The 72,089-nt window shown below is 38.4% G+C and overlaps 1 protein-coding gene across 4 annotated transcripts; it reads right to left on the bottom strand.

The window, feature by feature from the left end:
• Positions 1-25,620: 25,620 nt before the first annotated feature.
• LOC107797895 (uncharacterized) lies at positions 25,621-33,895 on the bottom strand. 4 transcript variants are annotated; one of them, XM_016620813.2, is made up of 9 exons: positions 33,704-33,895; positions 33,495-33,551; positions 33,246-33,343; positions 27,748-27,865; positions 27,532-27,580; positions 27,350-27,438; positions 27,174-27,221; positions 26,179-26,238; positions 25,621-26,025 (listed from the first exon to the last, which is right to left on the bottom strand). In XM_016620813.2, the coding sequence occupies exons 1-9, from the start codon at positions 33,761-33,763 to the stop codon at positions 25,915-25,917; spliced, it is 690 nt and encodes a 229-aa protein (XP_016476299.1). In that variant the 5' UTR covers positions 33,764-33,895; the 3' UTR covers positions 25,621-25,914. The 4 variants fall into 4 exon arrangements, with proteins under 4 accessions (XP_016476299.1, XP_016476300.1, XP_016476301.1 ...); XM_016620814.2 differs by having other exon boundaries at positions 27,748-27,817; XM_016620815.2 differs by lacking the exon at positions 27,532-27,580 and having other exon boundaries at positions 25,700-26,025; positions 27,350-27,433.
• Between the last annotated feature and the right edge of the window lie 38,194 nt (positions 33,896-72,089).

The following is a 72,089-nucleotide window of genomic DNA, read 5'->3' as shown; positions in this document are numbered from 1 at the left end:
GGGCCTCCCAAATCTGCATACCAAAAGCTCGCTTCTGCGTCACAAAGTTTGCATATGTAAACACTTCCAAGCTGACCATCGCACCTGAAACAAAAAACTCTACAGATGCGGCTCTGCAGGCACACACAAAATCCCGCAGGAGCGACACAGCCTGGCCTGAAAACTCTCGTAGATGTGCATCTTCTTCTCAAAAGCAAACCTTGCATATGCGTTACCACATCACTGTCACGCCCCGACCTCGAGGAGCACAACCGATGCTAAACCAAGATACCCCAGTTAAGTAAGCCTACTTGATGCCTTCTACCAAACCTTACCCATGAAAATTGATACCACAATATAAGAATCACTAACAAGAGATGGACATGAGAAGAGTAAAGTGTTCCATATTCCTTTTTCGTTACTCAAAGGTATTCATTTTACAATTTCCAAAATATTACAAGTTCATAATTACGAGGAAAAACATGTTTGACAAATACCAATATTTCTAATTCATTACCCAACATCGAGTAGTATGGAAGTGTCGGCGACAAGGCCCCGACTATAACTCAAAGCATAAAGTACAATGTTGACATAAGGCCTGGAACAGAGTAGGGCTCACCAAAACCTGCTTAATAGAGAGTAACTACTAATGAGGATCAAAGTTGCTCGCTGATGAACCACCTGCATCCATTGAAGATGCAGCACCCTCGGCAAAAGGGATTTCAGTACATGTAGAATAGTACTAGTATGTGAAGCTAAATGCCCTCTTTCGAAATAGAATGCCAATATAAGAAGAGAAAACCCATGGAAGCAGCATGTAACAATCAATGATATCAAAATGCCAAGTTAAAATATAATAATTTTCAAAGTACGAAAATAATATTATTTTTGTGTAGGAGATCATTAGCACCGATATACCACCGTGTTTTTAGCACGAAGTCCGATCACGCCCGATCCGCTAGGCCATCTCTCCACGAACAATGTGGATTGACATGAGATGTGAAAAAAAGGTGTTACCAAGAGTAAGAACCACCATGCGTGCGACAAGGTGTCCGATCTTCACCCAATCGGCTAGGCCGCCTTCCCACATATGCCGTGTGGGTCGACTTCCAATCCAAGGCTATCCACAATCTCTTCCCAATCAAGGGGAATAATATCAACACATCAATCTTATCCCAATTAAGTGGAATAATCACAATCCACTCCTACACCAGCACGTGTAGTTTCGGGTGTGGGCCTTACGACCCACCCGTCCTCAGCTCGCTAATGATACTCCCAAAAATATTTTTGTTTTGCAAACAAAGGAAATAGAAATACAAATACATTCACCTCATAAAGTTTCACACAATATATTGCTTCATTAGTACTTTCAACCACTCACAACAATATTTTCTCATTAGCTCTCTTGACCATATATATGATTCTTCATTTATGGCACGATGGTCGTATCTCATATTCCACACTTTCATTTCTTTAGTTCCAATGACCATGATCGTAAACATCAATATATAGAATATTCTGAAAATCATAGCTTAAAATTCCTTAGTAATGACAGCTTTAAACACAATGGATTTCTTTCAAAAGAAATGGAGCAAAAGATTGGCAATCGAAGCACAAGTTAAAATCATACACGAGTGACACACCATTTATTCTTGAAATACTTTTTTCCAAAACGGCAATACATAATTTCAACTCATGCATATGTAATAACTCGAAACACATTGGAAATACTTAGAAAGAATAGCATTGTGATTTTCGACTGATACATGGGTTCAAATCATATACATTAGTCAACCATATATGAGTATTTTCCCACTAAGGGGAGCATAATATGATAAGGGAAGTTTGAACATGATTTGAGTACATAAGCTTTTAGGCAAATCTATTTTCGGAGTCAATTTGAAATAGTTGAATCAAGGCTCATTTCATAATCTTTCACATATCATCTCGTTTCATTGTCACTATTGGCCACAAGTACGATTTCCATTCCTTGCACGGTGGCCATGCTTAATATCTCATACTCACTTCTTTCACTTTCAAGCATCTTTATAGCTTATCAACAATAAGAGCATTTGAAATTAAGACCTTAAGTATGTATATGAGAAATAGAAATCTTAGGCGCATTGAGTTTTCTTTCCATGTTAAGCATAATAGAGTTTCATTTGAAACACATAAACCATACTTGAACACATTCACGAAAGAGATCATGATAAGATAGGAGCAATTGGAACACGTTTTGATTATATACATATTTTAACACAATGCTTACTTGGGATAATCAAATTCATTTGGAACAACTCGGAACATGGGAATTAGGAACATTGGCCAAACATACTTGAAACTTACGGGAATATAATGGAATTCGATTCTAAGAGAGAAGTTTAGCCAACATACCTGAAATTCACCCCTTAATAATACTATGATGGTCCATCACACTAAACAACTTCAATCTACAACAATGCAACACAAATGCACAAATATTAGCAAGATTTCTATACTTCATTTAGACTTCTTATCAAACATCAAATGTGCATATTTTTATACAACCCCCTTCAATGGAATTTCTTCACCTAAAAACCACCTTACACATTGATGATTCACCTTACAATCATCTCAAGGCCATCCACAACTTCCATTCGCAAATGCATGCCCAACAATTCACTCCCAAACCATCAATCTCATCAATTAAACCATTTTACAATCTCTACAACGCCAACACAACCTTAGTTAGGCACTTATGGCTTCCAATCACCATCCCATTATCCATAACAAATATTTCATACATAAATAATCACCATAGATTAGTTAGAGATGGTAGACATACCTCTTATAGTGGAACTATTGAGAATCTCAACTTGTAGTGTTCTTGACAAATATGGGGATTTGACTGGAAATATATGGATCTTCAAGATTAATCCTTGTTAATATAAGTGTTTAGGAGTAGCAATCAACTCAAAATACTCCAAAAATGTTATCTTGGTTCATGGGAGGGAAGTATAGGATGGATTCCCCTTGATAGAGCAAGCCCTAGCTCAAAGAAATGACTTGGCCACTCTCTCTCCCTGGCCTTAGGGGTATTTATAGGGCTTCTACATGTGCTTCTGCGCACCTGGGCAAGTGACCGTGCAGCTGGGCGCGCATACAAGGAAGAAACCCCTCTACTGTGCGCTTCCGTGCATCTTGGCGCGCAGATGCGATAGGTTCGGTAAAATGGCCATAACTTTCTGTAGGAATATCCAAATGACAAACGGTTTGATGCATTAGAAACTAGAATCAAAGGGATCTAATTCTTTAGGTATATCACCACCTACATCTTTATATTTTGGGAGTTGCATACGTTTGAAGTCGGGTCTTGTGCGAATATATTTGAAACTTTAGCCCATTCCATAGCTCCCAACTTGGCTTAGTTCTAGGGATACCCTTAGACCCTAAACAACATCCAATACAACTACTACACTTAATATCATGGTCATATAAGTTGTTCCAGCCTTTAACCTCTTATGGAAGGCAAAAAGACACTTAAGCGACTTGTGAGCATGCTTTGTGGCCTCGAACTCATCAGAAATTTGAGGGACCTCACATCCTCCCCCGCTTAAGATCGTTTGAACTCGAATGAGGTTCAAAGTCTGCCATCGACATCCAATGTGACTCCAATCTTGATTCACACTCACAAGCCTCATACTTGACTAACTCCCTGTGTTTCCAGGAACTTCGACAGAGTTTCCCTTGTATTTGGGCTTATCCACCTGTCAGAGAGCCCTAGAAACCACTCTTAACAATACATCCACAACCCAACAAAACAACACAACATATAAATAATACTATCTCAACATCACAAGAATTACGCTTACCAAAAGGGTATCTGGACATGATTTGTACATATTTAAATCATAACACAAAGAAAGTACCTTTTGAATCACAACCATTTGGCTATACAAATAAGTGAGAATATTTTCTTTCCACTACAGCCTCGATTTTTGACCTCCTCGAGTCACAAACTTCTCCATATAACTTTAATGAAGGCAATCTCAAATTTCGGGCTTGTCTGACAAGGTTCACAATTAGGTACCTCTCATAAAACAATCATCCATTAACTTTACCTTCAATAGCCTCCACAGGAATGATAGACGAAGGATCTCCAACTACCTTCTTTGACATAGACACATGAAGCACCGGGTGTGTGGAGGACAATGACGGGGGCCATCATACTCATAGTTCGGTCTATTTCCCTCAAGATTCCATAAGGGCCAATGTGCACTTGCACCTACTTTACCTTTATCAACAATTCACATAATATCTTCATGGAGGAAATCTTGAGAAGACTCATTCACTTTCTTCAAACTCCAAATCACTACGTCGAACCGCCGAATTAAACTTTTGCCGACTATCAACTTCCTTCTCCCCTTATTCTACGATGTATTTGAATGAATATGAACATAGAGGTTCATGCCAGTACGTTTGATCATGGAGTGATACTTCTTACATATTTGAACTTGAGACCCCCGATAGATTAATACAAATTGGAACATCGAGGTTGGAGATTGTGCTGCAATTTTTCATGAATCCGTCAATGTGTTAGGTAGCGGCATTTTTAGGAGTTATATCCTAGTAAGTAACAAGGTAGAGCTAGCATAGTTAGCCAAGGCGATAAAGTTATTGATTCAATCGAAAGAGAGCTAGAGTCAACTAGTAAATAAGGACAATGTGAGAAACATGTATATGATCCCAAGATGTAAAAGTAGTGAGTCGTCTTAGACATGTGATATATCGGAGGCATGACCGAGAGGATAAAGACAATGACATAGGTTACTTTTCAGGTACGGAGAGTCATGAAAGAAATAGTGATTTATTCTTTATGCCATATGCGCCCAATTTGGCAATAATAAATCTATGGAGATGTAGCCAAGAACGTGAAATAAGATGTCTCCTTGAGTGTAGGGAAAATCAATTGAACTCGAAAAAGATTCTTGCACCATGAATGTGATAGAGATTTCAAAAATACATGAAGTTGCGTTACGCTCTTGTGCATCTCATCAATGAAGTCCTGGGGGTTCTCCTCGGGATTAGTACGGGTAAACTCTGGAGGATCTAACTGATGAAACTTGTTTACCCTGGAATTCGCCTGGCTGACTGGTAAAAAGTAGGCGCAACATTCGATCTCTGGGCCTGAGAAGACACTATCTGAGCCAACATCTGTATAGCTCGCCTAAGGTCACCATTAGAAACACTGGGACCAGAAGTTGGGGCTGAAGGTGGATTTGGAATATTAGTTGGACCCTCGGTAGGTGTAGGATTTGGTGCAGTCTGAGCAGGAATAGTAGATTCGGGTGGTGTAGTAATTGGGGGAATATCCTCACCCCTCGGGTTCTCACCCTCATTGGCCAATTCTTGCCTTCTTCCTACATGCAATGTACTGAAAGTTAGAGCAATGCACAAGTTAAAGGATGAACAATCTTACAATCGGCTCTATCGCACGATCGAGAACATCAAAGAAGGGTATTATTCCTAAATGTCCAAGTAGACTCCTAATTATAGATGTGGTCAACAACACACCAATAAGAAGGACTCTACTAGACGTGGCTTCGAGACATCCTAAGCCACTTTAAAACCTTAGGATCTGATAACAAGTTTGTCATGCCCCGACCCCGGGGAGCGCGACCGGCACTCAACCGAGAAAACTCGGCCGAGCAAGCCTGTTAGATTTACTTCTACCAAAACTCACCTGTGAATAAAGAGGAGATATATTCTATTAATCCAACTCCATTACCATAGTTACTCTATTTTTAAGTCTCAAAATACACACACTTTCATAGTTTGAAGTGTAACATGTAATACACATACGACATTACTAGCTTGACTTTCCCAATACCAATACACAACCCACACTATGTATACAGAGCCTCTAATAGATAAAAAAGTGTTCAATGATAGGGCCGACAACAAGGATCTAGCTATACCTAAAAATATAATACACACAGAACAAAAGATGCACGACCCCAAAATGAAGTGGGGCTCACCAAGGTAGATGGGAAAAGAGGGCACCGCTATTACTAGTCAATGCCTCCCACTGTGGAACCACCTGCATCCATTAAAGATGCAGTGCCCCCAGAAAAAAGGGACATTAGTACATGTCGAATAGTACAAGTATGAAAAGCAAAACACCTATTCAAGGACTTGGAAATACAACATGAATATGATGAGTCATAGTAACAATAAAAGGGCTTAGATAGCCGTTAAAGTGAAAGCAAATTTATTAAGAGTTTCCAATAACATTTATAAACTTTAAGTCAGGGATCCTCTGTAACAACCTTTACACAAAGCGGCCCTGCCGCCTCACCCCAATGTATGCGAGTGAAGGTGCAATCACGATACCATAAACTCTACACAAAGCGGCCCTGCCGCCTTACCCCAATGTATGCTAGTGGAGGTGTAATCAGGATTACAATACCACAACTCTACACAAAGAGGCCATGCTGCCTCACCCCAATGTCTGTGAGTGGAGGTGCAATCACGATACCATAAACTCTACACAAAATGGCCATGCCGCCTCACCCCAATGTATGTGGGTGGAGGTGTAATCACAATACCACAACTCTAGATAAAGAGGCTTTGCCGCCTCACCCGAATGTATGCGAGCGGAGGTGTAATCGCAATACCACAATTTAGATTCCCTAAACAATAATAGTTTGTACAAATAAGTTTTCTTCCAATCAACCATTTGGCACCTTTGGCCTTAGCAAGTGTAAGTTCATAAGATCTCATCATATGAGAAATAAGAGTTTGATCACATTAATTTCATACAAGGTTTTCTTCCCAAAAGAGGCTTAACATAATTAAGTCATTAGAAAATCTTTAACACATGAGGGTTCAGACACGTTATGAAATTTGAGAATCGATTTACTAGCTTGAACATCCCACCTCAACAGTGTTTCAAGTTTTACTACACATGATGGAGTTTTGCAAGGATTCGGGAATTTCGATACTAGAAGAAGAGTTTAGCCTTCATACCTCGAAAGATCTTTCCTTGGTGTAACAATAACATCCCGACACTTCTAACGATGTTAATCTATAAAAGAGGGGAGAAATACAAGCATGATTAGAGGAATTCGTATGGCAAGAGCTGCTACACTGATGACCCAACCTTCCCTCAACTAACTCAAGAACAAAACCACCCAAGATGGTTCAACAACTTCCCCACAGTCTTTATTAGCTCATGCATGTGATAAATCTTCCCTCACCACCCATAGTCAAACCAAACCCAAAATTAAAGAATTGGGGGAAGAAATTCTTACCTTTTTAAAGCCCTAGCAAGTTCTTTTGATGGAATTCCAAGGTTTGAACAAAGTAGAGTAGTGAAATCCTTAGTCCTCTCTTTCCTCTCTCTAGAATAGCTCTCTCATCTCTCTAAAATGGCAGGTAATCCCCCAAAAATGAAACCTCAGGCTAGATAAACAAAATCGGGGTCGGGTTATAAAATTGGAAAAATGAAGCCACGATGCAGATCTGTGGTCTACAAAATGGATCATATAATGGCCCTCCGCAGACTAATAATGCGGTCGCATAATAGACCACAGAACCTCCTTATGAAATTTCTCATGTTTGATTTACGATGGGATCTGTGGCCCGCATAATGGTTCTGCGGCCACATAATGGTCCTCAAAATTGGCAAATATTTTTGCTTCATTCTGCGGCCGATCTGCGGCCCACAAACTGGTTTTTTTCTGCAAACATTTTCCTACAACTCTTCGACGCACTGAGCAACCCCAAAAGTCTGTACCGTGGGGAGCATGCTCACCGTAGCACCACAAAACCTTGGGTTCTAGGTGAAATTTTATGGGGCCTTACATCCTCCCCCGCTTTAGATCATTCGTCCTCAAATGAGGGTCTAAATCTGCCATTAGCATTGAATATGACCTGACTGTTACTTCATACACTAGTAATTCTAAATTTTGTCTACCTCCCCCAAATTCCCAAATATTTCGGTAGAGTTTCCCTTGTAACTGGGCCTATCCACCTGGCAAAGAATCCCAGAAATAGATCCTAACAACATATTCATAATCTAATGACGCAACATAACACAAAAATAACACCAACCGTGGCCTCATAAGCAATATATCATCAAAAAGGAACAACCTTAACATCAACTATACAAGTGGTACATAATTCATAGGCAACAATTTCGTTGATACAATTACATAGCTATTCAAACAAATAAGGTACTTCTTCTTCATTTCCTCCTCAGCCTCCCAAGTGGCCTCTTCAACCTATTGGTTTCTCCATAGTACATTCACGGAGGCAATTTCTTTATTTCTTAGCTTTTGGACTTGCCTATAAAGAATGGCAACTTGAATTTCTTCATAGGTCAGTCTTCATTAACCTCAATAGTCTAAAATGGCACAATAAGCAATGGATCTCCAACCACCTTCTTTAACATGGATATGTGAAACGCCGGTTGCACTAAAGGCATCTCTGGAGGTAGTTCAAGCCTATAAGGCACCCGACCAATCATCTGGATGATTCTGTATGGTCCAACGTACCTCGGACTCAACTTCCCTTTCTTACCAAACCGCATTATGCCCTTCATGGGGTAAACCTTCAAGAATACCCAATAATCCTCTTTGAACTCCAAATCCCTACGACGCACATCTGAATAGGAATTTTGATGACTTTTATCAGTTTCCAAAAGATCCTTAATGATCTTAACCTTCTCCATAGCTTGATGTATGAGGTCTGGTTCTATCAATTTCGCTTCCCCAATCTCGAACCACCCAATGGGAGATCTACATCTCCTACCATATAAAGCCTTGAACGGTGCCATCTGAATACTAGCATGATAAATGTTGTTGTAGGCAAATTCTACGAGTGGAAAATAATCATCCCAGCTACCCTTGAAGTCAAGAACACAAGTGCGTAACATATCCTCAAGCGTCTGAATAGTCTGCTTTGCCTGCCCGTCAGTCTGTGAGTAAAAGGTTGTACTAAGATTCACCTGAATACCCAAACCATGTTGAAATTTCTTCCAAAAGTTATCTGTGAACCGTACCCCTCGATATGAGATAATAGAAACTGGAGTGCCATGCAACCTGACTATTTCCTTGATATAAACTGAGCATACTTCCCTGCGGTGTCGGTAGCCTTAACAGGTAAGAAGTGTGCTCATTTCTTGAGTCGATCCAAAATCACCCAAATCAAGTCATACTTACAAGGCGTGCGAGGTAGTCCCACCACAAAGTCCATATTGATCATTTCCCCCTTCCACATTGGAATTTCTATGTTTTGTGCCAACCCACTGGGCCGTTGGTGTTCGACCTTTACTTGTTGACAATTTGGACATCTCGCCACAAAGTCCCCTACATTCCTCTTCATATCATTCCACCAGTATATTTCCTTAAGATCATGTTACATCTTTGGAGAGCCCGGGTGCACGAAATACCTAGAAGTGTGAGCCTCAGTCATGAGTCTTTCCCGGAGACCATCTACATTTGGAACACATAGTCGCCCTTGGTACCTTAGGGTACCATCATCCATGCCAAGAGAAAAAACTATGGTCTTATGTTTATGAATCCCATCACTTGTCAACACCTCCCGTTGTGGAACCACCCGCATCCATTAAAGATGCAGCGCCCCCAGAAACAAAGGGACATTAGTACACGTTGAATAGTACTAGTACGAAAACCAAAACACCAATTCAAGGACATGTAAATACACATGAATATGATGAATCATGGTAACAATAAAATGGCCTAGATAGCCATTAAAGTGAAACCAAATTTATTAAGAGCTTCCAATAACACTTATAAATTTTAAGTCGGGGATCCTCTGTACACAAAGCGGCCCTGCCGCCTCACCCCAATGTATATGGGTGGAGGTGCAATCAAGATACCATAAACTCTAGACAAAGAGGCCTTGCCGCCTTACCCCAATGTATGCGGGAGAGGTGTAATCATAATACCACAACTTTACAAAAAGAGGCCATGCCGCCTCACCCCAATGTATGTGGGTGGAGGTGCAATCACGATACCATAAACTTTACACAAAGCGGCCCTACCGCCTTACCCCAATGTATGCGGGTGGAGGTGTAATCACAATACCACAACTCTACACAAAGCGGCCCTGCCGTCTCACCCTAATATATATGGGTGGAGGTGTAATCGCAATACCATAATTTAGATTCCCAAAATGATAATAGTTTGTACAAAAGAGTTTTCTTCCAATCAACTGTTTGGCACATTTGGCCTTAGCAAGTATAAGTTCATAAGGTCTCATCATATGAGAAATAAGTGTTTGATCACATTGATTTTATACAAGGTTTTCTTCCCAGAAGGGGCATAACATAATTAAGTCATAATAGAAAATCTATAACACATGAGGGTTCGGACACGCTATCCAATTTGAGAATCGATTTGCTAGCTTGAACATCCCACCTCAACAGTGTTTCAAGATCGACTACACATGATGGAGTTTTGCAAGGATTCAGGAATTTTGATAATAGAAGAAGAGTTTAGCCTTCATACCTCAAAAGAGATTTCCTTTGTGTAACAAAAACGTCCTGGCACTTCTAACGATGTTAATCTATAAAAGAGGGGAGAATTACAAGCATGATTAGAGAAATTCGTATGGCAAGAGTTGCTACACTAATGACCCAACCTTCCCTAAACTAACTCAAGAACAAAACCACCCAAGATGGTTCAACAACTTCCCCATAGTCGTTATTAGCTCAAGCATGTGATAAATCTACCTTCACCAACCATAGTCAACCCAAACTCGAAATTGAAGAATTGGGGGAAGGAATTCTTACCTTTTTGAAGCCCTAGCAAGTTCCTTTTGATGGAATTACAAGGTTTGATCAAAGTAGAGTAGTGAAATCCTTAGTCCTACCTTTCCTCTCTCTTGAATATCTCTCTCCTCTCTCTAAAATGACAGGTAATCCCCCAAACATTTACCCTTCACGTGAGCCAAGCTGCCCATAGATTTTCGGCAAAGAGCGTCTGCCATAACGTTAGCCTTCCCCGGATGATATAGGGTATCGATGTCATAATCCTTAAGTTACTCAAGACATCTTCTCTGCATCAAATTCAATTCCTTCTGCTTGAAAATATATTGAAGGCTCTTATGGTCCGTGAATATATACACATGGACCCCATACAAATAATGACGCCAAATCTTCAATGCAAAAACCATTGCCGCGAGCTCTAAGTCATGTGTTGGATAGTTCTTGTCATTATTCTTGAGTAGCCTAGAAGCACAAGTGTTTACCTTGCCATGTTGCATTAATACACACCCAAGTCCGATCCTTTCAGCATCATAATATACCACAAACCCATATGTACCCTTTGGTAGAGTCAACATTGGCGCCGTAGTCAATCTTGATTTCAACTCTTGGAAGCTCCTTTCATAAGCATCTGACCATTGGAACTTAACCGCCTTCTGCATCAATTTAGTCAATGAAGAGGCAAGACTAGAGAATCGCCTTCTGTATCTGACCATTGTAGGTCTAGGCCAATTCTTTATCGCTACAATCTTCTGAGGGTCAACCTTAATCCCTTTTCTAGAGACAACATGACCCAAGAATGTGACAGACTCAAGCCAAAATTCACCCTTTGAAAACTTCGCATACAACTTGTGCTGATATAGAGTGTGCAGAACTACCCTGAGATGATTGGCATGGTCCTCTCGGCTTTGTGAATATACAAGAATATTGTAAATGAAAACTATCGCAAAGGAGTCAAGAAAAGTCTTGAAGACTCGATTCATAAGATCCATGAAAGTTGCCGGGGCATTTTTTAGCCCAAAAGACGTTACCAGAAATTCAAAGTGCCCATACCGGGTCCTGATAGATGTTTTCAGAATATCCTGCTCCCTGGTCTTCAATTGGTGATATCCGTATCTTAAATCAATCTTGGAGAAATACTTAGCACCTTACAATTGATCAAACAAGTCATTTATCTTTGGCAGTGGGTACTTATTCTTGATTTTGACCTTGTTGAGCTGCCGATACTCAATACACATCCTCAGTGACCCATCTTTCTTACTTCCAAAGAGGACCGGTGTGCCCCAAGGTGACACACTCGATCGGATGAAACCGTTCTCTAACAAATCCTTCAATTGTTCCTTTAGCACCTTCAAACTTCTGGTGCCATTCTGTAGGGTGGAATAGATATAGGTTGCGTGCCTGACATCACATCAATCTCAAAATCAATCTCCTTGTCTGGTGGGATCCCAGGGAGCTCATCCGGAAATACCCCAAAAGTCCGTACCACAAAACCTCGGGTTCTCGGTGAAATTTCATGGGGCCTTACAATTATTTAAAACAACCATATATGAGTATTTTCCCTCTAAGGGGATCATAATATGATAAGGAAATTTTGAACATGACTTGAGTACATAAGCTTTTACGCAAATCTATTTTCGGAGTCAATTTGGAACAGTTAAATCAAGGCTCATTTCATAATCTTTCATACATCATCTCGTTTCATTGGCACTATTTGCCACAAGTACTATTTCCATTCCTGGCAAGGTGGCCACACTTTATATCTCATACTCACATCTTTATCCAGGAACAACTCAGAATGTGGGAATTGGGAACCTTGGCCAAACATACTTGAAACTTACGGGAACATCATGGAATTCGATTCTAAAAGAGAAGTTTACCCAACATACCTAAAATTCACCCCTTAATAATACTATGATGGTCCACCACACTAAACAACTTCAATCTACAACAATGCAACCCAATTGCACTAATATTAGCAAGATTTCTACACTTCATTTATACTTCTTATCAAACATCAAATGTGCATATTTTTCTACAACCCCCTTCAATGGAATTTCTTCACCTAAAACCCACCTTACACACCAATGATTCTCCTTACAATCATCTCAAGGCCATCCACAACTTCCATTAGCACATGCATGCCCGATAATTCAGTCCCAAACCATCAATCTCATCAATTAAACCATTTTACAATCTCTACAACAGCAACACAACCTAGGTTAGGCACTTATGGCTTCCAATCACCATCCCAGTATACATAAGAAATATTTCATACATAAATAATCACCATAGATTAGTTAGAGATGGTAGACATACCTCTTATAGTGAAACTCTTGAGAATCCCAACTTGTAGTGTTCTTGACCAGTTTGGGGATTTGAATGGAAATATATGGATCTTCAAGATTAATTGTAAGGCCCCATAAAAGTTTTTTCCTAAAAACCCGAATTTTGTGATGCCGGGGCAGGCGTAGACGTTAATAGTAGTAGAAATTATTCACCAAGTGAAGGCCGAACATCAACGGCCTGGTGGGTTGGCATAGAACATTGAAATTCTAATGTGGAAGTGGGAAATGATTAATATGGAATTTGTGGTACGGTTACCGTGCACCCCGCGCAAGTATGACTCAATTTGGGTAATTGTGGATCGACTCACGAAATCAGCACATTTCTTGCCAATTAAACCTACCAACACATTAGAACAGTATGCTCAGTTGTATATCAAGGAAATAGTCAGGCTGCATGGCTCTCCAGTTTCTATCATCTCTGATCGAGGGGATCAGTTCACAGCCAATGTTTGGAAGAAATTTCAGCAAGGTTTGGGTACTCAGGTAAATCTTAGTACAGCCTTCTATCCACAGACCGACAAGCAAGCAGAGCAGACTATTCAGACGCTTGAGGACATGTTGCGTGCTTGAGTACTTGATTTCAAAGGTAGTTGGGATGATCATTTGCCACTCATAGAGTTTGCTTATAACAACTTCTTTTATGCGAGTATTCAGATGGCACTATTTGAGGCATTGTATGGTAGGAGATGTATATCTCCCATTGGGTGGTTCAAGATTGGGGAAGCTGAGTTGATAGGACCAGACCTCGTGCATCTGGCGATGGAGAAGTTTAAGATCATAAAGGAGCGGTTGAAAACTTCTAGAGTCATCAAAAATCCTATTCGGATGTCCGTCGCAAAGACTTATAGTTCAAAGAAGATGATTGGGTATTCTTGAAGGTTTTCCCCATGAAGGGTATTATGCGGTTTGGGAAAAAGGGGAAATTGAGTCTGAGGTATGTCGGGCCGTACAAAATCATTCACTGAATCGGTCAGGTAGCGTACAAGCTTGAGCTCCCACCCGAGATGTCATTAGTCCACCCGGTATTCCATGTGTCTATGTTGAAGAAGGTAGTTGGAGATCCATGAGCTATTATGCCGGTTGAGACCGTTGAAGTTAATGAAGAACTGTCATATGAAGAAATTCCAGTTGTCATTCTTAATAGATAAGTCTAAAAGCTGAGAAATAAAGAAATTTCCTCAGTGAAAGTGTTAGGGCAAAACCAGCAGGTTGAAGAGGCCACTTGGGAGGCCGAGGAGGAGATGAAGAAGAAGTATCCTTTCTTGTTTGAATAGATGTGTAATTCTTTTTATGAACTTGTCGCCTATGAATTTTGTATCACTTGTTCAGTTAATGTAAAGTTGTTCCTTTTGATTATATGTTGTTTACATGACTCCACGGTTGGTACTGTTATGAGTTATGTTACGTCATTGGATTGTGTATATGTTTGTAGGATGTGTTTCTGGGGCTCTCTAACAGGTGGATAGGCCTAGTTTCAAAGGAAACTCTGGCAAAATTTTTGGAAATTTATGGAGCTAGTTAAATTTGGGGCTGCTTGTGTGGGGTATGAAAAAGAAAAAAAAAAGAATGAGTTGCATAAGGTGCTAATAGTGAACCTTGACCCTCATTCGAGGATGAATGATCTTAAGTGGGGAAGGATGTAAGGCCCCGTTAAATTTTTCCTAAAAACCCGGATTCCGTGATACTGGGGCAGGCGTAGAGGTTAATAGTAGTAGAAATTCTTCGTTGGCATTTTGGATTGAACAGTGCCTGGGGAGTTGAAGGAAAATGTTGGGCAGAAGTAGGCATTTCCGCGGCCCGTTCTGCGGCTGCAGAACCACTCTGTGGACAGCAGAATAGTCGCAGAGTAAGGCAGTTTTTTGGGGCATTTTTTATGTCAATTTCACGGCCAATTATGCGACCGCATAACCGTTTCGTGGGCCGCACTTTGGTCGCATAGTCATCCTTAGAATTTTGCGGAGGGAGGTTGTGCGGCACATTATGCGACAGCAGAACAGGTCTGCGGACTGCATAACGGCCGCAAAGTGAAGCAGGCCAGCCTAGTTCCCAGGGCCACCTTTTGCGGACATTTCGTGAACCGCATAATCATTATGTGGTCGCTTATGCGACCGCATAACCTATTTCGGAGCTTCATTTTTGGCATTTTTAAACCCGACCCTATTCCGCTAAAACACCTACCTTGGACAATTTTGAACTTATTTTTTGATATTTTTAGAGTGAGAGAGAGGGTCTTAGAGGGAGAAAGTGATCTTCATCAAATTGGTCTTCAATTATCACTTAAAAACCTTGAAGATTATTAAGAGAGGCACCTAGGTCTTCTTCCTAAGAGGTAAGATTCTATCACCCAAACTCTTAATTTCAAAATGTAACTAGAATGGGCCATTAGTAAGGTAATTCATGGGGATAGGAGTGCTTACCTTGCATGCATGTGTTCCTAAGGTACGTGGGGAGGTTGTGGGGTGGTGAAGTCTTTCATGAAAGGGCCATGGAACCTTAATACACACATAGTGTTTGATAAAATGCTTAAGTGAGCTAGAATCATGATCGTTTTCCTAATTATTTGTTCAGTTTTGCTAAATTGCTAAAATAGATTAAAGTTGTTAATATTTCGGAACATCTTAGAGTTTTAAGAAGCTCAATTGAGGTATATTGGCTAAACCCCCTCTTCTTAGAATTGAACCCTATGGTATTCATGAAATCGACGCAAGTCCCAAATTGAACGTCCTAGAAATTGCTATCCCGAGTGTGCTTGTTTTGAAAATATATGTGTAATATGTATTCCCATGCTTTCATCATGTTATCTCGTCATCTGAGGAAATGTTCAAAACTTAGAATATGTGCTAAAAATGCCTAGACTTCAAGTCAAATTCGATTAAAGATTGTTATGCCAAATTATGTGAAAAGCCTCTATGTGCCTTAGTGTCTAAATTGCTGACATGTGAAATCAAAAGTCTTGAATGAAAAACCGTGTTGTTACTGATGATAATCATAATGTTGGAATGTGGAAAAGAACTTAAATCATGAAATACAGCCAAGCACCAAGAATAACTTTATAATTGAGGCCACTCGTGCTATGGTATTGAAAAGATGGGAAAGAAATAGGAATTGAGATGACCGATTGAAAAGGGGTGATGTCTCAAATGAGATGGCTTAGCCAATCAGGTCGAGATCGGACTCCGTGTAAGGACACGATGGTATTATGGATGAAATTGTGAATATGGTTGATGTCTCAAATAAGATGGCTTAGCCCATCGGGCCGAGGTCGGACTCCGTGTAAAAACACGGTGGTATTGTGGATTGTGGCATATTGGTACTAAAAACCACCCATTCTAATAACGTGGAAATCGACTTGAAAATCTATGTGATCCTTAACTTGATGTTTTAGTGTTATTTAAAGCCCATATTGCATTCTTGGCTGTTTCCCCCTGTATTATTGTTCATTCTATTGAGAGAGTGTTTTAGTTTTACATACTAGTACTATTCGACAGTACTAACGTCACTTTTGCCGGGGACGCTACATCTTTAAATGGATGCAGGTGGTTCCATAGCAGACAGTGTTGATCACAGATAGTGCTCCATCCTCTTCTCAGCAGAATGAAAAGTGCACTGGGGAGTTGAAGGAAAATATTTTGCTGGATTGGGCATTTCTGCGGTCCATTATACGGCTGCATAATCACTCTGCATGCCGCAGAATGGCCGCAAAGTGAAGCACCTGTTTAGGCCATTTTTTATGTTAATTTTGCGGCCAGTTATGCGGCCACACAACCATTTCAGGTCGCACTTTTGTCGCACAATCAGCCTTGGAGTTTTTGCCGAGGGAGATTCCGCTGCACATTATGCCACCGCAAAACAGGTCTGCGGGCCGCATAGTGACCGTAGAACCAGAAAATTATTTTCCAGTTTTTGGCACCAAATTGTGTGGCCGATATGCGAACCGCATATCCATTCTGCAGTCGCATATGCGACCGCAGATCCCGTCATGGGGCTTCATTTTTGGGGTTTTTAAACCCGACCCTATTTCGTTAAAATATTTGCCATAGTCCATTTTTGAGCTAAAATCTGGTATTTTGAGAGTGAGAGAGTGCCCTAAAGTGGGAGAATGATCTTCAACAAATTGTCCTTCAATTCTTGCTCAAATATTTGAATATTAACAAGGAAAACTCACTAGGTCTTCATCCTAGAGGTAAGATTCTACACCCTAGCCCTTAATTTTGAAGTTTACATAAGAATGGGTAATTAGCAAGACAATTCTTGGGTATGGGAGTTGTTTATTTTTCATGCATGTGTTATCAAAGGGTGTAGGAATATTGTGAACTAAAAATGGTAAAGATTGGGTTGTAGGATGATGGAATCCTCCATAAAAGGACCTTGAAACCTTAATGCACATCTAGTGTTTGATAAAATGCTCAAATGAGCTAGAACCATGGTCATCTTCCTGATTTTGGTTCAATTTGTTATATTTCTAAAATAGATTGAAGTTGCTAAAAATTCCGAATCATTTTAGAGTTTAAGGAAGCTCAAATGAGGTATGTTGGCTAAACTCTTCTTTAAGAATTGGAACCCCAATATCCTGGTAAGTTCCAAGATATTTATTACAAGTTGAGTATTCCGAATAAGTTTTGTGACAAAGATATATGTTTAATTTGTGTTTCAAATGCTCTCATGATATTGTATTATAAATTGAGGATGTGTTCCAAACTATGGATTGTGTATCTACATGTTATGATTCCAAGTCATGATTTATATGGAAAACTATTATGCCAAATTGTGTAGAGAATGTGATTGGGGTTACACCTCCACCCGCATGTATTGGGGTGAGGCGGCAAGGCCGCTTGGTGCACAATATATGCGGGTGGAGGTGTAACCACAATACCAATTTTCACATAAAGCGACCCCGCCGCCTCACCCCAATATGCGGGTGGAAATGCATCAACGATACCAATATCTACACAAGGCGTCTATACTGCCTCACCCCAATATATATATATTGGGGTGAGGCGATATAGACGCCTTGTGTAGATATTGGTATCGTTGATGCATTTCCACCCGCATATTGGGGTGAGGCGGCGGGGTCGCTTTATGTGAAAATTGGTATTGTGGTTACACCTCCACCCGCATATATTGTGGTGAGGCGGCAGGGCCGCTTGAGTAAATTTTTGGTATTGTGATTACACCTCCACCCACATACATTGGGGTGAGGTGGAGGGGCCGCTTTGTGTGGAAATGGTTACAGAGGATCTCATCTTGAATTCTATAAATGTTAATGACAGCTCTCGATAATTTTGGTTTAATCGGCTATCTATGCTATTCTATTGTCGCCCTGGTTTTATCATGTTCATATTTTTTATTTTCGAGTTCTTAAATTTGTGTTTGGTTTTTATACTAGTACTATTCGACATGTACTAACGTCCCTTTTTGCCGGGGGCACTGCATCTTTAATGGATGCAGGTGGTTCCATATCGGGGGATATTGACCAATGATAGCGGTGCTCATTCTTCCCAGCTGACTTGGTGATCCCCATCTTATTCCGGAGTTATGCAACTTTTGTTTCGTATGTGTTATCGTGTCTTGAGGTATAGCCGGAGCCTTGTTGCCGGCACTATCATTTTACTATTTGGTACTTTAGAGGCTCCATAGACTAAGTGTGGGTTGTGTATGGGTGTTGGGAATGTTAAACTAGTTGTGTTGTGATTAAATCACTTTTTCCACTTTGAACCATGAAGGTGTGAGTATGTGTGTTTTGAGACTTATTAATGGAGTAACTAATGGTAATGAATTGGTATTATAGACATAATCACCTTATTGTCTAATTAACGAAAATATGTATTATCCTTATTCATGGATGAGGTTTGGTTAGAAGAAAATCTAATAGGCTTGCTCGGTCGGGTTCACTCGGTTGAGCGCCGGTCGCGCTCCCCGAGTTTGGGGCGTGACAATAACAATAGAGGTTCCTGCCAGTATATTTGATCATGGAGTGATACTTCTTACATGTTTGAACTTGCAAACCACGATAGATTAATACAAATTGGAACAACGAGGTTTGAGATTGTGATGGAATTATTCATGAATCCGTCAATGTGTTGGGTAGCGGCATTTTTAGGAGTTATATCCTAGTAAGTAACAAGGTTGAGCTGGCATAGTTAGCCAAGGTGATAAAGTCATTGATTCAATCGAAAGAGACCTAGAGTCAACTAGTACATAAGGAAAATGTGAGAAACATGTATATGATCCCAAGATGTAAAAGTAGTGAGTCGTCTTAGACATGTGATATATCGGAGGCATGACCGGGAGGATAAAGACAATGACACGGGTTACTTTTCGGGGACGGATAATCATGAAAGAAATAGTGATTTGTTCTTCATGCCATATGCGCCCAGTTTGGCAATAATAAATCTTCGGAGATGTAGCCAAGAATGTGAAATAAGATGTCTCCTTGAGTGTAGGGAAAATCAGTTGAACTCGAAATAGGAAGATTCTTGCACCATGAATATGATAGAGATTTCAAAAATACATGAAGTTGTGTTACGCTCTTAACAACACTTAAGATAAGTAATCTACGCACCAAGCCCACAAGGTTGAATAAGAGGTTGATCAATTATAAGGTTATTACTCCGGCAACTTAACCTTTCCTGATAGTTGATCCTATATAAGAGGACTAGAGATACGATAGACTTGTCCATCAAGTTAATATGTTAACATCTACCTGAAGTGGGGAGGGAATGGCCGCGGTAAGGCTACGTATGTTCAACCATACACGAGTGAGACGATTTAGTTAGGACGTCCTAATGTTAGAATGAAATCATACATTGGTTAGAGAGGTTCTAATGGTTAATGTGATTCTCCAGAGGGAATTGCGAACGATAAACCCTCGTCCGCCCAAGTATGGGGAATGCTAGGGAAAGTAAATCCTCCGCACATGACAATGGCAGAGTAAATGATCCTAGAAGCCGAGTGTTAAAGACAACGGAACCCAGGGAGGCACTATAGAGTAATCATGTAAGGTTTGTGAATGTTCATAATGAGTTCGCCACGAGTTTTGTCACTTGAAAAGTACCCAGATGCTAATGAAGGATGGGAAAAACATGAGAAACAAACATGATGTTATGATAACTCCAATATGTATTCGGACTTAATGGAGAGCCCCCTTAAGAATCCTACAAGAACGGATGTGTTAAAGCGACTCAAGAAAGAACGCGCTCTCTCATGGTTATCCCGGCAAGTGTCGGTAGACCAGCGCAATGAATTTACTAACTTAGTAACACAATCAGAACATGTTGTAGAGGTGTAAAGAGAGAATGAACACTTGTTATGAGCTGGTCATGTTTTTACCATACTAACACTCAAATTGCAATACCAAGCCACGTCATGCGTAACTACAATACTAGGAACAAGGCGAGTTACTTACTGCGGAATGGTCCAAGTACACATAAAAGTTATACTGAGATGGGCAAACAAAATATCTTCCTATGATGAATTCCCGAGAAACTTTATGCGGACAAGCGACCATTTCAATTGTCATGTACACATATGATAGTTGGTGAGATATGCTCTTATGTTACTAGTCAGTGAAAATGATTCGTGATAATGTTTACAAAAGGAGTAAAGTGATTCCTCAAATCATATGATCCACATACATAGGAAAGGGAGAGAGAGTGTGGCTTAAGAAAGATCTCACGCTAGGCTGCTTTACGTTAGATTCAGTACCATGTAGGCAAACATTATGGTGGTGCATGTGCAATCTCAATGGAGCAGATGTTATCCATCTGAATCGAAAGGTTCTATAAGAAATTTATCAGGTATAGTCCCTTGTTGAGAATTTAGGGAAGCAAGTGGGAAGTATTAACCTAAGGTTAAAACACAATTCAAGGAAATAATTATAGAACTCAGTTCCTTAAGAGATTGTAAGTAAGATAATTGTGATAAAGACGCTTCATGAATAATGCGACTCTTTGAAAAAGGTAGGTACATGTAATGTTTTGTGATTCAGTGTCTTTTTAAGACCATATTTATGTAGGCTCTTCAATGCAGATATGTAAGGCCCCGTAAATGTTATCCTAAAAACCCGGATTCCACGATGCCATAATAGGCGTAGAGGTTAATAATAGCGAAAATTCTTCGCGGCAAGATTGCTCGCCACGATTCGGACTTTTTCGATTGAACAATACGCTAGGGAGTTAAGGAAAATGTTGGGCAGAAGTAGGCATTTCTGCGGCCACAGAACCACTTTGCGGACCGCAGACTGGTCGCAGAGTGGGACAGTTTTCTGGGGCATTTCTGTTCTCAATTTTGCGGCCATTATGCGACTGCATAACCGTTTCGCAGGCCGCACTCTTGTCGCATATCCCGCCTTGGGATTTTTCGGAGGGAGGTTCTGCGGTGCACTCTACTACCGTAGAACCGTTCTATGGTGTATTATGCGACCAGAGAACAGGTATGCTGGCCGCATAGTGACTGCAGACCTGGTCAGTTTTGTTTTCTAGTTTTGGCACCCCAATTTTGCGATCATTTTTCGGACCGCATAACCATTATGCGGTCGCATATGCGACCACAAAACCTGTTCCAGAGCTTTATTTTTGATGTTTTAAACCCGACCCTATTCCATTAAAACACCTACCTTGGACCATTTTGATCATATTTTCTGATAGCTTTAGAGTGAGAGAGAGGGTCCTAGGGGGAGGAGGTGATATTCATCAAATTGCTCTTCAATTCTCACTTAAAATCTTGAAGATTATCAAGAGAGGCACCTAGGACTTCTTCCTAAGAGGTAGAATTCTATCACCCAAACTCTTAATTTCAAAATGTAACTAGAATGGGCCATTAGTAAGGTAATTCATGGGGATGGGAGTGCTTACCTTGCATGCATTTATCCTTGTAGTATGTGGGAAGATTGTGAGCAAAAATGTATAGAGAATGGGTTGGGGAATGATGGAATCTTCCACAAAAAGGGCCTTAAAACATTGGTGCACACCTTGTGTTTGATAATATGCTCAAATGAGCTAAAACCATGTTCATCTTCCTAATTTTGGTCCAACTTGTTATATTTCTAAAATAGATTGAAGTTGCTAAGAATTCCGGGTCATTTTAGAGTTTGAGAAGCTCAATTGAGGTATGTTGGCTAAACCCCCTTCTTCTTAGAATCGAATCCCATGGTGTTCATGTAATTGGAGTAAGTCCTTGATCATTATTGAATTGGCTATTCCTAATGTGGTTGTGTTGAAGTATGTTTATTCAATGTTTATTCTGAATGCTTCATCATGTCATCTTGCAATTTGATAATATGTTCAAAATGTAGAATATGTGTTAGGAATGTTAAGACTTCATGTCAAGATCGAAATAAATATTATTATGCCAAATTGTATGAAAAGCCTCTATGTGCCTAAGATTCCCAAATTGCTCATATGTAAATCTAATATTTTGAATGGGAAGCTTTATTGTTGTGGATAATGATAATGATGTTTGAATGTGGAAAAAAAAGGAGTGGAACTATGAAATACGGCCAAGTGCCGAGAATTACTTTGTAATCATAATCACTAGTGCCAATGAATTAAAAGTATATAAAAGATGTACGATGTGAGATGATTGACTGAAAAAGGTAATGTCTCAAATGAGATGGCCTAGCCGATCGGTCCGAGATCGGACTCCGTGTAAGAACACGGTGGTATTTGTGGATGAAATTGTGAAAATGGTTGATGTCTCAAATGAGATGGCCTAGCAGATCAGGCCGTGATCGGACGCCATGCCACACCCATGGTAGTACTGTGCTGGAAATTTAAAAAATATTGTGGTAATGTCTCAAATGAGATGACCTAGCCGATCGGGTCGAGATCGGACTCCATGTAAGAATACGGAGGTATTGTGAATTGTGGAATATCGGTACTAAAGATCACTCAATCTAATAATATGGAAATTGACTTGAAAACGTATATGATCCGTAACTTGTTTTTCTAATATTATTTGAAGCCCTTATTGAATTCTTGATTTTTCCTCTTGTATTATTATTCATTCTATTGAGTTGGTGTTTAGCTTTACATACTAGTGTTATTCGACGGTACTAACGTCCCTTTTGCCGGGAGCGCTGCATCTTTAAATGGATGCAGGTGGTTACATAGCAGACAGTGTTGATCACAGATAGTGCTGCATCCTCTTCTCAACATACTCGGTGAGCCCCATTTCATTCCAGGGTCATGTATTTTACCTTTTGTTTATATTGTGATTACTTTTTGAGGTATAGCCGGGGCCTTGTTGCCGGTACCATCTTTACTCTCTTTTGTATATTTAGAGGCTCTGTAGACACTATGTGGGTTGTATATGGGTGTTGGGAATGTTAAACAAGTATATGTTGTGTTTGATCACTTGTTCCACTCAAACTATAAGAATCCGTGTATTTTGAGATTTAAAGGCGAAATAGCTAAGGAAACGGGTTAATGTTGTATGTATGAACTTCCTTCTGTCTAATTAATGAAATCATGTATTTATATACTTTAGCTCTTTTTCCTTTTCACCAATTACCATGTGTATCCCCAAATGACGAAAATTTCCTTTTATATTCACTATCTAATGAAAACTGAAGCTCTTATAACTTAGAGTTGAGTAATAAATCGAGCAAATAGTGAATGGTCTCCTCCAAAGATTGATACTAATAGTAAATGAGTTTTTTGTTCTTCGTCTCCAAGCCCTTGCTCAAAATCATTGAAACTTTTGGGCGAATAATTAATAGACTTCCTTCAGCCCCAATTCCAACAAAATAATAAATGATTGGGGAATATACTAGAGATGAAGAAACACATGCTTTCTAATTAAGCATATCTTAGAGATGAAGGAACCTATGAAATTTGAAGCAACTGTGTCTGCGATAACAATGAAGAGAACTGGTATCACCTGGCAAATGGCTTATCTTATATTCCGCTGGTTTCAACTGGAAGGCAAAGGAATATTATATTGTGTTTCACAAAGGCAAAGGGACGAAACAAAAGGTTCTTTTATGAATAAGATTGTTTACTAGATCCTATTGTAAGACTAGCTAGGTATTTCCTCTCCAAACTAGTTACACTTACTAGATTTTGGTGGGATATATATCAGACTAATTTATTTTCAATGCATGTTCTGTTATCTTTATAAGAAGAAGGCTTGAGGAGAGAAGAGTGAGTATTTCTGGAAAAAGGCTTGTGCATACATTAGAAATAGTTCTTGGTAGGCTTAATTGTGAGAAGCATTTCCTAGGCATATTAGTTGTGATGACAGAGCCATGCAAGCGGCTGCATTCCCTCAAGTGTAATATTTGGTTTCCAATGAAGAAGTGAGTGTCAATGAGGAAAGAGAAATTGAAAGCCAAGGAAGAAGCAGCTAAAATCCAACTAAGAAGAGACTTGAACAACTGGTGCTACAGTGAAGGATTGGGTAAAACAGAGAATTGCAGCAATTGGAAAGAAAGAGACACGATTTGCTGCAGAGGGGGCTGTCCAAAAACTATGAACAACCAATCAATAAGGCGAAAAAGAAAAAATTTATACAATATTTTATAATTACAGTTTGCGCTTCAGTGGCTTTTGATTGTTAAACACCCAAACGTCTTCTATACAAATTGTAAAACTTTACCGTAGCTTATATACAATCTTCTAAATGAAAACCCACCTCCAAGTGCGTGCAATATGGCAGAGGTGATTTAAAAAACTCGTATAGTTCATATTTCTCCTCTTTGTTTCTACACCCAGCCAATATTCTGCCATTATGCGCCTTATACAAGTTGTTTGATGGTCTAATGCAGGTCACAAAAAGCAACAGTTTCAACTGCAGTGGTTGAGAAACTAGAGCTGTGCCATGATAAATGAACTAAATCAAGCTCCCGCAGAAATGTGGGGGGGGGGGGGGGGGAGCTTGCTAAGCCACAGCAATACCTATAAAATTCTAGCCGCCTTACAGCTGTAGGCAGGATCAGTTCGTTGTGTTGATGATTTTTAGTAGCAACACTCCCCAAGGTCAGCCTGTAGGGTCGGATATGGGCGGATCAAAACAGGTAATGCAAAAACGGATAAATTATCCGACCTAACCCATAGTTAATACGGATAAAATACGGGTTAACCGGTAAATAATATAGATATTCATATTATCCATAGTTTCTTGAAGATTATTACCTTTTGGAAGAATTCTTTGTCTCCCAAACTTGAAGAATCCCGAATTTGAGACTTTACAAATGTAAAAGTTAAACTCATTAGCTATCCATTGGTTATCCATTTTCTAAGTGGGTAATATGATTTTTTTTTTCATATTTGACCCGTTTTTAAAAAGTTCGTTATCCAACCTATTTTTAATAGATAATATGGGTGAATAATTATGAAGATCCACTGAGAGAAGCTCTTCCCAGAGTTACGAAACTCAAACTTAGTTACTCCTGTATTGACAATCTTCCGAATCTCAAAGATAACTAATCCAAGTTACAAGTCATCACGGTACATGTACCTGTTCCAAAGCTTCAGATGGCATTGAACTAACTTTATGCTTCGCCAAATTGCCACATAATGCAGATAATATAAAAGCCAATTCATTTCCAACAGTCGACCACATGTTCTTCAAACAGGGCACTCAGAGGACGAAGATTTTAAAGTTTAGGAACAAAAGATAACAAAATCAAACTCTGGCAGGCATAATGACATCGGGTAGCAAGTAACAAAGTTAAAGTTCGTTCTGGAGCAAATGGTACAAATTTCTTACTTCTTTCGTAGAACTGTACTTGCAATAATGTGAGAAACCTTCTCCAGTTAAGAAATGGGTGTCCTTAATTTGACATGCATCGTATCTGCGTACTTTCTATTCTTTATACTACAGAGATCTTTCTTGCTTTCTTTGAGGAACCAAACGCCAGAGGTCCACAGCAATGTCGACCTCCTTTTTCTTGTGAAATTTGTAAAGTTGTGGCACATCATACCGAAGCTGCAATTAAAAGAGATTAGAGCACAAAACATTACAAGGCAACACCAAATCTCAATCAAAGTCACTACCAATTACCATGATAGAAAACAAAACATTGAATCTATTTTCTTGATAGTTAAGAAATGGCAACTGAATAAGAAAAAGAATGTGTACCTCACATATAACTTCAGCAGTTCTTGCATTATATTCTCGCAAGGCTGCTCTTTTCACATGCTGTTAGAAACAGAACAACGAAAAAATTATATATCCTCCCGAACATTATATTGAACCGATAAATGTTGATCATGACCTAGATCAGAGCACTCTTGCGTTAAAAAAGAGGCAGACATTGTGTGCGGAAAACACATGGAACACGCTTTACAGATTGTAAGCAGTTTTTCTGTTGTAACAAAAGAAAAATCAGAACAGCATAAAACAAGTCAATTATGATTGGTGCGACAAAATGTAGAGGAAGTATAACTGGTTATGAGCAAGAATCTAATACTTGCATCTGCAAAGTAACTAATCATTCTAAACATCAAGAAGAGATCTAATCAGGGATGAAGGAGCATCGTCTCAGCCAATCATTCCTTTGCCCAAATTTAATGTGTCAGACTCCTTTAGCTAGCAAAGGGGAGCCTTGGAGCAACAGTAAAGTTGTCTCCGTATGACCAATAGATCACGGGTTCGAATCGTGGAAGCAGTCACAGATGCTTGCATCAGGATAGGCTACCTACATACACCCCCTTTGGGTGCGGCCCTTCCCGGACCATGCGTAAATGTGAGATGCTTCGTGCACCAGGCTGCCCTTTTGGACTCCTTTAGCTAACAGGCCAACCTTTTTAAAATTTGTATTTCGAAACCTTTGACATTCTTCACTCCCCTCTTCTTGAATGCCAAAAGCTGATCTATTCAATGATAAACAGAAATCTAAGGTTCTTCATTAACTTCAGGCTGGAAACTGTAAATTCAACATTCAGTACAGCTATTAAACTTTCCAGATAATTGTATTGATAAAATCACCAGCTTTTCTTCTTCTGTTTTTTGCTTTTTTGGATAAGCGATAGCAACTTAATTAAAATTAACATCATTTACGAGCACCACAAACTCAAATAATTTCTTAGTTCACATTTAAGCCATTTAGTGTGGACGGTAATGGAAGAACTTACTTCTCTTGTTGTGGTCTTATGCAACGAATAAACTGCTTGAGAAGCAACCTGATACAGTAATAAATTCATATATTAAAAGCTTGGGAACATATGAGGACTAAACAAAAAACAATAAAGAAGATGATGAGCAAAGAATATGTCTTGGCCAACAGAAATATGAAAGAGTACAACCATACCTTCATAGCCGCAGAGAGAAATTCCATGTCAGCACCTTTCCTCCGTGTACCAAAAGGTGGATTCATCACCACCGTCTCAACAACCTGACCTACAGATGATTGAATATCAATCATGAGCCAGGTAAAACCGTAAAAGAGAATTTTTTTTTTTTTTTTTTAAAAGAACGGGGCAAGGAAGATACATCTCCATTTTAAGTTTCTAATGTCACATTGAATAAAATCCATGTCTATCTGCAGAAGAAATTGTTCAAGAGATGAAGATAAGCACACAGATAAATATGGAATGCTAATAAATTTATTAATCAAAATCAATTTTAAAAGAATGAGAGAGTTGTCTCAGCCTTTCAAGTCAAAAAGGAAAAAACAAATGCAATATACTTGTGAAAAAGTACAATCACCTCAAGTTCATCAGCGTTTGCAGATGCAATCTCAAGAGACTCAATATCAATATCAAGCCCAATAACACTTCTGTTCACAAAAACTCCATGTAAAGAACAAGCATCAACACGGCACCATCTTGCAGCCAAAATTGATATAAAAAAATCCATTGCACAAAGAACAAATAATGTTATCCCCGCTCAACAGTAAAGTTCATCATCAACAACAACTACTACTACTGCACTTTAGTCCCAAACAAGTTGGGGCTAGCTATGTAAATTCTCACTGACCACATTACTCCATTTAATTCATCTTATGCCAATATTATGTAAATACAAATAAGAAATATCAAAAATTCTGTATATTTTCTAAACATATAAATCTCCTAAGGTTAAACCACTCCTAGAGAGTATATATAACCTAAGTAAAAGTGCTAACGTCTAAAACATATTCTCAATTAGTTGTGGCAAAATGGATTTTAAAAAAATAATCCATCCATATTATCCACTAAAATATGGGTTGGATAATGAACTTTTCGAAAATGGGCCAAATGTAGATCCATATTATCCACTTAAAAATAGATAGCTAATGGATTTAAATTTTACATTTGCCAAGACTCAAATTGGGGGTCCCTCAAGGTTGGGAGATTAGGAATTCTCCCAAAAAGTGATCACATTCAAGAAGTCATATTAAACATGGGTCAGGTAGGATATTTTATCCGTTTTTGCATTATCCGTTTTTAACCCGCTCATATCTGACTCGACCCACCCGTTTGCCATCCCTGTTCTCAACTAATACAAGGCGGATCTATGTACTAATTATAGGTGCTTCAGCACCCATTGATCTCAACATAAATTGTGTATGATTATATCAGAAATATAAGAAACCAATATAATATATTGGCAAACACCCAAGAACCAAAATGACTAATAGGTGTTGTGGTTCTGAGGTTGAACTTAGAAGCCTCTGAAGTAAGAGACGTGGGTTCTATTTCTAATGGAAGCGTTTCTTTTTCTGAAAGCCAGCCTAATATTTCTTAATACTGACCATCTGAATTTTTTATAATTCCTTTTCTAAGTTTGACCCTTCTTTTTTAAATTTATTTTTCTCTTTTTCTTATTTCCTTGGGCTTTTGTCTCATGATACTTTAGCATTAGACAATCTTTTTTTATATTTCTTGCTTTTGTGACTAAAAAGCTTTTTTTAAAGATAATATTATTCGTAGTTCATCGTGACTCATGACTAGAAGTATTTTTTTGATAATGATAATTTTAACTATAATTGTTGTTGGTAGAAACTTTATGTTAAAAGAGTGAGCACCCACGACCTTAAAATCCTAGATCCGTCACTGAACAAATATGTACGCCCAACGAGTCTTTGACTTAAATTGTCCCTTATCTATTGGAGTAGGTTCATTTTTGCCCTTCAAATATAAACCATAGCATCTTTAATCCCTTATCCCTTAAACTTTGCTAAAGTGGAGCGCATTTGGTCTCACTAACACAACCAAGTTAAAAACTAACGGAAGGGGACCCATGTGACAGTCATGAGACTTTGTAAATACTAAACCCATCTGTAAAAGACCACCTTCATTTGCAATCTTTTCCCCAACTCAATTTAGGAAGAAATCCTTCACCAAAAACCTTAGCCCCTCAGAAAAAGCTTTGATTGACTGGAACAAAAAGAGAACTCCAGTGAAGAAACTTATTTCTTTATCTCCATCAATGATTACTAGATTCCATGGTAGTGAAATACCCAATTATGGTAAGATTTTAGCAAGGAATACTATTTGGGTTTTTATCAAACTGAAGAAAATGTGATTTTTTTTACTGTATGTTTATTTCATTTCTCATTCTTTAGTATTTTTGATTTCTATGCAACATATGACAGCTTCATTATATTATAATAAGGTTATTAAAAATTAAATCTCCTCTGTTTTTTAGGAAATGTATGATATAATAGAAGCCTTTTGAATAAAAAATAGGAATAAAGACAAGCAATAAGGAATAAATAAGTTTTTCTCTGACATGGGAATCTTTATAAGCCACTTTTTAATCGTTAGTCAGTTAGGTCCACCTACATTAACATGTCTTTTTCTTCTTGTAAGATTACTATAAAATACTAATCCTTGTAGGCCATTAATTTTGTTGCAATACATTTTCAGGTCATCTTTCCACTAGAAAAAGGTCTAACATATGTTTAATTTTTTTCCGGACAGACCCTACATACGAGGCTTCTTTCTTCAATATAAAAGTAACACATGGTGGTACCATGAAGCATCAGCCTAGCCGATATTATCTTGGGGGCGTGTAGATTTTATTGACTATGTCAACGATACGGAGTTGAAGCTGTCACATTACAATTCTATGGCAGAAATATATGGTTATGAGAGAGATTATGTTACTTTCTGACATAAGTGCGGGATATATGGTAATAGAATGCGACTTGTTTCTACTGATGTGGGAGCCACTGTGGTATCCAAAAATATTCCAGATGATAAGGTGGTTGAGGTGTACTTTGAACATCTTGATTCATATATCGGAAGAACTATACATACTTATGAAGTTGGTGGAGTAGAACAAGAGAAAGAAGTAAACAATGAGCATTCTTCAACTGATGATGAATTCGAAGATTCAGAAAATAATTTTTCGGATGATAATGAATATGTGAATCATAGATACGAAGTTAGTGAAGAAGTTAAGAAAAAGAAGGCTGCTGAAGAAGGTGATTCAGATTGTGTTGACTCAGATGATACAAAGATTTTAGAATGTGATTCTAATAGTGAGAGTTTCAACTTTCCTAAGTTCAATCCTAAAACGGACGGGGATAAACCGGTGTTGGCATTAGAACAAACTTTTGGGAACAAGCATGAGTTCAAATATGCTGTAATAACTCATGAAGTTAAGGAAGGAAAATATATTAAGTGGTGCAAGAATGATAACTCGAGAGTGAGAGCAACTTGTGGTCATCCAGATTGCAACTGGGAGATTCTAGCTTCAAGAATGCATCGAGATAGGGACTTTCAGATCAGAACATACAATCCCACTCATGATTGTAAAATTTGGAATCATCGCAGCAAATCAATCACATCTTCTTATATAACACGAAGATACCTCAAGGCCATAAGCTCTAATAGGTCTTGGGCAATCGGTGCATTCAGAGATTACGTTAGTGTCGAGCTGAGAGTTCAAGTGACATTATCACAATGTAGAAGGGCTAAGAAAAAAAGCAATGGCACTGATTGATGGAGATCTTAATGCTCAATACAAGGCATTATGGAACTATTGCAATGAAATTAGGAGGACAAATCCAAATACCTCTGTCTATATGAAGTTAGTTGAAAATGATGTGCCCGACAAGCCTAAGAGATTCCAGAGAATCTACATTTGTTTTAGTGGTTGTAAAGAGGGATTTAAGAGTGGTTGTAGAAGAATAATTGGGGTGGAAGGTTGTTGGCTTAAGGGTCCAATGTATGGGACTTATTTGTTAACTGTTGTGGGGCTTGATCCGAATAATAATATCTTTTCGAAAGCATATGCAATTGTAGAGAAGGAAAGAAAGGAATCGTGGGAATGGTTTTTAAATTATTTGAAGCATGACTTAGACATTGATGATGATGGAACTTGGACCTTCATGTCAGACAAGCAAAAAGGTTTGATTGAAGCGTTCAATGAGGTATTGCCATATGTTTGTCATCGATTTTGTGTGAGACACCTCCATAACAACTTCAAGAGGGCCGGATTCAGTGGCATCTCACTCGGGAATGCCCTTTGGAAGGCTGCAATGGCTACAACAGTAAAGTGGTTTGATGATTGCATGGTTGACATCTGTGATCTACATTCAGAAGCTACTCATTGGCTCAATAAAAAGTCACCCTGTTGAATGGTCTAAATCTCACTTCCCTGAAACTGTGAAATGTGATACCTTACTCAATAATATGTGTGCATGTTTTAATAACATGATCATTGAGGCTAGAGATAAGCCGATTATCACTTTATTGGAGAAGTTAAGGTATCACTTTATGACAAGGATGAAAGCAAATAGGGATAAAGGTGCCAAGTGGAATGATGGTGATATTTGCCCTACGATTAAGGATGTATTGCACAAAAATCAAGCTAGTGCAGCTGAATTTATTCCTAGGAAGTCAAATGAGTGGAATTATGAGATAATAGGAGCAAGCATAACGAACAATTGGGTTGTGGATGTGTTAAATAGAAAATGCAGTTGTAGGAAATGGGATCTAATAGGAATCCCTTGCAAACATGCCATTGTCGTTATTTGGGCTAAACATGATGACATTAATTCATACGTGGATGATTGTTATAAGGTAGAAACTTATAGAAGGATCTATGCATTTTCTATTCTACCTATGAATGGTCAAGAGATGTGGCCGATATCGAGTAACATACCTCCTTTGCCTCCACGATTGGAAAGACAAAGTACCAAAGGAAGAAAACAAAAGCTTCGGAGAAAAGAGTCTGATGAAGTTGGAGCAAGTAGACAAAAAATAAAAAGGTAGCAAAAAACATTGACTGTAGCTTATGCCACAATCCAGGCCATAATAAAAGAACTTGCAAGTTAAATTATGTGTATCCAGATTTCTCATGATGATGAGACATAGCGACAAGAATCCTCATTTTCTACTGCATCTTTTGCTCCTATAAAGCTTCAGGTATGAGTTTATTACACATCACTCTATTTGATTATATTATTAATACGGTGACTGTAATATTTTCTTAATTATAGGTAAGAAAAAAACCTACTAACCAGGATCATATGCACACAACTCAAGAAAGTAGAGTGACTGGAGATTCATTTTTTAGTATATAAGTTTCTGTTGAAAAAGACTGGTTGTTGCTGCCGTAAGAGGATGTTGTTTGCTACTATAGAAGTACCATTTTGCTGCTGAAGATTGGTGTAAAACAATTGGGATGTTGTTGAAGACTATATGGATAGGTTGATACGCCTAGCATATTATTTTTTGTCGCTAAAAGGCTGATGTAAAAGAGTTGATTTTAGTAACTCTTATTTTGCTTTTGCTACTGTAAAGGGCTACTATAACATACTTCTCAAAAGTTTAACATATTTCTCTACGAAGGAGATGAGTTTAATGACTCTTTATTTTGGTTTTACTTTTGCTTTTGATGTGTCAAGTAAGTGGAATTGATAAAGCATATGAAGTTTAAAGGTCAAATTAGTTTCACCTTGTCCTAGGAAAATGAAAACAGGAGGAAGGAAAATGTGCATCAGTGAAAAAGCCAAAATAATGCTTCTTCAGTTAAGAAAGAAGGCAGAGGGCTATTATTTGAGAAGCTTCAAGGAAAGTACGGTGAAAAAAATTGCTCATTCTGTTAGTTTTTAACTTGGTTTTGTTAGTGAGACCAAATATGCTAGACTTTAGCAAAGTTAACAAAATTGAACCTGCTCCCATAGATAAGGGACAATTTAAGTCAAAAACTCTACGTCCAACAATAAAGTTCAATAAAAGAAACAAAATCCAGAGAATTTATGAACTAACCCAGCTCCCAAAAGGCCAGCAGCAAGGCCTAATGTACCACACCCACATCCAAAATCAGCAACCACCTTACTGTTCACATCCTCAAATGAATTGTCAGCCTAGAGAAAAATAAAAACAAGACTTTTAGAAAAAATCGCTCCAAAAAATACCCTAAAACGAAACTTAAAAGAAAAAAAGCCAATAATAGAGCAACAATGATAAAGAGGGTATCTGTATAAGAAGAAAAAGGGTAGGAATATAGAGAATTACAGTGTAAAGCATGCGAGAAGCAATGTGGGCTCCAGTAGGATATTGTTCTAGTTCAATCTGCAATAGCAAAAAAAAAAAAAAAAAAAAAAAAATTCTTTCTGAATTTAGAAATCAAGAATCACACTACATGGACAGAAGAAGGCAAACATGTGTAGACCAAATTAAAGGAAAAGTGCATGGAGATGTATAATTCAACAAAAACAGGGGACCTTTGGGCTGGAGAACTGTTCAAGGGAACCCAGAAGACCTTCTAATTGCTTCAGCTTCATCTTCTCCTGATGACTGCTAAACCTCCTCTACTCTGTGCGTGTGTGTGTGTGAGAGAGACTTCTTTGAGTGCACTAGAAAAACCCCTAGTTGCAATCGAGACAACATCAGCCCAATCATGGTCAACATGTCTGCCTGGTGTAGGGGTATTTTTAGAATTTATGGTTTTCCTTGCTCGGTTGTATTGAACCGTCTGCTTCAGCGACTTGACCTTGTGCTGTGTTGACTGAAAAACCAGCATTATTTGCTCTAAATCCAATGGCATTCTAACACGGTTAATGGATCTGAGTTGCGGTACTTTTTAAAGGTCTCATTTTGACCCTACTTTTGCACCTTTTTACGATAAATATACTTGCATATTTGTGTAAATCCAATGGATAATACAGTCTTCTTTCAATGCCTAAAAAGATATACTGCTGATGTCACATGAAAGTGCCATGCTCACAAATTCACGTGTGTCTAGCTTTATCTTTTGGCACGCTTTCAAATGTTTTCTTCTTCAACGTGAACTTTATATAAGTAGTACTTGTACCAAAAAAAAAAAAACTCATGTAAACTTGATCATTCTTTTCTTCGTTGTAAATTAAATTTTTTCCAACTTTAGCATATTTGTTTGTAAAATTTTATAAATAAATAATAGTTCCCTTTTTTGCGTAAACAAAATAAGCTCATTTTATAAATTAAAATTAAATTTTTTATTTTCATCATTATAAATTAAAATCGACCTAACTTTAGCATACTCAACTCTAAATTCTTATGAAAATAATAGTAAACAGAATTTGGGTAAAGAATTTTGGCTAGAGTAATAGAGCCAGTCTAAGGTAACAAAGAAAAACAAGCACTATCCATTACTATAAAAAAATGAATAAATAAAGAAACAATTATATAGTATTTTACTAAGCTTTTCAATTACTATAAAAAATAAGCGGTCCCAACTAAATTGTGTTAATTATTATTATGATAGAAAAAGGATTCAACAAAGGATTATATACTATCACTATATTTTTCACTTACCACTAGAAGAAGAATAGGCTGCAAATAAATTCTATTAATTCACAAATGAAGAAATATAAATGCAACTGTATATGGCCATTCTTCTTTTCAATCATTGGGAATGAATATGTTTGTTAAATAACTTGTGTTCATTGTTAGTAGGACAATTGGAGAACCAAATAGCTAAAGTGAATTGTTGAATACTTGTAAACTTATGTGATTGAGTCTTGGAGAGTACATATCTTGTACCTGAAAGGGGATTGAATTTTTTTATATTAGAATCATAATTCACCTTTAAAATATAGGAATAGGAAGCTTAATAAGAGTTTGACAAAAATCTCAAAATAAATTCCTTGCCTAAAGATGTCGCCAAATCTTTTATGTTATGGATAAAACAAATATTTATCTTGAAATTATATTAATTGCTCTAAATTAATTTTGTATTTAAGGTGGTAACAAATATTTTATGTTATAAAAAGGAATCTTTAGTACCAAGATTAGCACAATATGAACATCAAGCAAACTCCTTTTAAAATGTATTTTTTCAGGTAATAGTTGGGACCAAAAAAATTATAGTATACTTTTTTTCTTTTTCAGTTATTTTAGCTGATTTAAGATTAACTTTAGGATTCTTCGAAGACGAACTCTTAGCAAAAAAAAAAGACCGCATATGTATAATCCATATATATATTATATGTATAATCATGTACCATTAGTATATAATTTATGTATACCAACTAAAAAAAATAAATAATGAATCTGCCCGTTTATTTATACGAAGATCCCAAAAATTATAATTTAATATTAAATATATGCTTATTGGGCTCGTGCGCAGCACGGGCTATCCTTTACTAGTGTTAGTAGAAGAGTGGGGCCAGTTTGTGATTTAGCCCAAATGATCTGAAAAGGAATTATTGCTGCTATAGCAGTAAATTATTTTGGGAGTTTTACAGAATCGGACCAGAAATAATATATTATTTATATTTTTTTACCAATAAAAAATTCTCAATAATATACAACATTCAATAGATCTAGCAAAAAAAGAAATTTTTTCAGTGAGTGTGGTCGCAATTCGTAAGGAAAAACACCTGGACTAGTCAATACATAAAATTTGGGAAAGATTCAAGGTGACCTGGACTGGCTTGGAGTCAAAATTCATAACTGAATCGAGTTGAAAAAACTTCACTATGGCACATATATCATATTTATGTTATTGAGTGTACAAAGAGTGTATGAGTGTACAAAGACATACAAGGAGTATACATAATACATAAATATACATTAGCGATTTGACTAACAGTGTTCCTTTTAAACATGTAACCTGACACTTAAATTTTTCAGGTTGGTGATTTTGGATTATCTCGAATTAAGAGAAATACCCTTGTTTCGGGTGGTGTTAGAGGAACACTTCCGTGGATGGCGCCGGAGCTATTAAATGGAAACAGCAGTCGGGTTTCATAAAAAGTAAGGTCTTTTTTTCTGTATGCTTAACTTCAAACCGGTGAAGGGGAGCCTTCACGTAACTGTTAAAGTTGCTGCCATGTGACCAGGAGGTCATGGGTTTGAACCAAGGAAACAACATTCTTGCAGAAATGCAGGGTAAGGCTGCGTACAATAGACCCTTGTGGTTCGGCCCTTCCCCGGACTCCGCGCATAGCGGGAGCTTAGTGCACTGGGTTGCCCTTTTTTTTAACTTCAAACTGGACCATTAAGTACTTTTATAGCCCAGATATGAAGAAATGCCGTTAATGTTCATGAGCAAAGTCGAGGGGATGTCTTTCACCCTTGACCACCTCATCAGGTTATACAGTCCCCGCCTCTATCGAGGCGAGTTAATAAAAATCCAATGCCGGGCTACCAAAGTGCTGTTCTCGAGCATAGATGAGGACAAGGACCGAGGAGATGATTCAAGAGGCTCAGGCCTTGAAGACTCACTCCATCGAAGGAGCCCACGGAAGGGAAGATCTCTTCCGTGATTACTTTACTAGGGTCGAAGATGCTATTGGCCTGAGTGACTTGGAGGTCTCGAGGAAAGACTCGGGCGAGGCATCAAGCCTTTTCAACGAAGCGCATATACAGGACAATATACACAGATATACATAACCTCACAAAATCATTTTCACTATTTTCACACAACTCAACCACAAAAACACCTTAACCACATTCCAATTCAAAAAGTAAAAAGAAGAAGATGGACAAAGTTTCAAGCATCCCAAGGCACAGGAGTTAAGGGCAATGACTTAACCAAGCAGGAAATTGAATCAGTTTTAGTGAAAATATTCGGCAAAACCCTCACAAAAGGAGCATTAACGTGGTATTCACTCTTACCTGAAAATTCTATTGACTCTTTTGCTGAGCTTGCAGATTTATTTATAAAAGCACATTCAGGAGCCCAAAAAGTAGAAAAGATAATGGAATATATCTTCAAAGTGAAGCCGGAAATCACGAAATTTCTTAAGAAATTCGTAGATAGATTCCAGTGGGAGAGGATGATGTTACCGCGTGTACCTGATAACTAGGCATCTATGGCGTTTGCAAGTAATCTGAATGAGAAGAGTTCAGAAGCCACGAGAAGATTAAAATAAAGCATGCGGGAGTTTCTTGCAACCACTTGGAATGAGGTATACAACATGTACATTATTAAGTTACGAATAGAAGAAGATACGGTGTCTCAGCCAAATGTAGAGGAAAGGTTTGGGTCTAGACGTTCATAAACAGAAAGGAGATCTGAAAAAAATAGGTACGAGCCTTACATGGGGCCCGTGGGATAGAGAGTCCAGATCAAAACAAGAACACACATGGTTTGATTCAAGATCGAGACAAAAGGAGACAAGTTCCTCTTTCCGATTCAATAAGGAACGAGATACAGCAAGAAATAGCGATCCAAACTCTCCATCAAGAATATGAGATTATAATTTCAATATCAGTATGTCCGAGTTGGTAGCTGTTCTGAGAGGTAAGGGAGATAAAGTACGATGGCCGAAAGAGATGAGGACAGATCCCAGCAAAAGAAGCCAGGAATTTTGGTGCGAATTCCATAATGATCATGGCCATAGAATAGCAGATTGCACGCTCTTGCAAGGAGAGGTTAAATATTTATTAAAAAAAGGCTACCTCACTGATTTGTTTAGTGAAAAAGGAAAACAAGCTTACATGAAAAACAAGCAAGAACCACCAAAATTCCTGTCCCCAAAAAGGGCAATAAATGTTATAACCGCGGGTGAAGAGGACAATGGGGTAATGTACACAGTAACAAAAAAGACAATCAAGTCCACGGTTACCCATGGGATGCGGGTTTGTTAAGTTTTGGAAGGAGACATCATAGTGTTTGACGATGAACATGCGGACGGCTTGATCATCCCCCATAACGATGCACTGGTAATATCTTTACTTGTTCCTGATACTAATATCAAACGAGTTTTGGTTGATCCAGGTAGCTCTACGAATATTATGCTACTGAGAGTAGTGAATGAGATGCAAGCGACTGATCATATCATACCCAAGGCTTGGTCGTTGTCAGGGTTCGATAATTCAAGTGTCATAACGAAAGGTGAAATTATGTTGGCAACGTTCGCAAAAGGTGTCGTCAAAGATACTAAATTTCAAGTGGTAGATGCAAACATGACCTATAACATAATTTTAGGAATGCCATGAATTCATGATATGGATGCAGTCCCGTCAACATTGCATCAGGTAATTAAATTTCCATCACAATGGGGAATTCGTCAAATCAGAGGAGATCAGCAGGCGGCACGAGATATCAACTCAGTTGTAATAACAAGTGGAACGATCGAAGACTGAGATGAGAAATAGCAATTATAGAATTCAATTGAGGACAATTTACTTTCTACCCTGACTGAAAATCCAAAAGATGAAGCTGATATAGATTCAAGGCCCGATGTGATCCAAGAGCCAGAGGAGAACGAAAATATCAAAACAACCATGGAGGAGCTCGAAGCTGTTATGTTATTTGATCATTGGCCTGATAAAAAAGTTTACATCGAAACGAACCTGAGTTTGGAAATGAAAGGTATGTTAATTAAATTCCTACATACTAATGTCAATTGCTTTGGTTGGTTGCATTCAGACATGACAGGTATAACAACGGAGGTAATGACTCAAAAGTTGAATGAAGATCCATTACACCCTCCTATCAAGCCAAAGAAACGAAAGCAATGAGAATTTAATAACTAGGTAATCTAAGACGAGGTACAAAAACTTCTGAAAATTGGCTCAGATCGTGAGGTAAAGTACCCTGAATGGTTAGCTAATATTGTTGTAATCCCAAAAAAGAATGGGAAGTGGTGAGTGTGCGTGGATTATACTGATATAAATAAAGCTTTCCCTAAAGATTCATTTCCTTTACCGCATATAGATTAACTAATTGACTCTACTGCAGGTCATGCACTTTTGAGTTTCCTAGACACGTATTGTTGTTATAACCATATAAAAGTGGATCCTCTAGATGAGGGAAAAACTTCTTTTATCACAGACAGGGGGACTTACTACTATAAGGTTATGTCGTTTGATTTGAAGAATGTTGGAGCAACATAATAAGGGTTAGGTGACAAAAATATTCCAAGAACACTTGGGAAAACCATGGAAGTCTACATTGACGATATTCTAGTAAAATCAGCACGAGCAGGAGATCATTTCCAGCATTTAAATGAAACCTTTGAAATAATCCACAAGTATAACATGAAGTTAAACCCGGAGAAATGTGCCTTTGGTGTTGCCTCAGGTAAATTTTTAGGATTTCTTATTTCTAACAGGGGGATCAAAGTGAATCTCGTTCAAATCAAAGCAATTGATGAAATACCTAATGTGCTCACAAGTAAAAAAGAAATACAGAGGTTAACAGATAGAGTAGCCGCTCTGGGGAGATTTATATCCAAATCCTTAAAAAATGTTTTAAATTCTTTTCTGTAAAAGCAAAATCAATTTGAATGGATTGACGAATGCAACAAGATTTGAAGGATTTGTCAAAATCTCCCCTATTAACAAAATCAAGGGACGGAGAAAGGTTACTCGTCTACTTAGCTCTATCAAAGGTAGCAGTAAGCGCGGTACTGGTGCGAGAAGATAAAGGTAAGCAGTCTCCAATTTATTATGTTAGAAAATCTTTGTTGGATGCTGAAATGTGGTATCCTCATTTAGAAAAATTAGCATTAGCATTGGTAATGGCATCAAGAAAGTTACGACTTTATTTTCAATGTCATTCTATTTATGTTATAACTGCTTTTCGTTAAGGAATATTTTGCATAAATAAGAGTTATCAGGAAGATTAGCTAAATGGGCCATGGAACTTAGTGAATATGATATTATCTATCAGCCTAGAACTGCCATAAAATCTCAGGTATTAGCAGATTTTGTAGCGGATTTTAACTCAAACTTACTTCCTGAAGCAAAAAAAGAGGTACGAGTGTTTGTCAGATCTAATATTGGGACTTGGACCTTATTTATGTAAGGCCCCGTAAATTTTCGCCAAGAAATTCAAGGTTTCGTGGTGCAGAGGTAGGCTTATGGGTTTGAGGATTGTAGAAAACGAGCCACGGTACAGACTTTTTGGGTTGAAGAATGGACTAAAGTGTTTATGGGATTTTTTGGCAGAAGAAGGCGATTCTGCGGTGAATTTCACGACCGCAGAACGGTTCCATGGACCACATAAGCATCGCAAAGTGGAGCAGAGCATGGGTAAATTTTGAAAAATAGTTCTGCTGGCCGCATAATCATTTTGTTGGCCGCAAAAAAATTCTACTTCCCACATAATTTTTCTGCTGGCCACATAATCGATTCTGCTGCCCACAAAATGATTTTGCTGCCCACATAACGATTCTGCTACCACATAATTGCACCACATAATTGACTTCGGGGGTCCTTTTTGGAAATTTTCTTATCCGACCCTATTTTGATATAAGGCCTTAGGGGGTCATTTTACTAGATAAAATCTGATATTTTAGAGAGAGGAGAGAGTTATTTTAGAGAGAGAAGGAAGGGCACCAACATCTTCATGCTTCAAATTTTTGCTCAAGCTTTGGAGATTCATGGGAGAAATCCACAAGATCTTCATCTAATAGGTAAGGTTCTACTCTCTAGCCCTAAATTTCGGGATTTAGACCGAAAGTAGGTCATGAGAAGTATGATTCTTAGGTGTAGGAGTTGCTCTTTGTACATGAATATAACCATAAGGGTGGTAGGGAGGTTATTGAACTAAAAATGAGTAAACTCTTGGTATTGAATTGGTTGTGGGGTGAAGAAAATTTTGTAGAAGAACCTTGTAGTCAAATTTGCACACCTAGTATTTGATGAAATGCTTAAATGAGGTGAACCCACGAATATCTTCCTAATTATGGTTCACTTTCATTATGTTTCTAAAGATTAAAGTTGCTAGGATTTCCGAAATATTGTAGTAATGTAAGAAAAACTCAAGATAGGTATGTTGGCTAAGCTTCTATCTTATAATTGAATCCCGCGATGTTCTTATAAGTCCCAAGTTGTTCATTATAAATTGACTATTCCGACTAAGCTTTATGCCGAAAGAGATATATTCAATATGTGTTCCGAATGCTCTTATCATGTTATGTTGTCCTTCGGGAATGTGTTTAAAGTATGGGTTGCGTATTAAAATGTTATGACTTCTAATTGTGTTTCAAATGAAAGCTATTACGCAAAATTGTGTAAGAAATCTCAATGTGCTTAAGAATCATAATTGTTCATATGTGGTACTTAAGTTGTGATTTCCGAAAAATTCTATATGTTGATATTTATGATGATGATCCTTGGAAGTAAAGAAATGAGAGTGTGGAATATGAATTACGGCCATTGTGCCATGAAAGAAGAACCATATGTATGGCCAAGAGAGCCAATGAAATAATGATGTTGTAAGTAATTAAAAGTACTAATGAAGTGATACATGGTGTGAAAGGTTATGAGATGAATGTATTTGTACTTTTGTTTCCAATGTGTTGTAATATCTTACGTCCTCATGAGTAGAGGCTATGGTTTCCTAAATGTTTTAAATGTTATTATGCTTAATTTTGCAAAGGAAACTCAATACTCTTATTGTTGATAACCTATGATGAGGCTTGAAAGTGAAAGAAGCGAGTATGAGATATGATAAATGTGGTCATCGTGCCAAGAATGAGAATTACATTTGTGGCCAATAGTGTCAATGCAATAAAAGAATGTGTGAAAGATTATGAAATGAGTTTTGACTCCTTTATATAATAAGTGTTATTAATGTCATATGATCATCCATGCCAAGTACATGTAAGTGATAGTATGAACATGAAATGTGGCCGCATTGCCAAAATGAGAATTATGAGGCATTGTATGTTCCAATGGTTTCAATCATAGTATGTATGCTTCTAAAATAATAAATGCAAATGACTTCGATGTTAAATCCCCAAGAATCATGAACTTAGCTAATGACCTTAAGATGACAAGCGAGTGAATAATGAGATGTCCTATGCTAAATGATGATAAACCTTAAGAAAAGAAATTGGCCCATGTGCCATTAAAATTGACTTATTGATTCACCATGCATGTGCTAATGTAATGAGATGTGTTTCTCCATGATGAGCATGAAGATGAATTATTCCAATGGTCCGAAACTTACAACCTTAAATGTAATGTTAATCATGTCGCTTTGAGTTTATATATGGTTATGTGCATAATAATGTGTTATGAACCCTATGGACGGTCTATGAAATGCATAGGTGTATAATATGTGAACCCTATGCACGGTCTATGAAACACATAGGTGTATAATATGTGAACCCATGGACGGTCTATGAAACACATAGGTGTATAATATGTAAACCCTATGGACGGTCTATGAAACGCATAGGTGTATAATATGTGAATCCTATGGATGGTCTATGAAAAACATAGGTGTATAAGATGTGAACTTTATGGACGGTTTATGAAACACATAGGTGTATAATATGTGAACTCTATGGACAGTCTATGAAACGCATATGTGTATAATATATGAACCCTATGGACGGTCTATGAAACGAATATGTGTATAACATATGAACCCTATTGACGGTCTATGAAATGCATAGGTGTATAATATGTGAACCCTATGGACGGTCTATGAAATGCATAGGTGCATAATATGTGAACCCTATGGACGGTCTATGAAACACATAGGTGTATAATATAATATGTGAACCTTATGGATGGTCTATGAAATGCATAAGTGTATAATATGTGACCCCTATGGACGGTCTATGAAACAAATAGGTGTATAATATATGATACCTATGGTCGGTCTATGAAACACATAGGTGTATAATATGAATGAATCCTATGGACGAGCTACGAAATGCATATGTGTATAATATAATATGTGAATCCTATGGATGGTCTATGAAACGCATAGGTGTATTGTATATGTGATCCTATGGACGGTCTATGAAACGCATATGTGTACGGTATGAATAAACACTATGGACGGTTTTATGAAACACATAGGTGTATAATATGGAGGAACACTATGGACGGTCTATGAAACACATATGTGTATAATGTGCATAGTAAGGGAGGGCTATGGATGGTCTAGTAAAACTCATAGCAAACACGAAATATAGGCGCCACTTTCATTGACCTTGTTTGCACATGTTGTTACATTTACATTATATTTTGTATCCCACGCATAATTCATATGGCTCAATTAATCCCAAAGGAAGTTCAGAATGATATAAGTATAATAAGACATGAAATTTGATTCTATGGGATGTTTCGTAGTGTCTTGATGTATTTTTTTTGTCTCTTATTTGAGTTACCTTATTTTCATATGTTGTTTTGTCTGCCTTATACACGTTTACTATTCCACATGTACTCATGTCCCTTTTGCCGGGGGCGCTGCATCTGTTAATGGATGCAGGTATACTTCTACAGGATGATATGGATCTTTGATAGGGATCTTCTTCACTACTCAACTTATGGTTAGCCCGCTACAGTTCGAGTGGGTGTTTGGGTCTAGTTCATTTTATGTATTTAGGTATCTATTGTCATAGAAGCTTCATGTACACTGTGGGTCATGTAATTAAAGTTTTGAGTTTTGTCATGTATTTATGTTCACATTATTTACAGCTATTTATAAAGATGTGTACCCATCAAGAGAAAGAATTTTAGGCCATTAAGCCAAATGTATTCAATTTAAAAGTCAAGATCTAATTATGTTATGGTAAATCATGCATGAGTAAAGATGTGAGGTTGATGTAAAGTATGCTTGCTCGACTAGGTTTACTCGGTTGAGCGCCTGTCACGCTCCCCGAGGTCGGAGCGTGACAAACTTGGTATTAGAGCACAGTTTAAGAGTCCTAAGGTGTCATGGATCTATGTTAGTAGAGTCCCTCTAATCGGTGTGTTGCCGACCACACTTATAATAGGGAGGCTACAATGACATTTAGGAAATGTTTCTCTTCTTCTATCCTCGATCGTGCGTTAAGGTTCCGAGTTAGTCTCGAAGTTCCCTTGTTAATATCAAGGAATGTTTGCACATCGTGCTACGAAATGAGAAAGGCCTAAGGATTAAAGGAATGACACACATAGTAGGCATAATGTGTGAGGCTCCCAATTGTCCTCGTAATAGATGAAGGAAAAGTCAAGGATACGACCAAGGTAAGCAAGGTCATAGAGCTAGCATCGAGAGTCATGGTTGGTGTTGTTTTCATGTATATGGTGCAATGTTGTGTTATCTATATGTTGTTAGGATTGATTTCTGATATTCTCTGACATGTGGATATGCGCAATTACAAGCGAAACTCTGTCAAAATTTCTGTAATATTCAGGGAGTTAGTCAAATATGAGACTTGGGGAATGTGAATAAAGATTTAAGTCATATTGGGTGTTTTGTGGCTTACCCTAACCCTCATTCATTGACGAATGATCCTAAATGGTGGAGAATGTAAGGCCCTATAAATTTTAGCCAAGAAATTCAAGGTTTCATGGTGCCGAGGTAGGCTAATGGATTTGAAGATTGTAGAAAACGAGCCCCGGTACAGACGTTTTGAGTTGAAGAATGTACCAAAGTGTTGATGGGAATTTTTGGAAGAAGAAGGCGATTCTGCGGTGAATTTCGCGACCGCAGAACGGTTCCATGGACCGCATAAGCATCGCAAAGTGGAGCAGAGCATGGGCAAATTTTGAAAAACAGTTCTGCTGGCCGCATAATTATTTTGTTGGCCGCAGAAAAATTTTGCTTCCCACATAATTATTCTGCTGGCCACATAATCGATTCTGCTGCCCACAAAATGATTCTGCTGCCCACATAACGATTCTGCTACCACATAATTGCACCACATAATTGACTTCGGGGGTCATTTTTGAAAATTTTCTTATCCGACCCTATTTTGATATAAGGCCTTAGGGGGTCATTTTACTAGATAAAATCTGATATTTTAGAGAGAGAAGAGAGTTATTTTAGAGAGAGAAGGAAGGGCACCAACATCTTCATGCTTCAAATTCTTGCTCAAGCTTTGGAGATTCATGGGAGAAATCCACAAGATCTTCATCTAATAGGTAAGGTCCTACTCCCTAGCCCTATATCTCGGGATTTAGACTGAAAGTAGGTGATGAGAAGTATGATTATTAGGTGTGGGAGTTGCTCTTTGTACATGAATGTAACCATAAGGGTAGTAGGGAGGTTATTGAACTAAAAAGGCATAAACTCTTGGTATTGAATTGGTTGTTGGGGTGAAGAAAATCTTGTAGAAGAACCTTGTAGTCAAATTTGCACACCTTGTTTTTGATAAAATGCTTAAATGAGGTGAACCCACAAATATCTTCCTAATTAAGGTTCACCTTTTATGTTTCTAAACAGATTGAAGTTGCTAGGATTTCCTGAACATTGTAGTAATGTAAGGAAAGCTCAAGAAAGGTATGTTGGCTTACTTCTCTCTTAGAATTGAATTCAGTGATGTTCTTGTAAGTCCCGAGTTGTTCATTATAAATTGACTATTCCGAATAAGCTTTATGCCGAAAGAGATATATTCAATATGTGTTCTGAATGCTTTTATCATGTTATGTTGTCCTTCGGGAATGTGTTTAAAGTATGGGTTGTGTATTAAAATGTTATGACTTCTAGTCGCATTTCAAATAAAAGCTATTACGCCAAATTGTGTAAGAAATTTCAATGTGCTTAAGAATCATAATTTTTCATATGTGGTACTTAAGTTGTGATTTCCGAAAAATTCTATATGTTGATATTTATGATGATGATCCTTGGAAGTAAAGAAATGAGAGTGTGGAATATGAATTACAGCCATTGTGCCATGAAAGAAGAACCATATGTATGGCCAAGAGAGCCAATGAAATAATGATGTTGTAAGTAGTTGAAAGTACTAATGAACTGATACATGGTTTGAAAGGTTATGAGATGAACGTATTTGTACTTTTGTTTTCAATGTGTTGTAATCTCTTATGTCTTCATGAGTAGAGGCTATGATTTCCTAAATGTTTTAAATGTTATTATGCTTAATTTTGAAAAGAAAACTCAATGCTCTTATTGTTGTTAACCTATGATGAGGCTTGAAAGTGAAAGAAGCGAGTATGAAATATGATAAATGCGGTCATCACGCCAAGAATGAGAATTATATTTATGGCCACTAGTGTCAACGAAATGAAAGAATGTGTGAAAGATTATGAAATAAGTTTTGACTACTTTATATGATAAGTGTTATTAATGTCCTATGATCATCCATGGCAAGTACAAGTAAGTGATAGTATGATCATGAAATGTGGCAGCATTGCCAAAATGAGAATTATGAGGCATTGTATGTTCCAATGGTTTCAATCATAGTATGTATGCTTCTAAAATAATAAATTCAAATGACTTCGATGTTAAGTCCCCGAGAATTATGAACTTAGCTAATGACCTTAAGATGACAAGTGAGTGAATAACGAGATGTCCTATGCTAAATGATGATGAACCTTAAGAAAAGAAATTGGGCCCATGTGCCATTAAAATCGACTTATTAATTCACCATGCATGTGCTAATGTAATGAGCTGTGTTTCTCTATGATGAGCATGAACATGAAGTATTCCAATGATCAGGGAACTTACGACCTTAAATGTAATGTTAATCATGTTGCTTTGAGTTTATATATGGTTATGTGCATAATGATATGTTATGAACCCTATGGACGGTCTATGAAACACATAGGTGTATAATATGTGAACCCTATGGACGGTCTATGAAACGCATAGGTGTATAATATGTGAACCCTATGGACGGTCTATGAAACGCATAGGTGTATGTCTATGAAATGCATATGTGTATAATATGTGAAGCCTATGGACGGTCTATGAAACACATAGGTGTATAATATGTGACCCCTATGGACGGTCTATGAAACACATAGGTGTATAATATGAATGAATCCTATGGACGAGCTATGAAATGCATAGGTGTATAATATAATATGTGAATCCTATGGATGGTCTATGCGTTTCATAGGTGTATTGTATATGTGATCCTATGGACGGTCTATGAAATGCATATATGTACGGTATGAATAAACACTATGGACGGTCTATGAAATACATGTGTATAATGTGCATAGTAAGAGAGGGCTATGGATGGTCTAGTAAAACGCATAGCAAACACGAAATATAGGTGCCACTTTCATTGCCCTTGTTTGCACATGTTGTTACATTTACATTATATTTTGTATCCCACGCATAATTCATATGGCTCAATTGATCCCAAAGGAAGTTCAGAATGATGTAAGTATAATAAGACTTGAAATTTGATTCTATGGGATGTTTCGTAGTTTCTTGATGTACTTTATTTGCCTTTTATTTGAGTTACTATATTTTCATATCTTGTTTTGTCTTCCTTACATACGAGTACTATTCCAAATATACTCATGTCCCTTTTGCCGGGGACGCTGCATCTTTTAATGGATGCAGGTATACTTCTACAGGATGATATAGATCTTTGATAGGGATCTTTTTCACTACTCAACTTATGGTGAGCCCGCTACAAATCTAGTGGGTGTTTGGGTCTAGTTCATTTTATATATTTTGGTATCTATTATCATAGAAGCTCCATGTACGTTGTGGGTCATGTAATTAAAGTTTTGAGTTTTATCATGTATTTATGTTCACAGTATTTATAACTATTTATAAAGCTATGTACCCATCACGAGAAAGGATTTTAGGCCATTGAGCCAAATGTATTCAATTTAAAAGTCAAGATCTAATTATGTTATGGTAAATCATGCATGAGTAAAGATGTGAGGTTGATGTAAAGTAGGTTTTCTAGACTGGGTTTACTCGTTTGAGCGCCGATCACGCTCCCCGAGGTCGGGACGTGACAATTTTTTGATGGGTCCTCGAATATAAAAGGGTCAGGTTTGGGTATTATTTTAATTTCACCTTCGGGAGAAATTAATAGACAAGCAATAAAATATTACCTAATCACTAACAATGAGGCAAAATTTGAGGCAGTCATTGCAGTTTAGGTACTTGTGAGAGATCTTGGGATTGAACAAATTGAAATCAACAGTGACTCGCAGCTGGTAGTAAATCAAATACAAGGGAATTACGTGGATAGAGAGGCGCGAATGCAATAATACTTGGAGAAGGTATGAGAATTACTGAGGTAATTCCTGACATGGAAAGCTATCTAAATACCCAGGGAAGAAAATGCAGAATCTAATGCGTTAGCAAATCTGGGGTCCATGGCTGATGTGTCAAATGCAGCAAACGCGATTATGGTGCATTTGTTTCATTCAACCCTTGATCAAGCCAAGAATGAGGTAAATTTCAATAATTTCACTTGGGATTGGAAAAATAAATTTGTGTATTATCTGTAGTATGGAATTTTACCTGAAGATAAGAAGAAATCCCAATTGTTGCGAATGGAAGTTGCTCAATATTTCTTAATAGAAGGTAATTTTTATCGTATAATGTTTGGGGGGGGGGGGGGCTAGCATGGTGCCTTGGTCCGTCACAATCTGAATATGTGATGCGAAAAGTATATGAGGGGCATAGGAGGAATCACGCTGGAGGAAGTTCGTTGGTAAAAACGCTAATAAGAGCGAGGTATTATTGGCCAAAAATAGAAGATGAAGTAGAAAATTTTATAACGAGGTGCGATAAATATCAGCTGTATACAAACAATATGCATCGATCAACGGAGTAGCTTCATTCAATCATAGCATCGTGGCCGTTTATGAAGTGGGGGATGGATAAGTCCTTTGCATCAAGCACCAGGAAAGGTACAATTTCTACTTATTTTAATTGCTTATTTTTCGAAGTGGGTAGAAGCAGGTGTCTTCAAACAGGTACGAGAAAAGGAAGTTATCGACTTCATTTGGAGAAATATAATATGTCTATTTGGAGTCCCAAAGGAAATCGTCTATGATAACATGCCGCAATTCTTGGGTACGAAAGTTACTGACCTTTTCAAAAGTTGAAAAATTAAACGAATTACTTCAGCACGCTATCATACCTTAGATAATGGGAAAGCAGAGTCGTCAAATAAAATCATTGTCAACAATATAAAGAAATGATTAGAAGAATCAAAAGGCAAGTGGCCTGAAGTGTTACCCGGGGTGTTATGGGCTTATAGGACAATGACGAAAATAAGCACAAGAGAAATGCCATTCTCACTTGTTTATGGTACTAAGGCCTTAATTCCAATAGAAATAGGAGAACCAAGCACAAGGTACGTACATGTAAATGAAGCATCAAATGAGGAAGAACTCCGTACAAATTTAGATTTAACAGAGGAGAGAAGGGAAGTGGCTTTGGTATGAATGGCAACACAAAAACAGAGGATTAAACGATATTACATCATGAAGGCAAACCTATGATATTTCAAGATTGGGCACTCTGTCCTTAAAAAGGTGTTTCTATCAACACAGGCGGCAAATGCAGGAAAAATGAGTCCAAATTGGGAAGACCCGTATCGAGTTAAATGCATTGCTAGAAAAAGAGCATATGAATTGGAGACTATGGACGACAAGGTATTACCATCCAATTAGAATGTAGTTCACTTGAAGAAATATTGCTTTTGAGCGAGTACCCACGGTCAGGTATCCCTAAAATTTATTTTTTACTTTGTTCATTTAAATTTTACTAACCATTTTAGATGATAGACAAAAGCTAGCCCATGCTAGATGACATTAGACCCAAAAGACACACGGAATACCTAATTATTTCAGGTAGAGGTTACAACAATTTTGATGGATAAGGGTTAAGCAGTCATCATCTAAAAGTTACCTCCGAGTCTTGCGTGTATTTCCTTTTTCAGGGAAAGGATCAAAGAGAGGAGTTGATCTAGTGTTCAAATTTTTATGCTTCAAAGCTCAAACATTGGGGCGCCTATGCATATGGAAGAAGTACACAAAGGATTAAGATGTACACCACAAAAGCATACATTAGCCAAAGTAAAAACCTCTTGAAGAAAATTTGAAAAATTTCAAGCTCGCAGGAGGAATGTGAAGTAAAGAATTGAAGATTTAACAGAAAGCTCCCAAGAGCTATTAGGTTAAGCGACAAAACCTGTACTTGTAAACCTGCTATAAAGAAAGCAGTTATAAAAATGTTGTACATAAATATTTGTTTGAAAGTTCAAATAAAACTTCTTCAAATTACTTCATATTTCATATCTTTACACCAATATGAAGATGAGACATCATCTTCATCAGTGTTGTTAATACAAAATGGCCCTCTTTTATAAAATAGATCATGCGTATTTAGCCACGACATATTAAAGAATTTATCAACTTTAAGGAAATGCAAGAAAAGGCTTAAAAACCCAAGAGCAAAAACCATGCATAGGATATGCAACGAAGTAATATAAGCAGTAATGTTGATACTCAAAAATTAGGGAGGAGAAGTTTCCCAAAACTAACTTCAGTAAAAAAAAAAACATCATCCAAAATGATAATCATTAAAAGGGAAAGAAACTAAAGAGCATCATCAGAAGGGGCGGAAGGATTGACTTGAGTAGAAGACGAGGGATGGGCATCAACTTGGTCAGCTTCGGAACCGTCCTTGCTCAAATCACCCTTGGAACTTTCGTCCTCGGGTGTTGAGAAACTTTGACATTGCTGAGTACTCTCAATTGCATATTTAGCCTTGGCAATCTCACCTTCGAGGTCAAAGCCTTCATGGCAAGCCTCGGTCAAAGTATCAAGACATGCGTTCAAAAAAGCCCAACTGACATCAAGTGTTAGTTTGTCCTCAAGAGCCTCATTGTCTTTCTCCAGTTGCTCTATTTCAGCTTTCAAATCTTCCTTTTCAGCTTTTGAATATTCATAATACACCTTCAAAGGTTCAAGAGTATCCTCGAGGAACTTGACTTTTTCATAAGTGGTATGGAGATCCCCTTGAGCTTGAGTCAATATTTGAACTAGATCACTTGCATATACTTCCTTCTGATTTAAAAGCTCTTTCAAGCTCCTAATTTCCTCAGTAGCCCTTGAATGTTGTTCAACAAAAGAGGATTCCAATCTATCTTTCTTATTTTCAACTTGATTGGAAGAAGCTTTCAAAACCACCAGTTTAGCAGTGGTAATGTTTAGTTGCTGCTCCAAGGATCCTTTCTCCTCGGTAAGCACATCTTTTTCCAGCTGAAGGCTCTCAAATTTTTCCTTCTAATTGTCAGCTTCTGTACGAAACTCAGCAACTTGCTGCTCAATCCGGGATATTCTCCTCATCAATTCCGTACCTGTTAAATTAATCTGCAAGAAAGGCAAGTTGGAAGAATTACGCACTTAAAGAAAATGGATGGAAGAAAAATAAGAGAACAGGAACAAACCTTAAGGGCAAAATAATAACATCATTCATTAAAGTAATGGAGCTATGATACTCAAGTTTTTCCCTCTCCATAGGGCCGATCAATGGTTTCAACCAAACCGCAGCTCTGTTGGACTTCTATAGCAAATTTCCATCCTTGGGGACTTCAATTAAAACTCCCTAATGCCCCTTCTTCCACTAGAAGCCTCTTCACGAGGAACGTCTACAAGAGTAACAACCGGTGTGGCAGCAGAAGTAATGGAAGGGATGACCAAGGGAGCAACATGGGTTATTGAAAGAGTAGCGAGAGGTGGTTCTTCAGAAACATGGCTGAATTCTTCTTCACCCTCAAATCCTTGAGCGTAAAACCTTTCAGTAGGACTTGAGGGAGGGTTAAAAGCAGGATAAGCATCTTCATCTTCTGATATATCCAAAGTGACATTCTCAGGTTCATCAACTAGTTGAAAAGGTACGGGGCCTGAAGGTTGATCCTGTGGAATAATGGCTTCATCATCTAAAATCACACACCTCCTGACTCACGGCTTCCTTACTAGAGAGCCTTCATCATCTTCTTCTTCTTCTTCTTCTTCTTCTTTTTCGTCAGAGGTGCGAGTTTTATTTTTACTCTTTGAAGAGGACACACTCAAAATCTATTCCTGGGCAGCGCTAACAATAAGTCTAGCAGCAAGAACAGAGGAGGGATGAATGCCACAAACAACAAATCCTGAAAATAATGAAAAAAGTCAGAATAAGTGAAATCATAAAAAGAAAATTCATGGTAAAGTAATATAGACTACCATGGGTTTTCACTTTCCATCCAAACTTTTGGGAGAGAAATTTCCAAGATCTTTGATCCATAGGGGCGGCAGTCAACATTTTTTCTACCCAATCACAGAAGTTGGAAAGTTCACCAAAAACCTCCATGATTGTTGAAAAGTATGAAAGTAAGGATGAGGAAAGTAAAATTCTGAAAAGAAAGTGACGAAGAAAAAATACTCACGTGCAAAGTTCCATTTCTCAGGAAAAGACATGTTGTCATCACCCACTAAATCATGGGTGGGAACAGCCACAAATCGAGCATACCAACCTCAGTCATGGTAGTATTCGGGACTGACCAGGACTCTCTTGCTTCTCGCCACAAGAGAGAAAATACCTTCGCGAAAAAGCTTTAGGGAATACAGATGGAGTAGGTGTCGAAAAGTGAAAGGGGCTGAAATTAAGCCTGATAAGTAATGAAGGCAAGCCACTTCCCTCCACACTATCGGGCCAATTTGACTAAGATATACATTGAAGTAACGATAAAATTCAATGATCACTGGGCGAATAGGTGGATTGAATCATAAGGTAAAAGAATAGGTGTAAACAAACGAATAACCTTCACGATAAGAGGTCATTAAAGAAGGGTAATGATCGGTAAGGTTAAGTGCAGCTATGGAAGAAACTTGTTTTCTGCATGCCTCACAAGCTGAAGTGAAAGAGAATTCCTGAGAAATAATTTGTCCAACAACAGGCTCCTCCAGCGGTTCACTTTGGTCTTTACCTTTGGAGGAAGATCTAGGGGTTGATGAAGTTTTGGCTTTAGAAGAAGAAGATTTTGGAATATTCTTCTGGGAAGGAGTAGAGCTACGACTTGATAAAGAACCTAAACTACGGAGCTTACCACCTCTTTTACTCCTCACTGGGGTAGTAGAAGGAGGAATTTCGTCTATGGTGATTGTTTTTTTTAGGTTTGAATAACAGGAAGCCATATTTTGTTAATGGAAGCACGAAGAAGGAAGAGAAATTGCAGAAGATGCTCGTAAAAGAGTGCAAGAAGTAGGAAGAAGTTCTTGATGAAATATGATATAGTATTTATAAGAGAAGTACGTCATTATGAACCATCATCATGAAACTGTCACTTCGAACTGATGCAACAACAGTTAAATCGTAAAAAGACGCTATAAACTGCAAAACCAAACAAAGTAGGACACGTGCCTCGAGCATTAAATGGAAAAGACGTACATTTTTTCGTTTTTGAAGAAAGCATAATGATGTTGGGAAGAGGCGGCAAGACATTATCCCCATAAATAAACTCACCACTTCTCGAATATTCAGAAAGTGGAAGGACTATCTGTATTGGTGAAAAAATAGATGACATGTGGATTAACGGAAAGTTGACAGGTGGCATTTGAATGAGATCAATAAAGACGAATGATGAGGCACGATTAAAACAACCATGAGATTGATTACAAAATATACCGTATCTGACAAATAGAAAAGAAGAGGTAGGCACGTTTTGTATGAAGACTAAAGAAAAGGAAGATTCATCGGCAGTTACGGATATGGAAAGAGAATTAGCATAGTTCCTGATTATACATGATTGTTTATTATTACCCTAACCACTACGAATAATTTGAGTAATGGACAATTAATGTAGTCAATGTTAGTAACTGGCAGGAATTAAGTAGGAGAAAATAATTACATATTGTATCCTTATATAATCGCTCCTACCTTATTTGGTATGATCATCAGAAAATTCACGAATATATGCAATCAGTCTTTTACTTTTACTTCTCTACTTGATTGAAGATTCTTACTCGCAATATCAGGGAGAAAACAACAATCAACAATAAGATTTCTTTTCCTTTGTTTATTGAATATTGAATTTCAATTACTTTTTACTCTTTTATTTTTGGAAAGGTGAAGTAAACTTGGTTATTAAAAAACCGATTTATTATAATATTAACTTTGATCGCAAAATTTATTTTTTGGTTAAACATTTATCCTATAAGGTATGGGTAATAAACATTTGTACACATCGGGTCCTTTTTTTCATTTCATTTATATTTTGCGAAAGTTTGATCTTTTGGTAATTTGTATCTATGAGTAATCTGCAAGTATTTACCGGTATGGCATTTTCCAGTTCTTTATTTGGCATTGGTTACTTTACATTTGAAAAGATGTTGCACATTAATTATTTTTATATGATAAGTAAAAGTTTGGTGGTACGACGAAGGGCATTTTTGATATTACTGTTATTTTTTATGGGAAATTTGGTATTCAATTATAGTCTTTTTTTCTCTTTTGATAACACATGTTTCAATACGCTGAGACAATTGGTTTCCACCCTTTTTTTCTTTGATATTTTCAACTTCTTCGTTTTACCGATTTTCGGTCCAATACCAATCCCCTTGAGAAAGCTCAATTGTTGCTGAAGGATTGAAGCTCTATGTCTCTATATCGATATTAGGCATCCATCTCTATCTAACTTTACTATTTTCTTTCTGTATATCTCTATGTAGGCCTCACTATACTATTTCCCTCAATTTGATATCAAAACCAATGAAAACCATTTTTCTTTTCTCCTCAAGGTTCCACCATTAGAACTTGATCAGAAATAAAAATATTATCTTTGCTCTTCCGCTTCCTAAACTCTTGTTAGAAAGTGCATTCTGTAAGTTTTTCTCTGTTTCTGCTTTTATGTTGGTTTGGGAATAAATGCTGATTTTAATCTTAGTTTTTTTGGATTGTTTTGGGTAATAGTAGATTAGTTCTCAGTTGGTTATTTTTTTTTTGTAACTTTCTCTTTTTTATTTTTTCGATTTTTTCTTTTGGTTGATCTGGGTGAATGATTGATAATATTTATCCTTTCAAGTTTTTTCTTTGCATGTTTTGAGTTATAGTAGATTTGCTCTTCAGGGTGGTGCATGACAGATTGGAGAGGATATTGCCTTCCCTAATATCACACCCCAAACCGAAGGGGCACGATGCGCTCTCGGGCCTACCTCACCGAGCACTAATATAACGTGCATCCATAACCATGCTATCATGCGTAAATAGGCCGAAAAGGCCGCCATGAGATAATCTGATTAAAACATAAAAGAAAACTCGGCAAAGGATGACCCAATATGATATACAAGCTTATATACATGAGACATATGGCCCTACAAGGCTTCCATGACCATCAATACACATAACATCTGTCTACAAGCCTATAAGAAGTATATAAATATCATAAGGCCGGGACAGAACCCCACTATACCTAACAATGTACATATATGCAACCATCATATCTACTAGCTCACTAGATAGCTCCGTAAGAAAGGAGCGTGACAACCTTTAACTGAGTTGAGTCACCTATTGTGAAGTATTATCTAAATTTCTATCTCTATCTAGGGGCATGAAACGCATTACCCCAACAAGGGGTCATCAATACAAAAAATATACTGAATATGTAAGGCAGGTAAAGCACATAAATAGAAGATTAAATACGAAGGAAGAGTTCTGTAAGGCCCGGTAAAATTTTACTTAAAATTCGGGATTTCGTGGTGCCAAGGTAGTCGTATGTGTGGATGATTGTAGAGCTCGCCGTGGTATGGATTTTTGGGTTGAACAGTGCGTTGGGGAGTTGAAGAAAAGTTTTGGCAGGGTAGGGCATTTCTGCGGTCCATTCTGTGGTCGAAGAACTGATCTGTGGACCGCAGATCCGCCGTAGAGTGAAGTAGAGAATTGGAAAAATTTGGGATGATATTTTGCGGTCAATTATGCGGTCGCATAATCATTCCCGAGCCGCACTTTGGTTGTAGAAGCCAACTTGAGAAACTTCAGAAGGAGGTTTTGCGGTCTATTATGCGACCACGGAACTGGTCTGCGGACCGCAGGCCTGCCGCAGACCCAACTCGAACAACCCAGTTTTGGGACCCTTTTCTGCAGTCCCATTTGTGGGTCGCATACCTATTTTGTGGTTTGGAAAATTTCACCCGACCCCATTTTTATAAAAACAACTTGGGGTCTATTTTGGCTGGTCCTCACTAGTATTTTAGAGAGAAGAAAGTGGTCTAGAGTGAGGAGGGGATCCCTAAGCTAAGTGTTTACCAATCTTGGCTCAAGTATTGAAGAATTCATAAGAAAGAGTCACAAGGTCTTCATCCTAGAGACAAGATTCTACACCCTAACCCTCAATTCCGAGATTTAACTAAAAATAGGTAATAAGGCAAGCAATTCTTGGGTATGAGAGTGTATCTATACATGCATATACAATCATGAGTGTGGGAAGGTAGTTGAGCCCAAATGGGTAGACCTTGGGTTGTTGGGTGAGGGAAATCCACCATAGGAGAAGCTTGAAAACATAATGCCCACCTAGTGTTTGATAAAATGCTCAAATGAGCTGGAACCATGAACTCCTTTCTAATTTGTATTCAATTTTGCTATATTGCTAAATAGATCAAAGAGGCTAAGATTTTTGGAACATTGTAGTAATTTAAGGAAGATCAAGGCGAGGTATGTTGGCTAAACTTCTCTCTTAGAATTGAGTCTCACGATGTTCTTGTAAGCCCCGAGTTGATTATTATAAATTTGACTATTCTGAATGCCTTTATCTTAATGTGTTATCCTTCGGGAATGTGATTTAGGTATGGGCTGTGTGTGTAAATATGTTATGACTCAAAAATGTGATTTTAATTAAAGCTATCATGTCGAACTGTGTAGGAAGTCATATGTGCCTAAGACCCTTATTTGCTCAAATGTGTACTTAAAGTCTTGAATAGAAATGTTTGATGTTGATGATTCGTGATGATGTTTGAAAGTTAAATAGTAAGCATGAAATATGAATTACGGCCAACGTGCCAAGAACAACATTAAAATTGTGGCTGCTAGTTCTAGTGAAATGGAAAGATGTGTAAAAGATTATGAAAGGGCTAGTGAATCCTTTTAATAATAAGTGCTTTGGGAGTATCGTTTAGCCACGAAACTACACGTGTCGGTGTAGGAGTGATTGAGGGGTAAATTCCCGTGTTAACTCGGTTGACCGCCGGTTGCATTCCCCAAGGTCGGGGCGTGCCAAGTTCAGAAGACATGAAACTCATAACAATCCTCTAAGGGCATACACTATCACAATCATGGATATATATGCATGTCTGTAAAAATAAAGCCACTCAACGGGGCCATATAATATAATTTCAAGCCACTCTATGGGTCAAATCATGTCATAACATAACGTACCCGACCTCGAAGAGGACTCGGTCGTACCCAGCCTTAATAGGACTCGATAATATCTCATGTCATATCATAACATGCCCGACCTCGAAGAGGACTCGCTCGTACTCGACCTTAATAGGACTCTGTAATGCCAAAACCAACTGCAGTGGTGTGCGAATATAAATGCCATACCTGGCCGACTATAGAGCAACTCGGTATAAAAATAGATATGTATATATAAGTGCAATTCAAGCAATAAATCTAAAGGGCCTTATGGATCTAATCGGAGTGACTCAAGGTCGTTATCCTCTGATTATCGTTATGTAACTGTGTCTGTATCAGTTGTCCCAGAGTCAACAAGGATCATAAGAAGACATAAGATTCAAAGTCTATCAAGTCGGGAAGTGACCCGGCAAGGAACAATAAGAGTCTTGAACTATAACAATATGAAATAATGAGGTTCACAAGCTTTAATCTTGAGAATAGAGTTCCTTTTGAAGTAATGTTGTTATAGTTACATTCTTTGTAGATCATGCCAAAAGAATGAAGGAGTGAGCCTTAAAATGCCTTCATTATTTACTTAAAGACTCAACGTATATCCTCCCGAAGACTTCAATCTATATTAAGATAGTAAAACTTGTAGTTAATGCCATAAAAGGACTTACAAACATTCTTCTAAGCTAGTAGGTCACTTATGGAAAATCGGACAAAATTTACCCTATAAAATACCACTTCCATCAAAATCAATCCAACACCAATAAAATAGGGACAACATCAACAATATTGTGTCCAAGATATTACATAAATAACCAGCCAAAGCCTAGCTCAAAAACCTTTCAAACAGTCCCATATGCACAAGCACCTCTCCTCAACCTTCACTTTTAATTCATAGTTTCATATGTTTCTTTCATCAATTCACTTGATAAACATATAGACATGCATAACAACGGAAACTACATCATAATCAAGTTATTTTCCAAAATTTTCAGCCATCACTAATCATATTTATCACCTCAAAAATAGCCCAACAACACAGTAGCCATATCTTAGGCTATTCCAATGCTATCTTGTAGTATTTTGCTTCAAACAACCTCACCAACATGGAATTAAACTTAAGAACAAGCAAGGAGATAATATACTTACCTTGTACAGAAACTACAACTCGAAATCCAAGCTTCTCTTAGCTCACAAAAACCCTTAATGCGACAACACAATCTTGTAGAGGTATTCTTCCTTTTTTAAGCTAACTTGATGTTGGATTGCGGTATTATTTTTGGAATTTGTTTGGAGTCTTGGGGGAACTATTTGGGGGTTTTGTAGAGTGTGAGGACGGAAGGAGGTTGAAAAATGAGCAAATCTTATCCCAAAAGGAGATAAAAATAGGCAAAGGTCGGCCACCGTCCAAGTGGGTCCCATAGGGGCTGCCTGCGCAGTCATGCAAAAAGCGCGAATATCTCTCTACTCCGATATCGTATCGACGAACGATTTAATGGGTTGAAAATTAAACTCGTATATATTCAATTTGGTTGGTGGATAACCCATAAATCCAGGTATAATGAGATAAAAGCTCTGTGATATTAGACCCAAATTTCAGTAAGATTGAATGTATCTTGCGACAACTTTTGTCGACTTTTGTTTTACAACTTGTTTGACTTCAAAACTTAACATACAAATATTATGTTATTCAAATACCTTAAAACATGACCTCCTTATCATATTAAGCACTCCTAGGTTTACCTCAAAAGTACGGGTTATAACATTTTTTATTTGCTTAGCCTCCAACCCTCGCAATACTTCCGTAACACCTATGTTAACTCATCATTACCTTTATAAATGCCCTTAAACTCTCAGACTTATATTGATTCACTTAAGACACATTCCAACATGAAATTATGGGGCGTAACATCCTTCCCCCTTAGAAACATTCATCTTCGAATGTTAACTCTTAGATACTTGCAAAACGTCCGCCAGAGTCTTCTTTATACACTGGACTAAACCCAACCTGCACATAGCCAGAAAATATACTATACATGCCACACAGGGCCAATGCCTATAAATAGCAACACTTGGACTCACACGACTGTCAATCATAAGTACCGCAAGTCAGAAATAAGAGCTCACCTCATGACCTACTTGTTTTGAATCAGGATGTGCTGTAATATAACTTCTCGAGCCATTAGGTGGGGGTATTTAGATTTTATATCCTTTGCGGCCTTCCACATCATTTCTTCAACGTTCTTAGTTCTCAACAATACCTTCATGGTGGCTACCTTTTTTATCATTAACTTACGGATCCGTCGATCTAAAAGGGTCGACGGATTTATCACATCTAAAAGGGTCTCCAATGCCTGTCATATTTTGATTTACTGTTACCGCCCATTTATCACATCTTACTTATAATGCTTCATTTACTCTTTTCTTATTCTCCTGCTAATGTTTTGGTCTATTACCTTATTTTGAAAACTTCGACAAAACATTCTTTCTCTTTTAGCTCCCCTTGCTCCATCTCACTGGATCTTTGGGTTGCCTAACATTCTCTCTTTACTAGGGACGAGAGTCATACTAAGGTAAATATTTATCCCTTCTAGGATTTCATTGCCTATCTTCTGAATTTTCTGAACATTCTAGTATTCATATTTGACTGTACTATTCTAAAGTGCACCACCTGTGTGTCTCACAAGGAGAACTATTATCACGTTTGCAATATCCTTTAGAAATGTTAGCTTATGCTAACAATCCATTCACCATTTTAAGTTACTCTAACCCCAGCTGGATTATGATATTCGATCCTTCTCTTAAACTATATCTGTTAGCTCTCATAGTGCATAAATGAGATGGGTGTGGCCAATTCTATATACCTCTATTACTCTTGAAAGTAACTCAGAATTCTTATATTTCTCTGCATGAATTGTAAATACTGATCCTTCACTAATTGGGTACCTCATACCTTTCTTCATCTTGCTTCTTTTACATGTTGAAACTTATACTCTTACCTCCTGATACTACCATGGCCTATTATTTACGGGGTGTGTTAGATATTCCTATCTTAGGGTCTTAAGCAGGAAATTTGCACATCTGGTATGCACGATCTGATAGGGCCTCAAACTAGGCCACATCATCAAGAACTCTCTCTCTACTAGTGCTCTTACCTGCTATTGTATTAGCCCTCCGGCTAGCTATAATCTTTCTAATTGCAAGTATCTCTATATCATTAGCAAACATAAGTCCTGACTCAAACTCTTATGACTCAACTCTATAGTACGATTTATATTTGAAAGAAGGGTAACAGACTCTTAAATTCCTTGTAGCTTCCTATTTATATAATGTGGTGCACAACACATCGATAAATAAGACTCTGCTAGACACGGCTTATAGACTCCCTAGGACAGAACTGCTCTGATACCAAGTTTGTCACACCCCAAACCGGACACTCGGCCCTAGCTCACCGAGCACCAATATAATATGCATCCATAACCATGTTACCATGTGTAAATGGGCCAAAAAGGCCGCCATGAGATAATCTGATTAAAACATGAAAGAAAACTCGACAAAGGACGAACCGAAATGATATACAAGCTTATATACATGAGACATATGGGCCTACAAGGCTACCATGACCATCAATATACATAACATCTATCTATAAGCCTCTAAGGAGTATATAAACATCATAAGGTTAGGATAGGGCCCCGCCATACCCAACTATGTACATATATGCAACTATCTTACCTACCAGCTCACTCGACAACTCCAGAAGAAAGGAGCGAGACAACCTCCAGCTGAGTTAAGTGAACTATTGTGAAGTATCGTCTGAATTGCTATATATATTTGTGGGTATAAAATGCAGTGACCCAACAAAGGGTCGCTAGTATGAAATATATACTGAATATGTAAGGTAGGTAAAGCACATAAATAGATGATGAAATATAAAGGAAGAGTACAAAAGTCAACCTGAAACTCATAACAAGCCTTTGAGGGCATACACTGTCACAATCATAGATATATATGAATGTTTGTCAAAATTAAGCCACTCAACTGTAAGGCCCCGTAAAAGTTTACCTAAAACCCGATAAAATTTTACCTAAAGTAGGCTTATGTCTCGTCGCGGTTCGGACTTTTTGGGTTGAATAATACATTGGGGAGTTAAAGAAAATTTTTGGAAATACAGGGTATTTCTACGATCCATTCTGCGGTCGTAGAACTGGTCTGCGGATCGCAGATCTACCGCAGAATGAGGCAGAAATCTGGGTAAATTTTTGGCCCATTATACGGTCCATTATGCGGCTGCATAATCATTTTGCGGGCCGTATAACCCATCGCAGACCAAACATAAAAAATTATGGAGGGCAGTTCCGCGGCGTATTATGCGATCGCAGAATAGGTCTGCGGACCGCAGACTGGTCACAGAGTGAGGCAGGGGTGCCCAGTACCGGAGGGCCATTATGCGTCCCATTTTGCAGACCGCAGAAGCATTATGCGGTCGCAGATTTGCATCGGGGCTTCAGTTTTTCTAATTTCTGAACCCGACCCCATTCTTATAAAATAACCTTGGGGATCATTTTAGAAGGTTAAAACATATATTTCTAGAGAGAGGGAGTGCCATAGAGTGAGAAGGGAAGTTCCTAAGCTCACCATTCATCAATTCTTGCTCAAAGTTGAAGAATCTACAAGAAGAATTCACTAGGTCTTCATCCTAGAGGTAAGGTTTTACTTCATAGCCCTCAATTTCGTGATTTTAACTGAAAATAGGTAATAAGCCAAGCAATTCTTGGGTGTGGGAGTTGTTTATTTTACATGCATGTACCATCAAGGGTAGTGTGAAGATTGTTAAGATATTTTGGGTAAACTTTGGGTGGTGAGGGGTGAAAGAATCCACCATAGGAGTACCTTGAAACCTTAATGTACACCTAGTGTTTGATAAAATGCTCAAGTGAGCTGGAACTATGAAATCCTTCTTAATTTGTGTTCAATTTTGCTATATCTCCAAATAGATCGAAGTGGCTAAGATTTTCGGAACATTGTAGTAATTTAAAAAGCTCGAGGCAAGGTATATTGGCTAAACTTCTCTCTTAGAATTGAATTACCACGATGTTCTTGTAAGTCCCGAGTTGTCCATTATGAATTGACTTTTCTGAATACGTTTTGTGCCAGATGATGTATATACATGAATATGTTCAAAATGTGTTCCGAAATATACTTATCATATTGTGTTATTCTTCGGGAGCGTGCTTGAAGTATGAGTATGTAGTAAAATGTATTGACTTCAAGTCAAGCCCAAATGAAAGTGATCACACCAAATTGTGTAAGAAATCACTTGTGCCTAAGACACTAAATTGCTCAAATGTGTGCTTAAAGTCTTGAATAGAAATGTTGTTGTTGACAATCCGTGTTAATGTTTGAAAGTGGAATAGTGAGCATGAATTATGAAGTATGGCCAACGTGCCAAGAATGATATTGCGCTATGGCCAACGATGCCAATAAAATGAATGACATGTAAAAGAATATGAATTGAGTGGTAAATTCTTTTAATAATAAATGCCTGTGGAGTATCATTTATCCACTGAGAAAGGGTAGGTCAAAACAACCTAATCCCGAAACTACACATGCCGGTGTAGGAGTGATTGAGGGGTAAATCCCCATGTTAATGTGATGAGACTATTTCCCCTTAATGGATGAAATTGGTGTGTTGAGATATTTCCCCTTAAATGGGATGATATTATTGCTAGTGAGATGTGATGTGATGTCTACCCACACGACATGTGGTGAGACAGCTTAGCTGATCGAGCTGAGATCAGACTCTATGCCGCGCATATGGTGGTATTGTGAGGGTATGTCTCGGGGTGAGACGACTTAGCCGGTCGGGCTGAGATCGGACTCCATGCTAAAACATGGTGGTGTATCGGTGCTTAAGATCTCCCAACTTAAATTACTAAAACTTACTTGAAATTTACCTTTCCCCTAACTTGACACCTTGATACTGCTTGAGCCTATTATTGATTTCATGTTTTATTCTCCATCTACTGTTACTCGTTCTATTGAGAGGGTGTTTAGTTTTACATACTAGTACTATTTTATATGTACTAACATCCCCTTTGCCGGGGCACTACATCTTTAATGGATGCAGGTGGTTCCACAGCAGGTGGTATTGATTAGTGATAGCAGCACACCCTCTTCTCAGCTGACCTGGTGAGCCCCACTGTAACACTCCAGAAAATTTCGAAGTACTTAAGTATAAAGTCCGGTAAATTTTGCAAAGAAAATACTGTTTCGTGGCGCTGAAGTAGTTTTACATGCCGCGGCTCGGACCTTTTGGGTTGAACAATGCACCGGAGAGTAAAGAAAATATTTTGGCTGAAAAGCACGTTTATGCGGTCCATTATGTGACCGCATAATCACTCTGCGGGCCGCATAATGGCCGTAAAAGTGAGCAGGAGAGGGCCATTCCGAAAGCAGCTATGCGGTCGACTATGCGACTGCATAACTATTATGCGGTGCATTATGCGACCGCATAATAGTTATGTGGACCGCATAGTGACCGCATACACAGACCGATTTTTGATCATTATTGTCAGCAATTATGCGACCGATATGCGGTCCGCATATCCATTATGCGGTCGTATATGCGACCGCAGAATCGTTCCGGAGCTCCATTTTTGGGTTTTAAAAACCCGACCCTATTTCGTTAAATACACTCTTTGGGCCATTTTTGAGCTATAATCTGATATTTTAGAGTGAGAGAGAGTGCCCTAGAGTAAGAAGGTGTTCTTCAATAATTGTTCTTCAATTTTTGCCCAAGTTTTGGAAGATTAAGAAGGGAAACTCACTAGGTCTTCATCCTAGAGGTAAGAGTCTACACCCTAACCCTCACTTTCGAATTTTATGTAGAAATGGACAATTAGCAAGATAATTTCTGGGCAGGAGGGTTGTTTATTTACATGCATGTGTTATAAAAGGGTGTAGGAAGATTGTTGAGCTAAAAATGGTAAATATTGGGTTGTGGGATGATGGAATTCTCCATAAAAGGACCTTGGAACCTTAATGCACATTGAGTGTTTGATAAAATTCTCAAATGAGCTAGAACCATGATCATCTTTCTAATTTTGATTCAATTTATTATATTTCTACAATATATTGAAGTTGCTAATAATTCCGGAACATTTAGAGTGTAAGGAAGCTCAAGTGAGGTATGTTGGCTAAACTCTTCTCTTAGAATTGAATCCCACGATATTCATGTAAACTATGTAAGTCCCAAGAGATTCATTATGAAATTGGCTATTCCGAGTAAGATTGGGTTGAAAGATATATGTTCAACAAGTATCCCAAATGCTCTATTCATGTTATGTTACCAATTAAGGATGCATTAAAATATGGGCTGTGCGTTAATAATGTTTCGACTTTAAGTCGAGTTCAAATGAAGGCTATATTGCCAAATTTTGTGAAATATCTCTATATGCATTAGACTCTAAATTGCTCACATGTGTACTACACACCTTGATTTGAATTGTATTTGTTGTTGATGATGATGGTGATATTTGAAATTGAAAAGGTGAGCATGAAATACTGAATATGGCAACGTGCCAAGATTAATCTTATAATTATGGCCATTAGTGCCAATGAAATGAAAAGATGTGAAAGTAATATGAAATGCGATGATTGATATAAAAAGGTTAATGTCTCAAATAAGACAGCCTAGCCGGTCATGTCATGATCGGACACCATGCCGCACACATGGTGGTGATTGTACTAGAAATTGTAATTGAAATTGTGATTGTGGTCGATGTCCCTAATGGATAGCCTAGCCGATCGGGTCGTGATCGGACTCTGTGTTAAAGACGGTGGTATTAATATTGAGAGTAATTGTAGTTGATGTCTCTAATGAGATAGCCTAGCCGATCGGGTCGTGATCGGACTCCGTACTGAGAATACGGTGGTACTGGTATTGTGGACAATGGTATATCGATACTAAAAATCTCCCAATGTGAGATATGGAAATTAATTTGAACACTGTCTTGATCCTAAATTGAGGTTTGATGTTGATTAAGGCTTTCATTGATATTATGATAATCTTGTTTATATTATTTGTCATTCTATTGAAAGGGTGTTTAGTTATACATACTAGTGCTATTCGACAGTACTAACGTCCCTTTTGCCGGGGGCGCTGCATCTTTCAATGGATGTAGGTGGTTCCACAGCAGGAAATATTGATCAGTGATAGCAGTGCACCTTCTTCCCACCTGACTTGGTGAGCCCCACTTTATTCTGGGGTCATGAATCTTTTGTACTTTGTGTATTCTGTTTGAGGTATAGTCGGGGCCTTGTTGCCGGCATTATCATTGTACTCTTCTTTATCTATAGAGGCTCCGTAGACATAGTATGGGTTGTGTATTGGTGTTGGGAAAGTCAAAATATATTATATTGTGGTTGTATTACTTGTCCATTTGAGATTTTAAAAATGATGAAACTATTGGAAATAAATTGGTATTGTAGACGTGAACACCTTTTGTCTACTTAATGAAAATATGTATTATCTCCATTCGTGGATGAGTTTGGGTAGAAGAAAATCTAACAGGCTTGCTCGGTCAGGTTCACTCGGTTGAGCGCCGGTCGCGCTCCTCGATTTTGGGGCGTGACACCCACTTCATTTTGGGGTCCTGTATCTCTTATCCTTTGTACATAGCGTTTTGAGGTATAGTTGGGGCCTTATTGCCGGCACTGTCATAGCACACTTTTGCTCCTGTTAGAGGCTCCGTAGACATAGTATGAGTTGTATCTGTTTTTGGGGAAGGTTAAACTAATAATGTTGTAATCGTATCATCTGTTCCACTCTAACTATGATTGTACAATGTACTGTTTTGGAGACTTGTTAATGACGTAACTAATGGAAATGAACCGGTGTTATTCACATGACCTCTTACTGTCTAATTAATGAAATGTATTCTTCTATTTATTCATGGGTGAGTTGGGTAGAAGGTATTGTAAAGGCTTGCTTGAATGTGGTATCTCGGTTCAGCACCGGTCACGCTCCCCGAGGTCAGGCGTGACAAACTTGGTATCAGAGCCTAAGGTTTTAAAGTATCCTAGGATGTCTCGGAGCCGTGTCTAGTAGAGTCCTTCTTATCGGTGTGTTGTCGACCACATTTATAATTATGAGGCTACTTGGGCATTTAGGAATAATACCCTTCTTTGATGTTCTAGATCGTGCAATAAAGCTAATTGTAAGATTGTTCCTCCTTTAACTCGTGCTTTGCTCTAACTTTCAGTGCATGGCGCCTAGGAAGAAGACAAGAACTAGCCAAGGAGCCAATGTCACCCAGGAATGAAAATTTATTCGATACTTGATGATGCGGGTGAGCGCCCGAGGGGTGAGAATATTCCCCCGACTACTACACTGCCTGATTCCACTACACCTGATCAGACCACACCAGTTCCTGCACCTATTGAGGGTGAAATGATCCCTCTAACTGATATTCCAGTTCCTCCTCCATCCCCAGCTTTCGGTCCCGGTGTATCTGATGGGGATCTTAGTGGAGCTATACAGATGTTGGCTCAGATAGTTGCTTCCCAAGCCCAGAGATCAAATGTTGTACCCAGTTCTTCTAGTCAGCCAGGGAATTCCGCTAGTTCCAGGGTGAACAGATTTCTCCAGTTGGATCCTCCAGTGTTCACAGGTACTGATCCTGAGGAGGACCCCCAGGAATTCATTGATGAGATGCACAAGTGTAAGGCCCCGTAAAATATTTCCTAAAAACTCGGATTCGGGCGTGATCTGACTCCGTGCTAATAAAGATGGTGGTATATCGGTGCTAATGATCTCCCAACCAAAATTATATATGAAGTTCGTATTTTTAAAATTATTATGTTTTAACTGGACATTTGGATATTGTTGATTGTGACTTGTTGTTTCTATGTGTTGTCTTTTCTTATATGGTCATTCTATTTTGAAAGAGGAATTTTAGCTTTACATACTAGTCCTTTTCGATAGTACTAACATCCCTTTAGCCGGGGGCGCTACATCTTTAATGGATGCAGGTGGATCCATAGCAGGCGGCATCGATCTGTGATAGCGGTACACTTTCTTCAGCTGACTTGGTGAGCCCCCTTCATTTTGGGGGTCATGTATCTTTAGTTTCTCATGCACTGTGTTTTGAGGTATAGCCGGGGCCTTATTGCCAGTATTTCCCTATTACTCTTCTATTGTACTTAGAGGCTCCGTAGACAGCTTGTAGGTTGTGGTTGATGTTGGGAATTGAACTAGAAATGTTGGTATTTGAAAATTATGTTTTTCATTAATTCTATAAACTCGTAATATTTTGGAAATTATGAATGAAGCTGCTAATGGGAATGAAATGGAAGTTGTTAATAAATTTTTTTCAGCGTTTGATTAATGGAGTACATCTCCTATTTATTCATGGATGAGTTTGGGTAAAAGGAAATCTAACAGGCTTGCTCGGACGGGTTCTCTCGGTTGAGCGCCGGTCGTGCTCCCCGAGTTTGGGGCGTGAGAACAAGACTCTCCGAGTTATGTGTGCTACTGAGATGGAGGGAGCAGAGTTGGCCGTCTACCACCTGAAAGGGGTGGCCTACTCTTGGTTTGAAATGTGGGAGGACTCCCGTGAGGAGGAAAGCCCTCCGACGAGGTGGAGTGAGTTTGCTGATGCTTTCGTTGATCATTTCTTGCCTGCCGAAACTAAGGAAGCCCGTGCCACCGAGTTTGAGAGCCTAAAATAAGGTAGCAAGAGTGTGTGGGAGTATCATATGAGATTCGCGCGCATGTCCAAATATGCCATCTACATGTTGCCCACTATGGAGGCTAGAGTGCTCCGGTTTGTGCAGGGCCTTAGCCCCTTGGTTATTAATGAGGCCGCTACAACCGCTTTGAATTCTAACATGAACTATGGTAAGGTGGTGGCATTTGCTCAATCCATAGAGACCCGCAAAATGAAGAATACAATGAAGTGTGAGAGCAGTAGCAAGGCCCGGTCTGTGGGCAACTTTGGTGGTTCTTCTGGTGGTGGTGGTAGTAGGTCAGCATTCAGGGGAGGGTCATCAGGGCCATCCCAGTCTTTTGCTCAGTCTTCAGTTAGTGCAATGCTATCGGTGCCCAGTCAGCAGTAGGGGAGCCGTTTTAGGCCCAGCCAGAGCAAGATGGGATCCTACCAGCAGGGTCGGTTTGGTGGGAGATTTCAGCAGCAGCGAAGGCCCCCATGCCCTAGGTGCGGGAAGATGCACTTTGGGGCCTGCTACATGGATCAACCCATATGCTACGGGTGTGGAATGAGGGGTCACATTTAGAGGGATTGTCGTTCGTCTTACCAGAGCATGGGCAGGGGTACATCACAACTAGTCAGTTCTGCAGCTACTACATCCGCAGCACCTCCTCCAGCTCGAGGCACCCCAGCACCCGCAGGGCATGGTGCAGCTAGTGGTGGCGCACAGAGTTCGGGAGGACCCAACCGTTTCTATGCTATGAGGGGTCGCCAGAGTTCAGAGGCTTCTCCAGATGTTGTCATAGGTATATTGACTATCCAATATCATGATGTGTATGCTCTTATTGATCCCGGTTCCACTTTGTCCTATGTCACTCCCTGTGTTGCTATGGGATTTGGAATAGAACCGAAATAACTCCATGAGCCGTACTCTGTATCTACTCCGATTGGTGAGTCTATTGTGGACACGCGAGTTTATAGGGATTGTGTTGTCACAGTGCATGGTCGGGACACCATGGATGATCTCATTGAATTGGGGATGGTTGATTTTGATGTAATAATGGGGATGAATTGGCTTTATTCATGTTTCGCTAAGCTTGACTGTCGAACCAGGACCGTTAGGTTTGAATTTCAAAATGAGTCAGTGATTGAATGGAATATAGATAATGTGGTGCCAAAGGGTAGGTTTATTTCTTACCTTAAGGCCACGAAGATGATTAATAAAGGATTTATCTACCATTTGGTCCGGGTTACAAACACCGATGCTGAGGCACCTACACTTGAGTCTGTGCCTGTTGTGAATGAATTTCCGGAGGTCTTTTCGGATGAGATCCCTGGGATCCCACCAGATGGGGAGATTGATTTTGGGGTTGATGTGATGCCAGGCACGCAACCTATATCTATTCCACCCTACAGAAAGGAACCGACAAAATTGATGGATCTAAAGGAACAATTGAAATATTTGTTAGAGAAGGGTTTCATCCGGCCGAGTGTGTCGCCTTGGGGTGCACCGGTTCTATTTGTAAGAAAGAAGGATGGGTCACTAAGAATGTGTATTAACTATCGGCAGCTCAACAAGGTTATAATCAAAAATAAGTATCCACTGCCAATGATAGATGACTTGTTTGATCAATTGCAGGGTGCTAAGTACTTCTCCAAGATCGATTTAAGATCCGGGTATCACCAACTGAAGATCAGGGGGCACTTTGAATTTTTGTATTTTATGAATCGAGTCTTCAATTTGAATTTTTGAATTTTATGTGCACTTTGAATTCTTGGTAATGTCTTTTGGGCTAACAAATGCCCCCGAAGCTTTCATGGATCTTATGAATCAAGTTTTCAAGACTTGTTTTGACTCCTTCGTGATAGTGTTTATTGATGATATCCTTGTATATTTGCGAAGTCGAGAGGACCATGCCAATCATCTCAGGGCAGTTTTGCAGACCCTGTATCAACACTAGTTATATGCAAAGTTTTCAAAATGTGAATTTTGGCTTGAATCTGTCACGTTCTTGGGTCATGTCATCTCCAGAGAAGGAATTGAGGTTAATCCTCAGAAGATTGCAGCTGTGAAGAATTGGCCTAGGCCTACTACCCCAACGGAGATTCGTAGTTTCTTGGGCTTAGCTGGATATTACAGGAAGTTTGTGGAGGGGTTCTCTACTCTTGCCTCTCCGTTGACTAAATTGAAGCAGAAGGCGGTTAAGTTCGAATGGTCAGATGCTTGTGAAAGAAGCTTCCAGGAGTTGAAATCAAGGTTGACTACGACACCCGTATTGACCCTACCAGAGGGTACATATGGGTTTGTGGTATATTGTGATGCTTCAAGAATCAGACTTGGGTGTGTATTAATGCAACATGGCAAGGTTATAGCTTATGCTTCTAAGCAACTCAAGAATCATGAAAAGAACTATCCAACACATGACTTAGAGCTTGCAGCGGTGGTATTTGCATTGAAGATTTGGCGTCATTATTTTTATGGGGTCCATGTAGATATATTCACGGACCATAAGAGCCTTTAATATATTTTCAAACAGAAGGAATTGAATCTGAGGTAGAGAAGATATCTTGAGTTACTCAAGGATTACAACATCGATATCCTATATCATCCGAGGAAGGCTAATATTGTGGCGGATGCTCCCGGAAATCTATGTGTAGTTTGACTCACTTGGAGTCATATCAAAGGCCGTTGGCCAATGAGATTCATCGATTGGCTAGTTTGAGAGTTCATCTTGCGGATTCTAGTGAAGGAGGGGTAATTATGCAAAATAGGGTTGAATCATCACTGATTGTGGATGTCAAGGAAAAGCAATACAATGATCCATTGTTGGTACAATTGAAGGGGGGGTCATAAACATAAGACCATGGCCTTTTCTCTTGGCATGGATGATGGTACACTAAGGTACCAAGGGTGACTATGTGTTCCAAATGTGGATGGTCTCCGGGAAAGAATCATGACCGAGGCTCACACTTCTTGGTATTCCGTGCACCCAGGCTCTATAAAGATGTATCATGATCTTAGGGAGGTCTACTGGTGGAATGATATGAAGAGGAATATAGCAGACTTTGTGGCAAGATGTCCAAATTGTCAGCAAGTGAAGGCTGAGCACCAAAGGCCCGGTGGGTTGGAACAGAACATAGAAATTCCAATGTGGAAGTAGGAGATGATCAATACAGACTTTGTAGTGGGACTACCTCGCACTCCTCGCAAGTTCGACTCGATTTGGGTAATTGTGGACCGACTCACAAAATCAACTTACTTCTTACTTGTTAAGGCTACCGACATAACAGAACAATATGGTTAATTGTATATCAAGGAAATCGTCAAGTTGCATGGCACTCTAGTTTCCATCATTTATGATCAGTGGGAACAGCTCACGGCTAATTTTTGGAAGACGTTTCAGCAAGGTTCGGATACTCAGGTGAATCTTAGTACAACCTTTCACCCGTAGACTAACAGGCAGGTAGAGCGGACTATTCAGATGCTTGAGGATATGTTGCGCACTTGTGTTCTTGACTTCAAAGGTAGCTGGGATGATCATTTGCTGCTCATAGAGTTTGCCTACAATAATAGTTATCATGCTAGCATTCAGATGGAACCGTTTGAGGCTTTATATGGTAGGAGATGTAGATCTCCCATTGGGTGGTTCGATATTGGGGAAGCAGAGTTGATAGGGCCAGACCTCGTGCATCAGGCTATAAAGAATGTTAAGATTATTACAGAAAGGTTGAGAACTGCTCAGAGTCGTCAGAAGTCCTATTCAGATGTTTGTCATAGGGATTTAGAGTTCAAAGAAGATGATTGGGTATTCTTGAAGGTTTCCCCTATGAAGGGCATAATGCGGTTCGGTAAGAAAGGGAAATTTATGAAACTGTTATAAAATATAACTCAAAGTAACAATATGGAAC

The sequence above is a fragment of the Nicotiana tabacum genome, chromosome 13, assembly GCF_000715075.1.
Source record: "Nicotiana tabacum cultivar K326 chromosome 13, ASM71507v2, whole genome shotgun sequence".
Classification (NCBI taxonomy): domain Eukaryota; kingdom Viridiplantae; phylum Streptophyta; class Magnoliopsida; order Solanales; family Solanaceae; genus Nicotiana; species Nicotiana tabacum.
This window is presented reverse-complemented; position numbering and strand designations above follow the sequence as displayed.

Excerpts from the sequence above, each read along its gene's own strand:
- LOC107797895 (XM_016620813.2), bottom strand. The coding sequence starts at position 33,763 with ATGAAGCTGAAGCAATTAGAAGGTCTTCTGGGTTCCCTTGAACAGTTC. Across the intron at positions 27,439-27,531 it reads TAGAAACTTAAAATGGAGAT|GTCAGGTTGTTGAGACGGTG; the intron begins GTATCTTCCTTG and ends AATCATCTGTAG. Across the intron at positions 26,026-26,178 it reads CTGCTGAAGTTATATGTGAG|CTTCGGTATGATGTGCCACA; the intron begins GTACACATTCTT and ends TTTTAATTGCAG.